Genomic DNA, 72,089 nt, shown 5'->3' with positions numbered 1-72,089 from the left:
TTACTCAACAGGAACTCTTCTCACTGACTTTCTGACCATGCTTATGTCTGTCCTCCATATTATAAAGATGCTCTGAGCTCTCTCTATGATTAATATGCATCTAAAGCAATAGCATTCATTTAATCCTGACAAAAGAGAATCAGTCTGGTATAGTGGGGGGAAATGGAATAGGGTAGGTAGTTCAGTGCCTTTGGAGTCAGAAACTCTTAAGTGTGAATCCTGCTCTTTCAGCGTGTGTGTGTGTGTGTGTGTGTGTGTGTGTGTGTGTGTGTGTGTGTGTGTGTGTGAGACTTTGGGCTAGGTACTTCTTTCTTGGTCTTGGTTTCTTCATTTGTAAAAATGAGAAGATCTGGGGGTGGCTAGGTGGTGCAGTGAATAGAGCACTGGCCAGGACTCAGGAGGACCTGAGTTCAAATCTGGCCTCAGACACTTAACACTCACAAGTCACTTAACCCCAATTGCTCTGCCTTGAACTAGATGACTTCTAATGTTCCTTTCCAGTTCTACATGTATCTATGTTTCTACGAATAAATTTTTCATTGGGATCCCCTACAGCACAATGCCTTTCGAAATACCCTTATCATGTATCCTGGGCACAGTGGTGAGGAGCCCCATTCATGTAGCACCCAACTCCATAGGAACTGATTGGGTATAACTACATCTACTCTCTCTGTCTCTTATCTCTGTCTCACCTCTTTCCTTAGGCAAGATTTTGGCCACCTTGGCCAGTTTTATTCATAAACAGTTGCCTACATCTTTGGTTTGAAGAAAACTGGAAAGGTACTCTTTCTCAAAAATGCCTCCTCCCATCAGTGCTTGGCGTATTCTGAATGTAAACAAGAATTTCTACTAATTTTGCTGTAGACGGAGAAATTCTGGGAATTGTTAGTATGGATTTCTGGGAAGTTCCAATGAAGAGTTTGTATTCCCACCCCCAGCTCCAACTCAGGGGGAGAAGCATCAAGACATTTGGGGGAGGAGGCTGAGCTGGGCAGAAGAGTTTGGGAAATAGAGGTTTAGTATGGCAAATCTCCTTTAAAGGGGAGAGGAAGAGAGACGGCTGTCTTGCCATGTCAGACTGGAACTGATGGTTGGGGTGACAGAGACACACCAGCAGGAGCTCTGAATGGAGACTAAAACTGGGGTGTTAATGCAGCTAGAGCTCTCCTTGATCCCCGACTCCCATCACCATCATTACTTTGCTCCAAGGGGCAAACCCTGGGAGTGAAAGTGTGACTGGAATAAACTGGACATAAGATTAGTAAAGACCAGGAAAGTTTAACTCCCTTTACCCTTCCCTTATGCTTGCACCTGGCAAGAAATTTCTACACAGTTTCTCCATTTTAAAAAGCAGTTCCTAATTTGTACAGTTAAAGATCACTGTATAAAGTATAGATAACTTGGGGGGGGGGGGAGCACCATGAAACAGCGTGCTATGTCACAGCACCCTCAAGTGGACAAATAGTGTATCTATCCTTCATCAGCTTTCCATTCCAAACTACAATTTAGATTATTTATACTTTTCTGCTTTATATAAACAAGTCCACAATTTTCCTACAGACTGCATTGTAGAAGTTCACTTGCAAATTGGTTATTTGTAACTCAATGGCCTGTGTTTCTGAACAGCTCATAAGAACCTCATTTTATCCATCATGTATGAAGTATAGTATCAGCATCAACATGGAACCCTATCATACATAACAATATTTCTATAGAGAATTGAATTCAGATTTACAACTTGGAATTCCAGCAACATAATTCTTCTACTACAAATGAATCCGGGTGCTACCAATCATCCATCTGCTAGAAGCATTGGGTATTTTCCAGTTCTAAGTCACTGTTGGATTTATACAAACCCACAGACTTTCCTTCTCCTTTTATAATAAAGGAATTATCTGATTTCTAAATTCACTTTTCTCTTCCTTATTTTTAGGTATGATTTTTATATATGCTTCTTATTTAAAATTTCATTGGAAAAGCTTTTAATAATATATTAGCATAGAATTTCTAGTTGAAAGGGCCACCTGTATTCTATAATGAAAATCAGCTACCGGTTTAGGAGCTCAGTGGAATTCTTTCTCTCTGTTTCTATGTCTGTCTCTCATACAGACCTGTGATTTCCTCATTGTTGGGGAAATAGTAGTGTAGAAACTCATTCCACCAATGTACATTGGTGACTCCTCTTGTACATATAGAGAGTTGGGGGATAGGGCAGTGGGGATTGGTAGATTAAATGTAGCCCACTGTGACAGTCAGACATAGAACTCAATCCCAGGTCTTCCAAATACCAAGGCCAGTACTTGATCTATTCTTGGATTGGATTTTTGTCCTGATTGGTGAGCATATGAGTACAAATCCACTTAACATAGTCTATCTGGGCAAGTTCAGACCATGCTTCACATCCCATCCAGACATCCATCTTGGACATCTTGGCAAGTATCCCTATCCCCCCTTCAGCTCTGCTTTCTACCTCATTCTATAAAGGCAATCAAATCAATAGTATTATTGCTTCTGGAATGTGACAGTTGATTGCCCTAGAACTTTATCACATTTCTGGTGACTCTCCAGACAAAAATTCATTTCCTTAGGTACCACGCCTTTAAATATATTGTCTCCCTCATTAGAATATAAGTTCCTTGAGGAAAGTGACTATATTACTTTTGTATTTGTATTCCAGGGATCTAGCACAATGCCTGGTAGAGAGAAAAAATTTTTGTTCATTCATTCACTGTACCTTGCCTCCTCTTAAATTTACCAATGGGAAAAAAAGTGCCATTCTTCCCTTCTGAGTGGTTAAGACCACATACCAATCCCTTCCCCACTGTGACTTTCCCTTGGGTTGGCAAAAGAAATTAAATGGGAAATTGCGGGGGGAGGGGGGTGTTTGCAAAACCCACAGATGACAAGCAAAGTCCAGGAGACAAGACAGAACAAGTTTAGAAACTTAGAAATGCATAATATATATGTATAGTATTGCATAATATCAACCCAAATTTTATAAGGTATTGTAAATACTCCGTAAAAGAAAAAGAAAAAATTCAGACTTCTTTTCTGGTAAGAAGGGAGGACCAAAAAATTACAGATAGTGCGGGCACCATGTCCGAAACCCCAACAATGTTGAAGTATAGTCAATCAAGTCATCAATGAGAGGCTAAGTTTTATGACTACAATAATGATTTCCAATAGAAATTTTCAATGTATTAGGTTCTGTATAAGACTCTACAAGCTTACTGCTGGAGGTGTAAACAGGAAGAAGATACAATTCTCACCAAAAATGTTTACAATCTAATAGGGATTATAATACATGTCCACAAGCAGCTATAACACAAATTAGACTAAGACAAATGCAAAGAAGTCCAGAGAAGTATGAGAAACTTGGGGAGGGTAAGATCACAGTTCTAAAGCCATAAAGTCCTTTAGATATTATTTTAGAGGGAAAGATGCTAAAGTCCATAGAGGTCCCGTAGTTTGATCAATGTCACATTGGCAGTAAGTAGCAGAGTTGGGTTTGAATTTGGGTCTTATGATTCCAGAGCCAGGGTCCTTTCCTTAACCATAACACTGGCAGAGCACATACTTTTCCCTTCGAATAGGGGTTATTAGGAAAACCCACCAATGGGACAGAAGTATTGTAGCATAAGCCTGGCACGTGGTAGTTATTTAATAAATGTTTATTGATTGATTGATCATGGGTCTATTATTTAATCTCTAAATGCCCTAGGTAATTATCTGAGAGGTAAGTTATGAATTGCTGCTTTGCATTTTAAAGTTTATTCTTGGGGCGGCCAGGTAGCACAGTGAATAAGAGCACCGGCCCCAGAATCGGGATGACCTGGGATCGAATCCAGGCTCAGACACTTAGCATCCACCCAGAAACACCTGGCCATGTAACCTTGAGCAAGTTACTTAACCCCAATTGCTTAGGGGCAGCCAGGTGGCTCAGTGAGTAAGAGCACCAGCTCCAGAGTTGGAATGACCTGGGATAGAATCTGGGCTTAGATACTTAGCACCACACCCAGAAATAACTGGCCGTGTAACCTTGAGCAAGTTACTTAACCCCAATTGCTTTTTTAAAAAAAGTTTATTCTTTAGATCTTCTTATATCAATCAGAGGTGCAGACTCCCACCCTTATCCCTCCGATAAAAAAAGTGAAGGGAAGAGATTGGATTGGAGGTTGGTTATGTGATGTAAACATGTCTGTGAATGATTTTATACATAGCACTGAATTCAGTTACTAGTGGGCTGAAAGGAATTATATTCTGGTGATGTTATTACATAAATGTAGCATCTAATATTGAGTACTTTAGTGAATAGGGTTTACTCTTTAATCCATAATATCTTATCTTCCTAACAGGCTCTCATATAATTAAATATTGGGATATTCAATGTTAATTGTCTATTCTGGCACTAGGACTTGTCCCAATTGCTTCAGTTTTTCCCCCCTACTGGATAGAAGGAAGGAGTCAACAGGGTGATTAAAAGTCACAAATGCTAGTAAATATGCTCAAGGGGTTATAAGCACAATTGTTGATAGTGGAAAATGAATACAGATGATTCACTGATTTGGCAGGTGTGGAGATGTAAATTGTTCATGCTGAGACTTACCATTTGAGACATTTTTAAACATGGGAAAGGGGGCATGTTGCAATGATGAGTGTCGGATTTTGAGTGATAAAACCTGAGTTCAAATACTTGTTCTGCCACTGACTACTTGTGTGAACCTAATCACATTATTTATTCTGTGCTGGACTTACTTTCCTCATCTATAAAAGTATATTATGTAAAATTATAGATTAGGTGAACATTTGCAGTGTGCTCATTTCACATTTGGCAATGGTGGTGGCCACTGGTTGTGATGTTGAGAGTGTGTGTGTGTGTGTGTGTGTGTGTGTGTGTGTGTGTGTGTATAGGGATGACTAAGGATCAATGATGAGAGTATAAGTAAATGTGTTCCAAGAATTCTAGCAGGAATATGCTGTTTAATTCCAAGGTAACAGTATTATTTCACTTGACCTATGCAGCCCAACCCGAAGTTAGAAATCCCACAGACTTGTTTCTTTCTGGGACAGTAGAGAAGTTTGCTCCCTAATTAAAATTTGCCCTCACCTTTTCATTTAAGTGAAGTTTGTTTAAGGAAAAAAAATCCAAATACTTTAGTAGATTACAATCTTCTTGTTTTCTTTTTTAACCTATTTGTTGTTTCTTATGAAAATATGTCGATAAAAAATGCATTATCCGTTCTTTGCTATGGTGTAGATCATTGGGCTTGAAATCAAGAAGACCTGGATTTGAATCATGACTCTGACCCCTGGGCAGAGTCAGGACAAACTTTCTCAGCTCTAATTTCTTCATTTCTAAACTGGGGCTAATAGTAGCGGTTACTTCAGAAGGCTGGCATGGGGATCAAATGAGATAACGTACACAACATGCTTTGCAAACCTTAAAGCAATATATAAATGCTAGCTAGTGGGAGATTAAATGAATCCAAGCAAATAACCAGTTGTCTTCTACAGGGGAGAGATATCAGAAGAGCATATGGAGCCATTGTCATCCATGCCATGACAAAAGATTTCAGAGAAATCTCCCAGAAGGTTACGTTGATTCTCTATGGAAAATTTATCAGAGGACATGGACGAGTCCCAGAGGACAAGCAAGAAGAGATGGTCTTCAGTCTTCATCACTAGTGGGGACATGTACATCCATGAGATAATAGGTGCATCAATATGTTGAAGACATTATTTCTATTAATTTAATTTTCAGATTTTAAAAATTTGTATGATAAGGTTAATCATACAAGCTTTCTTGCTGTCAGCCAAAAAAAAAAAGCTATACTTTAAGAAAAACATAGCTTGGGTACAAATTCAACTAAAATTCCTGAAAGACGAGTCAAAGATTAAAAAAAAAAGTTAAAATGAAATGAGAGTACTGGAGGAAAAATTGGAAAATAAATGAGAGCTAGGGAAAAAAAGAATTGGAAAGGGGATAAACAGTTTGGCACAAAAGGTACAAAACCTTGCCAAAACAACAAGCTTACTGAAAATTAGAATGGCTCAAATAGAAACCAATGATTCCATGAGACAACAAGAAACATTACAACAAAGTTGAAAGACTGAAAAAAAAAATAGAAGAAAATGTAAGGCAAAAACAATGATCTGGAAAACAGATTGAGGAGAAAAAAAACTTAATAATCATTCAAACACCTGATCTCCATGATGGAAAAAAACAACAACACATAAACATTGTATTTCAAGCAATCTTAAGATTGTCCTGATTTCTTAGAACCAGAGGAAAAAGTGGAAATAGAATCCATTGGTTATCTCCTGAAAGTAACCTCAAAATGAAAATGTCCAGGAACACTAGAGCCACAATCAAGAGTTTCCAGGTCAAAGAAAAAAATTCTGCAAGCAACTATAAAGAATTCAAGTACTGGGGGCAGCTAGGTGATGCAGTGAGTAGAGCACTGGCTCTTGAGTCAGGAGGACCTGAGTTCAAATCCTTTCTTAGACACTTAACACACACACACACACACACACACACACACACACAAACTAGCTGTGTGACGACCTTGGGCAAGTCACTTAACCCCAATCGCCCCCCCCCAAAAGCAAAACAACAATAACAACAACAACAACAAAAAACAAAACAAAAAAAGAATTCAAGTACTAAGGAACCACAGTTAAGATTGCACATGATTTAGGAGTCACCATTATAAAAGAGTGGAGATTGTAGAATGTATTACAGAAAGCTAAAGATAACAGACTTACAGGCAAGAGTACCTTACCCAAGCAAAACTAAGTATAATCTAATAGGGGGAAAATGGATCTTTAACAAAATAGAGGACTTTTTTTTTTTTTTAAAGCAATAGGGGTTAAGTAACGTGCTCAAGGTTACATGGCCAGTTATTTCTGGGTGTGGTGCTGAGTATCTGAGCCCGGATTTGATCCAGGTCATCCTGACACTGGAGCCGGTGCTCTTACTTGCTGAGCCACCTGGCCGCCCCAAAATAGAGGACTTCTGAGCATTCTTGATGATAAATCCAGGGCTGTGTAGAAACTCTGAAGTTCAAATAAAAAATCAAACAGAGGTAAATGTAAATGAACAATGATAAGGGACTAAATGAGGATAACTGCTTATATTCTTTTTTTGTGTGTGTGCGCTCTCTCTCTCTGTGTATATACATATATATGTATGTGTATATACACACATTATATACATGCATACATATACACATACAAACCTACGTACATATATTTCCCCAATTACATGTTATAACAATTTTTAACATCTTCTTAAGGTTTTGACTGCACCAGGGCCGTGGCAATGTCAGAAGAGAGAAGGGGGAATGTATAACAGACGGTAAGAAGATAAAATGGTTAGATTGGATACGGAGAGTGGGAAAGAGTTCTCATCACCAACATAGAGGTTATATGCTTGGGTGGCTGGGAGGATGGTATACCCTCAATGGTAAAACAGAAGTTTGGAAAGGGGGGGGAAGATAATGAGTACTTTTGAACCTACTGAATTTATCTATGGAGTATCTTCTTTGAGATGTTCAGGGGGAAGTTGGAAATCAGACCGGAAGTTAGCAGTGAGATCAAATGTAGGTAAATGGTTTTGAGAATCTCCAATGTAGAGATGAAAGTTGAGAGAAGGAAGTCCAAGGAAGAAAAAGCATTGGAAGCAGTGGGTCCAAAGAGACAAAGGATCAACTCTAGTCCATTCTCCTGATTCTCAATGTCCAATGATCTTTGATGAAAATCATGGGGACCAATCAGGAGTTGCTGTATCATTTCAGAAAAGTCCTTGTGATATAGCAAGAGGCTAAAGAGGATGCCCAGCTCTGTGGGAGGTACTCCAGCCCAATGGATCAGGAATTTTCTTCATCACCCCTACTACACATTTAAATATTATTATAATGTTATAATATTACATATTAAAATCTATAAAATCAAATTGAGTCTTTTTAAAAATTTGACATTGCTTTTATTGCATTAAAATGAGATTGAGTCTTCTTAAAAATAGAGATTCTAAACCTCTCTATAAAACAAAAAATGTGATGAGTATCTAACGTCATACACATAGAAATTCATGTGTGTGTAAGTGACAGGATAAACATTTTCTACTAGGATCTTTGCATAGTTCTAGTAGTCTTCAACCACATAGTAAGTTACTTTACTGAAAACTAAAGCCAAAACAATATAGCAACCCATTAATTAGCTATTCCCATAGAAATAATGTCCCAAGAGGGACATTCCTAAAAAGACCATGATGACTAACTTTTTATAGAAAAGAGAGTAGGCCTTTGAAACCCAGGGCTAAAGGGGTACAAGTAGCTATAATCTATCAGGAAATAGATGGATTGGAAATGTTTCTATTAGACAGACATTAATAAAGATTTATAACAGTATGAGTGGATATTAAAACATAAAGAAAAAGTCAATATAGTATTTCAAATTTTTTCAGTATTTGTACATTACCTATAGTTAAATGTCCTAAGTAATTGATACAATTTTCAAATTGCAGAATTCAGTAGATTTGGCTTCTCCTTCTAGTACTGCCAGCAATTAGTCTTTGGACCTCATGCCATTCATTTTAGGGTATTAGTTTTCTCATCTGAAAAATAATGGGGTTGGATAAGATGGCTTGATGATACGTAAGGTATTTTCCTTCTGTAACAGCCTTCGATATAGCCTGAAATGCTGTTAAAGGAAGATTGCCTATAGTTGAGAAGTTCACTCATAAATTTGTTCAGGTGGTAGAGATTCTCAAAAAATTCACAAAGTCTGGTCCCAAGACCTTCACATTTTCATAGCTGGTCTCCTATAGTATTAAGTTGTGGGTTTTGTTTTTTGGAGGGCAATTGGGGTTAAGTGACTTGCCCAAAGTCACACAGCTAGTTTGTGTGTGTGTGTGTGTGTGTGTGTGTGTGTTTTTGTGCGTGTGTGTGTGAGTGTCTGAGTAAACATTTGACCTCAGGTCCTCCTGACTCCAGGGCGGGTGCTCTATTAACTGTGCCACCTAGCCACACCAGTATTAAGTTTATTGAATGATAATTTCTTATCTTTCAAAGTCTTTTGAATAAATTCATAATTTATGAAAATGAATATATAGAATCATATCTTATCATTAGTATTTCATCAGGAGTAAAACCAGTCTTTAAATAAGTGGTTTCTTTTGTTTGTGTTAAGTGGAAGAAGATGAGAAAAATTGCATTGACTCAGCCTTTTGCCACACGGAAGTAGCCAGGAACAAGTTTGAGAATTATTTTTCTGCAAAATAAAACAAACAAACAATAATTTCACTGCAGCACCACCTAGTGGTTATGCACAGTAAAAACGCACTTGTTTTTCTATCAGTCGCAGAAATAACCAAAAACTTATTGAAGGAACCTGAAAAATGGCATATTTGTGAACAAAAATTCATGTAATCTTTACTTCTAAAAGTGAACAAATGCCAATAGCTAGCTAGCATTTACATGGTTCAATTGGATTTTGCTTCCAAATTAAAGATGAGGAAAGAGATTATTTTTTATTAATTAAATTATTTAAATTAAATTAATTAATTAAAAATAATTAAATCAATTAAATTATTTTATTAATTAAAGAGAGGTTATGAGATTTGCTCAGGGTCACACAACTAGTATCTCAATCAGGGTCTGGACTCATCTTCCTGACACAAAATCCAGTGATCTATTTGACCACCTAGCTAGCTTTGAACGAAGAATTTATTGTGTACCTCTTACATATCAGGACAGTGGCTAAGGGCTGGTGACAAAATTGATATCAATAAACCCCGCTTTATTTCCTAAATAAAGGTCAGAGAGTTCTACACTTTGGGAACATTCTAAACTCACGTTTATGGGAATAAAAACTTTAAATGGATGCCCGGGTTTTTGTTATTGTTGTTATATATCCTTTGTTTACTGTTCCCTGCTTGCACCAATAGGTGAGTAGGGCAGGTCCTACTAGAAAATATACTTTGAGAATTACCCATTTCTCAGATTCTCAAACCTCCTCATCACAGGGCTTTACACCTAGAAATCTGACCAATAGAAATTTCTTTGGTTATCAAGTGTAGCAAAAGCTAGGACTTTCTCCTCTTTTCCTTTCCCAGAGTCACATCCCCTGAGGAAATACATGCTGAAAGACTTGAAAAAGGCATAGCTTTTCTATAATAATCACTTTTCTGGCAAAAGGGGATTTTTTTTTAAGCAATTGGGGTTAAGTAACTTGCTCAAGGTTAGACGGCCAGTTATTTCTGGGTGTGGTGCTAAGTATCCAAGCCCAAATTTGATCCCCAGGTCATCCCGACACTGGAGCCGGTGCTCTTACTTGCTGTGCTACCTGGCCACCCCACAAAGGGGGATTTTAATATTCCCACCTAGTCACCTCAGGAAAATTCTTTGGCATTTAAGGAAGATAATTAGGGAGAAATTTGAGCACACTATCAGTGCTTCCTCTGGAGGGGGGTGGGGAACTTTTCTCATTAGTGTTTGAAAGGACAGCAAAACGTACAATATGTGAACCTGGAATTTCATTGTTGGTGATTTTCTTGAAGATGTAAAATTATGGAACTCTGCTCCTTGAGCAAACTTGGGTGAGACCAAAGGTTGGCAGGAATTAAAAAAAAAGTAATGCCCAAAACCCTTGTGAGAAGGAGTCCTTACTCTAGAAGTGCATCAAGAAAGCTCTATCTAGGAGAATGTATCCTTTCAGTCATGAAAAACCCTGGAGGCTTTCCTTTTCTTTAGTGGTGCAGACTGAGTAAGATTGTCTGTGGCAGAGTGTCTGTCCATGTCCCTGGTTCTTGTTGTTTGTCCTTCACTCTTGAAGATGACCATGGCACCAGGAAGGTGATGTCCTGACTTTCAAGTTAATTGGATTTAAATGAGATAGGGTTGTGCAGTCACCAGCTTCACTCTCTCCTCTGGAGCCACCTGGGTCCAGTGGCCAGATGATACCAGTTGCTTGAAGGAACAAGAATCTACAAGAGGAACTTATGAAGAGCTGTAGGACTGACTGTAGAAAGCAATGTTTGATGCTCCCAGCTAGGAGCTACCTAGAAAAGGAAGCATGCAAGGGCAAGGCCTTACTCTGCCTCCTAGATGAGTCATACTACTAGCTGGGAACATAGGGCACAAAGCTTTTGTATTTGTTACTATAGGCGACTTAGACTATCAAAAGAATTTGGGAGATGGTTTCTCACTGCTGGGGTATCTGTTGTCTTCCAAGAGTTCTATTTCATTATTTTCCCACCTTTCCATTCACTTTCTCATTTTTAATTTTATGACTTGTGTGTTTGTAAGTGGGGAGATGGTCTCATCAAAGAGGGGAAGTGTTATCAGAGAATATCAGATTTTCTGAATAGGACTAAGAGTCAAAAGAATGAATAAAGTCCCCAAATAGTCTTCTGGCCCTCTTTGTCATAAGGACTTTTTTTTGACATAAGGGTTACACATACTTATTGTTTCAAAATACAGATACCACTAAGAAGGCCAACAAATACAAATATCCACCAATTGGTCACCTTAATATGAAATGATTCAATCATTTCATTGAAGGAATTGGGAGCTTTGAGGATGAGACACAAAAATGCATAATATTTAGAGATAGAATCATAGTGTGAGATGGAGAGAGTGCAGGACCTAGACATCTCCGTTTACATCCTGACTGATTCTTACTGCCTGTGTCCATCCTTTTTTTTTTAATTTATAAAATGGTTAAAAAAAAAAAAAAACCTGTAGTACCTATCCCACAGTATTGTTGTTGAATATACTTAGTTTCTTGCCTAAAATCACTCAGGTAATAAGGAACAGAGCTGATAGTTGAACACAGGCCTTCTAACTCCAAATGCTGTGCTCTTGCACTATATTGGAGATGGCTCAAAATCTCAAATATGCTGCTCTGGAAGGAAAGACCTGAGTGAGGACTAGGTGGAGGCAAAATCCAGATAGCCAAACACTAGAGAAGGAGATCCATAAATGGGTTGAGAAAAGGAAACTCTAGGAATCCATTTTACATTTGAAGACAACTTTCAAGTATGGTTATGATCACTGTTTGTCACCTGTTGTACTGAGTTTAGCTGCTTCTTAGACTTCGATCAGAAACAGCTGTGAGGCATTATGGGTTAGAAGACCCAGGTTTTACATCTTGCTTTGAATAGTTATTCTGAACAGTCACTTCTCTGAAATTCACTCATCCCCATTTGTAAAATGTCAATAGTAATAATATTCTACCTACCCAGGTTGCTTTGAGGAAAATGCTTTATAAACCCTAAAAGTGCTGTATAAGTAAAAGCCAACCCAATTCTGGTAGAAGGACAAACTATCTGGTTTGGTTACTTCAACTACTCAAATCCCAGCTTCTTTTGCAAGAGGCTTTTCCACCCCAAGGCTAGTCTCCCACACAGATTAGCTCAAATTTCTTTTTTTTTTTTTTTTTTAAGCAATTGGGGTTAAATAACTTGCTCAAGCTTACACAGCCAGTTATTTCTGGGTGTGGTGCTAAGTATCTGAGCCCAGATTTGATCCCCAGGTCATCCTGACACTGGAGCCGGTGCTCTTACTTGCTGAGTCACCTGGCTGCCCCAGATTAGCTCCCAATTTCTGCTGTATATAACTAGTATGAACATAGTTATTTACCTATAGTCTCCCTCATTAAAATTCAGGCTTCCTCAGAGCAGGGGTTGTTTTTTGCCTTTCTTTGCAAACCCCACCTATAAGCACAGTGCTTGGTCATTTTTGTTGTGGTTCAGTCATTTTCAGTCATGTCTGACTCTTCATGATCCCATTTGGGGATTTCTTGGCAGGGATACTCGAGTAGTTTGCCATTCTTTCTCTAGCTCATTTTACAGATGAGGAAACTGAGGCAAACAGAATTAAGTGACCTGCTCAGGGTCATACAACTAGTATCTGAGGTCAGATTTCAGCTCAGGTCTTCCTGACTCCAGGCCTGGCATTCTATCTACGATGCTACTTGGCTGCCCAATATAGTAGTGCTTAATAAATGCTTGTTGTTTTCCAAAACAAAATGAACTGAATTGGCAGGTTCTGGTATAGTTTCTTTTCTCTTTTCTGCTTATTGATAGTCAATAAATAAAAGATATATTACTGCTACTACCTTTCTAATCTAGGAAGTTGAAATCATTTCCTTTCTTCAGCAGATTGGTAAGAGTGTGGGCCCATCTAAATGAAAGCCTTAAGTAGGAATTTAAACTCCTGAATCATAATTTCAGCTTCTCTTTTTTCTTCTTCAATAGTTAACTTTTATAATTAGTTCATTGGAGATTTTGTAATGATTAAGTTGGCAGCCAATTTAAAAAATACCAAGGTTGGGTGTGGAGCCAAGATGGCGGCATAGAAGCAGGAAAACTCTGTGAGCTCCCCCCATAACCACCTCAAATACCTATAAAATATGACTCTAAACAAACTTCAGAGCTACAGAACCCACAAAGTGACACAAAAAAAAAAACAAATCTCCCACTGAAGGCAGCCTGGCAGGCAGACAGCAAGGGTACATCACAGAACTGGGAGCAGAGCCCAGCCCTGCAAGAGCCAGAGGTTTTAGTCTCAGGGAGGCCTGACCAGCCACAGCTGGAGGGACTTCAGGAGAGTTGGTCACCAGCAGCTGTGGTGGTTTCCAGAATTATCAACCCATAAATGCCAAAGACAAAGTGAGAGGTCACCGTGGACTTTGGGAACAGGGGATCTGGGAGTACGGTCTGGCCTCTGCCCCTGGAGGGAGAAGGGGCTGAGCCACAGCAGCTGCCACAGCAAGGCTGCTCCTGGCCTGCAGATTGTAGGGGGACCAGGCAATGCTTCCGAAGGGTAATCACTCTTGCTTTAACTTGCTTGAATCTGGATTGTTGTCTAGGGTGGAGGTCCTGGGGTGTGTGACCAGGTGCCAGAGCTGGTGGAGGTTCCTGAGAGGGCACCCAATGAATAGCTCCAGCAGCTGCAAAAACCCCAGCAATTTGGGACAAAGCTCTCCTTTCTGGAAGCAGAGTTCTACTGTGGCAAAAAGTTCAAAAGTCAAGTAATTGAGTGGCAACATGAGCAAGCAAAGGAAGCAAGGCAAGCACAGCAGTCAAACCTTAGATTCCTTTTTTGGGGACAAAATGGATCAAAGCATGGAACAGGAGGAAGACAACAAAGTCAGAGCTCCTGCACCAAAAGCTTCCAAGAAAAACAGGAACTGATTACAGGCCATGGAAGAGCTTAAGAAGGATTTTGAAAACCAAATAAAAGAGAAATGGAGGAAAAATTGGAAAGAGAAATAAGAATGATGCAAGAAAATCTTGAAAAGAGTCAACAATCTGACTGAAGAAAATTAACACCTTAAAAAATAGACTAACTCAAATGGCAAGAGGCTCAAAAAGCCAATGAGGAGAAGAATGCCATAAAAAGCCAAATTTGCCAGATGGAAAAAGAATCTCAAAAGCTCACTGAAGAGAATCATTCCTTCAGAATTAGATTGGAGCAAATGGAAGCTAGTGACTTTATGAGAAATCAAGATACTATTAAACAGATCCAAACAAATGAAAAAATGGAAGGCAATGTGAAATATATCATGGGAAAAACCTCTGATGCGGAAAATAGATGCAGGAGAGATAATTTAAAAATTATTGGACTACCTGAAAACCATGATCAAAAAAAGAACCTAGAAAACATCCTTTAAGAAATTCTCAAGGAAAACTACTCTGATGTTTTAGAACCAGACGGCAAAATAGAGGTTGAAAGAATCCAACTATCACTTCCTGAATAAGATCCCCAAAAGAAAACTCCTAGGAATATTATAGTCAGGTTCTGGAGTTCCCAGATCAAGGAGAAAATATTACAAGCAGCCAAGAAGAAACAATTAGAAAATTGTGGAAACACAATCAGGATAACACAGGATCTGGCAGCTTCTACATTGAGGGATCAAAGGGCTTGGAATATGATATTCCAGAGGCCAAAGGAGCTGGGATTAAAATGAAGAATCACCTACCCAGCAAAACTGAGTATCATGTTTCAGGGGAAAATATGGTCATTCAGTGGATAGAGGACTTTCAAGCATTTTTGATGAAAAAAAAAAAAGAGTTGAATAGAAAATTTGACATTCAGATACAAGAAGAGAAGCATGAGAAGGTAAAGAGGGAAATCATAAGGAACTTACCAAAGTTGACCTACTTACATTCCTACATGGAAAATACAATAATTGTAATTTATGAAACTTTTCTCAGTATGAGAATAGTTGAAGGGAATATAAATGTATATACATATGTATACATACATATATGTCTATACAGGAGGGCATATGGGTGTATGAATACCTGTGTGTGTATATATGTGTACAGATATACATAGAGGGCACAGGACCAAGTTAATAGGAATACTTAAAAGGTGAAATTAAGAGGTGAGAGGGAATATAATGAGAGGAGATGGGGAGAGACAGAATGGGGTACATTATCTCATATAGAAGAGGCAAGGGAAAACTGCTACAATGGAGGGGAAGAACAGGAAGGGAAAAGGGAATGGGTCAACCTTACTCTCATTGAATTTGGCTTAGGGAGGGAATGACATACACACTAAATAGGGTATTCACCCTACAGGAGAGTAGGGGGGAAGGAGATGAGAGGATAGGGTAAGAGGGATGGAAGTTAGAAGCACACTCTTTTGAAAAGGAACAGGGTCAAAGTAGAGAATAGAACAAGTGGGGGCTGGGATAGGATGGAGGGAAATATAGTCAGTCTCTCACAATATATCCACTATGGAAATGTTTTGTGTAGCTACACATGTACAACCTATATGGGATTGCTTATCTTCCCAGTAAGGGTGGGTAATGAGGAAGGGAAAGAATCTGGAATTCAAAGTTTTAAAATCAAATGTTTAAAAAAATATATTATTATTTATTTTTACATGCAATTGGGAAATATGATATATAGGCACTGCGGTATAGAGATCCATCTTACCCTACTGTAAAGTCAGAGGGGAGATGGGGGAGGATATACCGTGTTTCCCCGATAATAAGACACTCTTATTATTTTTTTTGGACAGAAAAACACCAGAGGGCTTATTTCCAGGGGAGGGCTTATTTTAATGAACACTGACAGCAATTTTAATAAACAGGTAAATGTGAACAAAAAAATGTACCTTTATTCAATAATGAATTCAATAAAGAACAGGATGACGCGCTCACTGCTGCAGCTCTGATTGGATGCAGCTCGGAGCACGGCGTACTTTTCACGGTGGGGGGGGACGGTGGATACAGAGGGTACCGTAATGTAGGGTGTAGCGCAGGGGATCACCTTCACTACAGTAGCAATCTCAATAGGGCTTATTTTCGGGGGAGGGCTTATTTTAGAGGAATCTTACACAGTAAGGGGAGGGCTTATTTTCGGGATAGGTCTTATTATCGGGGAAACACGGTAGGAGTGAGCAGATTGGGGGAGGGGGTATAGAGTTGGATCACTGTTTTGGGATCGTGAGTAGGGGAAAGATGGGGAGAAGATTTGTAACTCAAAATCTTGTGGAAATGAATGATGTAAACTAAAAATAAACATAAAATTTAATTAAAAAAGTAAAAAAAAATACCAAGAGTAATTATTATCATTCAAAATCATACAATTTTAGGAAAAGAAGTAGTTTTAGAGATTATCTAGTCTACTGCACTTCATGGACAATAAAATCTAACTTTAGGGAGACTGAATAACTTACTAAAGGTCACACAACTAGATAGGTAGTGTTTGTGAGAACTACTGAGAGGCAGTGTTTAGTGGACAGAGGGCTAAACCCAGAGGTAGGATGACCTGGGTTACTTTGTTAGAATGAGTTTTCTCCCGGGAGCTATCCAGAGTCGTGGGCAATCTCTACTCCGAATGCTCTCTGCTCCAGTGATCAGAACCTTCTGTTTCTAACTCATATCTTCTTCTTGACTTTATCTTCTTTTCCCTTTGATTATGTTTGGAAGCAGTTGGGTGGACCCATGCCTTGCCTACCCACAGCTACCTTTTATAGTCAGTCACTTGACTACCTTGATCTTAAACACAGTTCCTCTTGGGGGACCTCTCTGTATGGTGGTCTATCTACCTGACAGGTTTCTGACAGAGCACACAATTACTTGTAAATAATGAAAATTAATATATACATATATGACATCCATGAAAGGACATACAAGATAGCCTTTGATACAAAAACCATAGGATTTTAGAAAATGGGAGAACAGTATGAGAAGAGCTTAGAATCTGAGATAAACTTTAATTCTATTTCTTGTTTGGTGAGGTACATAAATTAATATACATTTATACATGTATCCAAAAGGTCAGAAAGGGGTAACCTCAAGGATAAGAACCACAGAATTTTAGAAAATGAGCAAACAAGGCGAGAAGACATTAGAATTTCTAAGGAAAAATTTAATTCCTTTTAGCCTGCTTGAATACAGGAAGAGTGAACTACTTGAATTAATGTGCTCTTTCAGTCTCTCTCTCTATACACACACACACACTCACATGCGTGTGAGTATAATATATATGTGTGTGTTATTTAAGCCCAGGGATAAAAGCCATGTAATTTTATAAAATGGGCAAAAAAGGTGAGACAAGCTAGCATTCTGGAGGAAATATTTAATTTTACTTCCTGTTTGAAGACAGGATGAGTAAACTCTGTAAAGAAGCTCAGGATGAAGCCTGCACCCCAATGTTCAGTAGTCTATTAACTGTAAACCATAAAACACATTTTTCCTTAAAAACATATATACACTACAAGTTTTGAGAAGTACATTTTCAACCATGTCTGAACTTCGAGTTCAAATTAGCAACTACCCTTTGTTATCATTCATTAAAAAGGAGCGTTCTAAAGTTTTAGTGAATTTCTGTCTGAGCTGTGCTTTGAAGTGTTGATACCACCCAAGTAGTGTTTTTCTTCTTTCAATCTTTTCTTGTAAGCTCATACTTTTCTCTTTTTCTAAAATAACAGGAAGTTCTTTCCAATCTTTAATGAAGATAAAGGGAGCCCCCATGGCCTTAAGGAGCTGCAGAGGCGTGGTAGGAGAGGTGGATGCATTCCCACAACTGCCTGGTGTCATTACATCTTCTACAACAGGAACGGAGCCACAGGAGCAAGCCTCATAAATGCGGTAACATTCTGTGTTTACTCCTACAGGGCACAATGTGAGATCACTCTGAAGTAAAGCATCTTGATAGTTCTTCAAACTTTCATTTATTTCTTGAGGCTGCCACCTAGAAAATAAGAAAAGGAATGTGAATTTCATTGCATATTCATTCTGTTCTTCAGAAAAAAAAAGATTATACCTTAATATCAAGAACTATAAATGGTTAAAAAAAGAATATGTTGGTAAATGAGAAAATAAAAATCTTATTTAAAAAGAACTAAAAGCACTGAGACTTGTTGATACTTAAGTTCATAATAAAAAAGCAAAATTTTGGGATGACCACTGCAGATATTACAATTAACATTTTTATTCAATAGCTTTCTAAAAATTCTTATGGCTAATATTTAAATGTATCTTTTCTATTTTCCCCTCATGACTGATTTAAAGAGTACTGTACTATCTATATATGATACTAAATTTATTTGAAAAGTTGAACTGGGAATAGACTTTGATAGTCTGGAACAAAGTATCTATTAAAAACTAAAATAATTTTATTTAAAACTTCCTGAAGGGCTGTTATCAAGAGTACAATAATAAAAATTTTCTAGCCGAATTCTACTGAAGGATTCTTTATAAAGAAGAGAATCAAACAATGCAACTCCAAGTTCCCATATACACAAATCTTTTTAAAAAAATAATTCTAAAATTTTTCAAATGAAAATCTTACATTGATATTCATGGATTGTTCTGGGTGTTTCTCCCTTAAAATATTAATTCACAGACTGCTATGCAAAAAATATGAGATGGTCCACAATTCTTGGAATAACAACATTTGTTTGACACTTAGAATGTCTATCAGTTTTCCCCCTCCTATGTCTGCTGATCACTCCCATCCTTCTTTTCCCAATTACAAGGTGTTGGTGGCACTGAGTTCACAGATGCTGTGAGGGAACTGAAGTAGTAGTGCCAGCTACAGAATCCTGAAATAGCCCAACGAATGCCAATGAGAAAGATAAGCGCCACATCTTCACGACATCTCAAGGACGTCAAACTCATCTTGTAAATGCCACTGAGACGAGCTCCAGCAAATGGTTTTGTCTCTGACTGCCTTTCCAAACCCACCCTGATGGAGCTTCTGCCCACCTCAAGTCCTGCCTTGTTTCTGTAAGATGTCCCTTCTACAGGTAAACTATACTGCAAGTGCAGGATTATCTCTTGTGGGCCTTCCACGAATGCCCCAGGCAAACAAGGCCTTCTGCCTGACTTTGGTGAACCAATGGAACATGCAAAGGAAACAGAACTTACTCTTCTCTGGCTGTAATCCAGCATAATTTATTGTTTTTATCATGTTTCAAAATGTCCATTAGAGTCTCCCTGGATGAATTTTTATAAATGGTTCCTAAGAAATTACATAAGAATGATCTCTCATCATGCAACAATGACCAACTAGGTTCCACCACAGGAAAATTTCTGTATCTGTAAAAATAAATATACAAATTAGTGCATAATATATCATACCATTTTGTATTTCAATACTGAGGAATGACATGTAGATTGAAAGATTAGGAATTATTTTTGTACATAATCTGAATTGTCATTTCTTACAAACCAATTGTTTACAAATAATCTTTGTAACAAACTACTTGTGTTTATGAATATTAATATCTATATTGTTACATAACTATAAAATATATCGATATTAGTATAATTACATATAAATATTAATGACAACTACTTCTGTATTAGAAAGATTATCTGCCTAAGGTGCATCTTGTATTTCCCTTCCCTTTTATACTTCCCATTACTAATCTACATTTGTTGTGTAGGTTGCATTCAAAGCTTTGCAACAATGACTTGCACAAAATCCCAGCATGAAGGCTGACAGGGAGCTTTAGACACCTAGACCAACAGTTTTCAAACTTTTGTATACGAGGACTCTCTTTTCAAGTTTTTACAATATTCCACAGACATGACAGTAGTTGTACTGCTACTATGTATAAATTAAAAGTACAATATCAAAAAAGCTGCTATGAATTCATAGCAGCATTCACTTTTAAATTAGCTTGTAGTTTATTAATCACAGTGGCGTTCGAAAAACAGTAATACCTATCCATTTGACATTATTCAGTCAACAGAAGGCATTCTGCTTCTTATATTATGTTACACTGGGTATTTTGTTGGAGCTAAATAAAGAAAATGATAATGGTGCATGGTGTGTAAAAGATTTATAATAATAATAGTGGATGCCTGTGGAGTGGGGTCTACCAGTTGGGAATCACCAGTCCAGACCAACTCTCTCAATTTACAGATGAGGAAACTGAGTATGAGAGAGATTAAGTGACCTCTCCAGGGTCAAAACTAGAAACAGAATAGAAAGAAGCAGATTTCCATACCAGTGTTCTTTCTCCCACACTACCCCTCCAAATAATCATAAACAAGTCTTTCTGCTGGTTAATCTAGCTTTTAAAAATTGATACCAACAAAAAGAACCATCTAAGATGGTTTTCAGATTAACTCCTTACCCCTCCAGGAAAATAACAGAATTCTGTTGCATACTGCTAACGTGGATTAGGATAAACCTGAGATAAATCATGTTTTTAAAACCTAATAAGCCTGGTGTAATATATGATTAAGCATTATCTTATATCACTGGTTAACAGGAGTTCCCACATTACAACATAATGCCCACCATACTAATATATTCTCTTAGTACTGTGCTTTATTAGTAATATTGTATTAGATTTTTAAAATTTTCAAGTATTTTTAAGTTTTGAGTTAAAATCTCTCCCTCCTCCTTCCCTAAGATGGTAAACAACCATATATATAGGTTATACATGTGCTTCTGTAAATTTTACCTGTCCTTAATGACCACAGGACAGATAACTAATTTTCCTGTTCTGAAAAATCTTTAAACAAAGTTGATTCCATAATCTTCCTTTTAATGGCATAGAAATTAAATTATTCAATTCTGAAAAAAAAATGTAATTACATTTTATACTTACGTGGCTACGCCTAAGGGCCACTGGAAAACATCTTCTTCATTAATCCAAGGGCTATCATAGATTACAAAAAGTAGTTCCACAAAGCCTCCATTTTTTTTAAGATATGGATTAATCCATTTGTTATTGCAATGTTCATTTCCAAGCAATACAACAGCAACGTGCTGGAGTTTCCGAGCTTCTACTAAAGTTTTTGTATAGAGTAACCACTGTGTGGCGAAAGAGATCTTTGTGTCTTCTCTTCCATTTAAAACAAGCACCACATTATCCACCTCAACTGAAAAGTATCCTGGGAGGAGGGCTGGACCAGTGATGAAGCTGTAACATTAGAACAAAGGAACTTGACATCTAGATGTATTAAGACATTTAATCTTCATTGCAAATCTGCCAAATTCTGCCTAATTCTTTGAGGAGGAACTCCTCACCACTGGCAGGTGTATACCTCAAAGAGATTAAAGAAAAAGGAAAAGGACCCACATGCACAACAATATTTTTAGTAGCTCTTTTCATAGTAACCAAAAATTGGGAATGAGGCGGGAGGGAATCCTTCTACTGGGAAATGGTCAAATTATGGCGTATGGATGTAAGGAATATTGTTATACCACAAGAAATGATGGGTTACATAAGTTTTCATGAGTTGGGCCTTGGGACCCTAATCATAAAATTGCAATTGCAACAGCAATTGTATTCCAAAGACCTTATACAAGAACTTTTACAAACCACTGATTTCCAAGTTGTCCTTAACTCAAGGACTTTGAGGGCGTGGGGTAGGTACATTCCCTCCTGTGGTGAGGATTCGCAACACTTATGTAACTGATAGTCTCAGAGCTGCCTGGGATGGGGAGAGGCTGTCACCTGCCCTCGAGCACAAAGCAATTAACTTACATGTCTGAGGCAAGACATCTCAGTCTATCTGACTTCAGGGCCAGTCACCTAGTTACCATTCCACTCTGACTTTCAACTGGGCATTTGCTTATAGAAACAGTTATCATATACAATTAAAAAAAATCTAGCACAAATATACAGTGAATGTATGTTCCTGTGGAATTTGTGCATATATATGTATATATCCTAATGTGCCTATATATTAGGCATTATATACCTATATGGTACATAATGTCTCTAAGTATATAGAGGGTCAGGAACATGTTGTGGGTTGGTTATATACAGAATCTAATATAACCCAGAAAGGGAAAACAGGGATAGCTCAATAATTCTGTATTTGCAGAATTTTAAACTAATATCACATACCTTTCCGTGAGACTGAATATAGTTGTAAAAAAGGTTAAAAATATTTACTATTACTGATCTAATTAATATTTTAACCCTAGTCTTAACCACCAAGTTATTTTGTAGAATACACTTTTATTTCATTTCTTCTAAAAGAATAATTGTTTGTAAGGGTATTTACCTACTAATATTTAACTTTTAACTAAATAACATAAAGATCTGCTACATTAGGTCTTGGAATGAAGTAAGGAAGGAAAGAAAAATGGAATTGTAGACATAAACTCAAAACAATCTGGTTCTTAAGTTACATGAAAGGTATGATTGCTTTGTCTGCCAATAAACATGTATATCATGGAAGATGTTTTCATATGTATGTAACAAAAATGAATTTTTTCATTTCTTATTGGTATTAACTACTGATGAATACACTAGTATTTTTTCCTTTTTTCCTCCCAAATGACCTTAGAAAACTGCCAGAACAATGAATTTCATTAACAAGTTTCTAGTAAAGATGTAGGGGAAAAGCAAATTCAACTTACATCTAGAGTAAAAAAATGGATATACATAAATAATAAAAATTTGGAAATTAATGTAGCTATGTATAGGAAAGAATGGAACTTTGGTTACAACCAGCTAGGTTACTATAACAATCCACAAATACTTGCCGGGCCCATACTATACATTTGGTACTGTGGAAGATATGGAATGAGAAATGCCAAGAGAGATAGCTTCAGTAAAATCTTGGAAGGCTGATATGAACTGACACAGAGTGAAGTGAGTAGAAATAGGAGACCAATTTACATAGCAATATTATAAATAAAAAACTTTAAAAGAATTAAGAATTCTGATGTATGTAATGATCAAGTATGCCAACAATGATAATGGATCACAATCCCTATCTCTTGACAGAGGGGTGATAGACTCAAAATAGAGAATGACATATAAATTCTTGGACATGGTAAGCATAGATTTGTTTTGCTTATTTGTCAAAAGAATTGTGTTTTTCTTTTTCTAAACTGGGGCTGGGAGGCGAGGGCTAATAATAGTGTTTTCCCCCCAAAAGAGAAGAAATAAATAAAAAGAGAGTCATAGAAACATTTTAAAAGTGCACAGAAGAGAAGGAAGTTCAGTGAGAAACTTAGACAAGCAGGACAAATCTGAAAGTTACAAGTTGAATTTATAATTTATTTTTTTAAAACAAATTGCAATGATTTGTGGTTTTACATAAAATCCTCTTTTTCTGTTCTACTTTTTTTTTGTATTCATAAAACTCAGATTTTTTTAAAGAGCAAAAAAAAAAGACATAGTCCTTGAATTCAAAGAGGGTACAATCTAGTGGAAAGACAAAAATCAACAGATATGAAGTAAGAATATATAACTAAGTGATAAGTGATGGCTTGCCTTATAAGTGTTGGTACTTCTAATAGGTGGGGAATCAATGAGAATTGGCCAGGATACGGGGCATTGGAGAGGACATTGCAGGAAAAGGAAAGTGAACAATGAAAATGTGAGTCAGTAACGAGACCAATCTAATTAGAAAGCAATCCCAGAAGAAGCAGAAAATGGAGTGGGGTAGGGAGAAGATGGAATAAGATTGTGAAAAGTAAAACCAGGTAGAGATTTTATCTAGCTTCAATATGAAAAAGAGAAGAGTCAAAGATGGCTCTATTTTTTCCATCCTACCTAGATGACTGAAAGAATGTTTGTACAATTTACACAGAGGCTGAGAAGCATATGCTGAAATATTAAGTTTGGGATATGCCAAGTTTGACCTTAAGCCATAAATACATTTATTATAAATTCAGGAAGTTTCAAACTTCTTTTTTTCTTATTCTTAGTACAATATTGATGTTTAGTGAACAGAAAAAGGAAGATGTAGCTATCCAAAATGTCCGTAAGTAATCTGAATTTAGGGACTTTATAATTAACTTAAATTTGGGATGTACTCAGAATGAGAAAAATGGAAACTTAGAAAAGGAAATTTTAAAATCTACAAAACAGAAAACCTGGGTGTTGACATTTTTAGAATAAAAAAATTCACAGTTATAGATACTAAGGTAGGTTATTTTTTAAAAAATTATTTAAGAAAAAATGTTACATCTTACTTTGGGATACAGACTGGAGCTATATTATTTCATTGGTAGAGTGGATTCTGTGGGCAAGGAAATGCCCTCTTCCAATGCAGGGTAGAATCTTCTCTGTATCTTATTATCTTAGAGAGTTGCCTAGATCTAGAACATTTAGAAATTAAATTATCTGCCCCATTCACACAGGTAGTATGGGTCATAAGGGAGCTTAAACTCAGGTCTTCTCAGCTTCAAAGCTAGCTCCTTATCCATTATACCATATTGTCTCTATCACTTTTAACAACAGCATTCAAAAAAAAAATTTAAATGTCGGAATGTCCTGGGAACCTTTCAACATAAAGACTCTGAATAACTACATAGCTATATTTGCACAGGAAGGCAAACCAATGGCCAGCCAATTTCCCACAGTTTCTCAGTTAAAATATCTACAATTCAGCAACTGCAAAACTTTTGTAAAAATGTATTCATTTCTTAGCTATAGCTATTAATTAGCCAGACTATTTAAAATCACTGAACTTTTAAATGATAGTAAAATAATTAAAACCAAACTCAAAAGAAATTTTAAATCAATTCATGAGAAAGGATTGGAAAAGTGAAATGTAACTCATGGGTGAATCTCACAGCTTAGCCCCCCCGCAGCTCCCCACAGATTCCCACTTTTCAGATCAAAGCGTCATTTCTGACTGCTGTTTCTCATGCCCAGAGTCCTGGCCTAGCTCTCTAGTCCCTGAACTAGAACCCCCAGGTCCAAAGTGCTAGGTAATTCCATGCCCTAGACTCTCCCTACTCTAGTTTTTGAGTCTTCATGGCTAGAAAACTGAGGTATAATCCCCACTTGTACAAAGGGCAGGTGTGCATAAAACACTCAAATACCTCTTTTACTCTCAATTCCCCTCCTCCACATCCACAAAAGGAAGAAATTTAAACAGAAAAAGTAAAAACGTGACTTTATATAACTTTTGCTTATTAAATTTGCAGATGACATGAAGTTGGAAGGGATAACTAACAAGTCGGATGGCAGAGTAAGGATCCCAAAAGATTACAACAAACTAGAACAATAAGCCAAATCTAATTATATGGATCCCTGTAAAATTTTGTTTTAAAATACATATTTCTGCACAGTTACAGGATAAGGGAGGAATGCGTAAACAAAAGTTCATGTGAAAAAGATGTAGTAAACTGCAAATGATCTGAAAGCCCAACATGAGAATAGTTTATATTTTAAATCCCTGTTTTCCCAAAGTTGCTGTTCTTTTAGAAATTATATTTTAAGTGGGCCAGGGAAACATCTGCTTAATTTACCCTAAGAGAAAAAGAACAGTGCCCTAACAGGCCATTACAAAAATTCTTCTTATCATAGACATGCGAGACTCCTTGTTTGGGACGTGCTTTCAAGATACATTCTGCCCTACCAAGTCAAATGCTTCTTTGTCATTGACAAACATAGCAGAATCTTATATTTCCTCAACTTTCAGTCAACTGTGTGACTCTAAAGATGTGGCTTAATGTAGACAATCATTTGCAAAAGCCTAGCTGTTCCCTAGAGGGACAGCTAGGTGGCACAGTGCTGGGCCTGAAGTTAGAAAGACTCACCTACCTGAATTCAAAAATGGCCTCTGACAGTTACTAGCTTTATGACCTTTGGCAAGTCCCTTAATTTTGTCTGCTTCAGTGCCTCATCTGTCAAATGAGCTGGAAAAAGAAATGGCAAACCACTCCACTATCTTTGCCAAGAAAACACCAAGTGGGGTCACAAAGAATAGGACATGACTGAATGAAAGTTGTTCCCTTCTCATATTTTCAATGATGATTTTGATATTTATGTAGAACATCTTTTGAAAAAAAATTAGTTATTTGTTTACTTTTAGTTTGCAACATCCAGTTCCACAAGCTTCTGAGTTCCAAATTTTCTCCTCTCCCTCTCTCCCTCTACAGTGGCACACAATCTGATATAGGTTCTCATGTAGAACATCTTTAAAGTGATTTATAAATAGGAGAAAATAAGTATGCAGGTCAGTACTTATTAGTGTCTTTTTCAGTAAGAATATTATTGATCATTTTTTTCTATCCGTTTGTAATCTCCATGATAATAGGATAAAATAATCACTTAATACTCTAGAAATTGTGTCACCACCTGCACTGCTTCTTTCCTTCACCTGATCCAACCACTCTTTTCAACTTTTTATTTTAAGTGACCTTTCCACTTCCTTGTAGACCACTCTAGGGCCTGAAGTATCAGGGTTCAAAAGTGGAGTTCCAGTATAATTGGTGATGAAAATGGAAGTAAAAGCTTATTCCATTTTCTAGGATTTGTCTATTTCTTACCAGTGTTTTCTAGAAATACTCTTGGGGCAATGTTAAGTTTAGTTGAGTGTCACACTGAATGGTTTTTAGATGTGTTTTTTTCTCCCTTCCTTTTCATTATTTTAAACTACAATGGGGTTGGAGGTAGGGCAATTTGACCAGTGACTTGACTGGTATGGGAAACTCTCAGGTGAAAAAATTCTGCATCTTATAGTCACAGATAAGTGAGGTAATTTGCTCAGGGTTACGTAGCCAGTATGTGTCAGAACCTGAACCCAGATATTCCTGGCTCTAAGGCCACCTCTCTGTTCATTAACACAACATTGCAATACTACATATAAACTGCCATGATCCTATACAGTTTTTTTTCTAAATGAGTTTGTTTTCTAAGCTGTTTCCCTTAGCTATCAGTTCCCTCTACTTAGGAAGGTGATCAGAAGGCTAAAATGGTTTTCAGCCAGTTCTTCTGGCTTCCTCTTTGGGGTGACTGTATTAATTGATAACTATTTTTTAGGTAATGTTGATAAGATCCACATTTTTGCTTCCTCCACCATTTCCTATTTTCTAATACTGTTCCCTTGTCTGAATACACTGATTTCAAGTTGTTCCATTTGTAAGCAGTTGAGATCTTTTCCCTTAGGCCTATTCCTAATGACCCTGGAATGAGCCAATTCTATGATGTAATCCATAGCAAAGCACACATGTGGCTTTCAGGGCACTATCTTCAACAGACAATAACAGTTACATGATATTTACAGAAACTCCTTATACCGATACAGATAGCATATTTATCTCTATCTTTTAATTTTAGTTAACGTGGGCACTGAGAAGAGTCACAGCTAGCATATGTCATAATTAAGACTGAGAACACAGGCTCTCTATTCAATATGGAAAACTTCTCTTTTCTTTCTTTTTCTTTTTTTTTGTTAATTCATCAAATAAAACATCTTTAAGTAGAGGAAAGTATTAAACAGAATTCATTCTATAATTCTACTTCATACTATTGCTAGTGAGTAGCATGCAGTATGCCCTTAATAAATGTACCTCGGAGGGTATGTTACATGGATATCTTCGATATTTGTATGACTAGTTTTATCACAAGTCTGCTCAACCTATGAAAAGTTCTGTTAGGTGGAATGCCATGTTCACGTAAGCTCTGACTGGTGAAGCCGTCAGTACGGAGAGCCTAGGGCATGGAATTATCTAGAACTTTGGAACTGGGGGATCTAGTTCAGGGACTAGAGTGCTAGCTGCTCTTTCTTCTTTCCTTATAAACTGAATCTCATGATACTTCTCTTCCTGTAGACTTGTAAAACACCGAATAAAATATATTTCAGCACTCTGATAGTAAGATCGGACTGTGCTGAAAGGAGAGGTTGAAAAGGTAGAGTCTTCTGTCCAGACTTCAGACAGCTAAGGCCTCTTGGGCCTTCTTCAATTTGTTGTCTGGTATTAAACTGAGAAGAATTTTGTCTGACAGGGAGGAGGAGAGTCTTGACAGAGAAGTATCACAAAAACCCAGGAGGAGAATATCCAGAAGGAGGGGATGATCTATAGTATCAAATTTTGCAGACAGGTCAAGACGAAAAAGTACTGAAAAAAGACTATGAGATTTGCAATTAATATGTCACTAATAATTTGAAGGCGAAGTTTTAGATAAGTGATGAGGTTGAAAGCAAGACAAGTGATTGTGAAATGATCAGAAGGCAAGAGAGCGCCAGCCGTGAGTATTGAAAGATTTTTCCTTTTATATTTTGGTTGTGAAAGGTAGAAGAGTAATTAGGTTAAGGGGATAGGAGGACCAAGTGAAGGTTTTCAAGGGGGATGGGGGATGATCTGGGCATGTGTATAAGCAGCAGAAAAGGAGCTGATGGATAAGGAGAGATTGAAAAATCAGGTAGAGAGGGATGGTCAAAAGGGAAAAATCCTGGAGGAGAGTTAAGAGTACAAAGAGTTGAGACAGTATTTTGGAGAAGCTTTCATTAAGAATGAAGCAAAAGTGGAGAGAATTGGAAATGATGCTGATGTGATTTGGAGTGTAGCATGTTTACTTCCCCAAGGAGACCCTGTGAATCATCTCTCCATGTTTATGAAACTTTGTTTTGTCTTCTCATTTTATTTATCATGGGAATGACAATACTGATGTGGCTCAATTTTTCCAATAGTAGGTTGATTGTTTGGCGCTAGACAAAAGTTTGTAATACCAATAGTTAAGGCATAGAGATGTTCTGCTTCCTTTCTGCCAATCTTCTATGGTCACTACTGAAGATCAGCACTGAGCGCCTTTACATCTTTTTCTTTATTTCAAGGGCTGTGATGCCATGACCCTGCCTATAAAGATAGTGAGTTATCTTTGTTTATTTTCACATTCCCTGTTCTCTTTCTCAATGGCTTAATTTCACTTAACTTAATTCCTGCCTCTCAGTTTTTTCAATTTATTGACATTCTAAAGTCTTACATTATAATATTCTATAATGTAATCATCCTTCAACAATCTTAGTTATTAAATACTTAGTTATTTTTAAAGTGCTACTGGTACCCTTTGCTTTTATATTACATTCATTTCAAAAATATGCCCCTCTTTTCTTACTCAGAATCTTCCCTTATAACAAAGATGAAAACAGCAACAACAAACAGTTTAGCAAAACTGACTACTGTAGCAACTACGTTCAGACAGCATAAGCTTCATTCCTAGTTTTCAACAAGAAGTAGATGCATTTTTTTTCATCTCTTACCTGGGGCAAAGTTTGTACTTTATAGTTATTACCCTAGACTTTAAAAATCTGCATTTATGATTTAAGCATAGCATAACCAATTATTCAGAGGCATGAATAAATTAGATAAATCAGGCAAAAGATAAATTAGAAAGATCTTTTCATGTATAAAACTATATTTCTTTTCTTTTTTTTTTAAAGCAATTGGGGTTAAATAACTTGCTCAAGGTTACACGGACAGTTATTTCTGGGTGTGGTGCTAAGTATCTGAGCCCAGATTTGATCCCCAGGTCATCCCGACACTGGGGCCGGTGCTCTTACTCGCTGAGCCATTGGCCGCTCCTAAAACTATATTTCTAATCCCAGTTATGGTAAATGCAAGAATCTGCAAAGCTCCAATGAGATAAAAAAATTTTTTTCTCAAAACTATCATCTGTATTTTTTCTAAAATAACTATTTTTCTCATATATTTCTTCAAATGTGAAAAAAACCCATGCTTATAAACCTGATAGCTTTTTTCCCCACTTATTTGACTCTAGTCTTTCCCTGTTTAAATGCATTCTCTGTGGTCTTTCAGTCTCTGTATCTTGGTCAATTAACTGGCCAAGTCTCATTAATTCTACTGCCTATCCTCTCACGCTTACTCCTCACTCTCTATTCACATGGCTACTAACCCATTTAGACATTCATCACTTACAGGTCTCCCTACTTTCAGCCTCCAACTTCATTAATGTATCTGCTATATAACTACAACACAGGTGTGACCATGTTACCTCCCTGACCAAAAATCTTCACTGGCTCCCTATCAAGGCCTCTAGGATAAAACACAAATCTTTAGCCTGACATTGGAACTGCTCTGCTCTCTGGCTCCCCTACTTTTCCAGACACATTACATTACTTCTTTGTATTCGAACTTTCCTGCCCAACTGAACCACTAACAGTTCTCTAAACAAGACATTCTGCCTTCTGTCTTTGTATCTTTGCACAGGCTGCCTGTCCCCTCGGCCTAGACAATACTCTCCCCTTTTACAATCGCCAGCTTCCTTCCTGAAGGCTCAGTTCTGGTGGTACCACCTCTGTGAAAACTTTCCTGATGTCAGCTGTTGAAGAGTTCTCTGCTATACGTAACTGCACTGCACACAAGGAGCACAAGATCCTGGAGGGCAAGAACTGACTTATTTTTGTCTTTGTGTTCCCTAGCACCTAGCACAGTTATGCATATTAGGCACTTAATGAGTATCTGTTAATTGAATTAAATAATTCATTTGTACTTTTTCACAAGCTTTTTAGTGCCTGTCTCAGTATCTCTTGCTTCTAAGGGTCAGAAGAATATTCCTACTGTAAATGTGATACCTGCATTTTGTTTTAATTTTTCTCCAGTAATTTAACATTATAAGCTTTTTTCCCTCCAACATTTCCTTTTTCAGTTTCCAAAGTTCTTTGCATATAATACAAAATTTAAATTTCTTTGTTCAAAGAGATTCATAATGTTGATATGCTGTGACCTATTTTTTTCCCTTCTGTTTCTTTGAATTGTGGAAATTGAAATTTGCTCCACACATATTATTTCCTACCTCTAACAACAAAGGACAGCCAACCTTCACTGAGCAGTTTAAGTACTACTAGATTGAGGCATTTAAAAAAAAAAGATATTCACAAGAAAGCGAAATGAGTCTGACATACATATTAGATAGAACACTATAAAAAGATAAAGCCTAATCATCCAATATTTTAAAGGTCATATAATTTCAGTTCTACAAGACCAAATTCAATACAAGCATTAAAAGTAAAACATGTAGAGAACTATATTAGGCACTGGGGGAAGACAGGAAGTTTAACTGAGATATAAACCTTTCCTTCATGCACTTTATAGTCTTGCAGGGTGCTAAGAAAGATACATAATTATAACACACAATATTACAAAGCAAAGTGCTACATGAGATCCAAGGGCATTCAGCGTCATTGGAGAGAGAAAAAGAAAATGGTAGGGAGGTACTTTCTAAATGTTAGCTTAACTGAATTCAATGTCCATACTGATGTGAGTCTGTTCCTCTGAATGTATGTCAATTCACAGGTCATTGGATAAGGATCCCATATTTAGAGCTGATGGTCTAAAAGACTTACCCTTAGTACCTGCTGCCTCTTTTTGTGTAATCTGACTCTCATCAATGCACAAACAGAAGCTAAGGAAGGGGAAGAAGGTGTTATAGAGGACTCTGCCCTTGGACAGGCTGGACCCTGGAAAATAGATCTAGTTTGGAACCATATGCAAAGTTCTTCCAGGAGAAGAATGCACTAAAGCTTGTACTCTTCTGCTACAAACTTTCAGAACTAAGGATCACCCCTGTATGTACCTCAGTGACTCACCAGAGAAAAAGTCTTTTTTAGAGGAATCCTCTTAAACGCCATCTGGAAGGAAAGATTCCCTTCCTCTTCAACCACGGCACTAGAGAGTAATATTATCTTATGAGAACTAATGAACACTGTCCAGTTCTTTGATAGTACCAAAATAAGAATGCCACAAATTTTAAGAGTCTACAGAGTGGTATAGGAGAGTCCTATTTGATGAGCACATATTCAAATTTATAAGAATAAATGGATGGTTATCAAATCTTCAGATGACTCAAAGCCAGGAGAGTTAACAGGTTGGATGACAGACTTGGGGTCAAAAAAGATCTTGATAGACTAGAGTGATAGGCTATCTCTAAGATTAATGCTAACTGAAATAAATGCAAAGAACTACTTTGCATTAAAAAAAAATCAACTGAAAAAGTAAGATGGGTAAGAAATAGTAAGAAAACCATTCAATTTAAAAAGACCTATGGGTTTTCATGGACTGCAATCTCAGTATGCATTAAGCGCATGACAATGCAGACAAGAAGGTGAAGATAAGGAACACAGGTAAGGAATATGGATAAGGAAAACTAAAATTTTATAGCTACTTTGTTACCAAATTGAACAAAAAGTTTGAAGCTTTTAAAGTGACATTATTTTGAAAAGATACACATGGACAAAATCTTTTAGGAATACAAAAGTATAGAATAAAGAATTTAACTGGCAATAAAAATTAAAGTGACATTAAGTATTTATAATTATTTCTTGTTATCAGTGAGGAAGAAACAGAAAACAAACACAGGATGTTTGGCTCACATTATCCCAAACAACACAATATTTGCTAAATTCTTTTGAGTGAAGAATTACAGAACTCTATTCATTTTAAAATCTTCCATGAATAAAACAATATTCCTATAAAGTCATGGATAAGGAAAAAAACTTAAATAAAAATATTGGTTTTACTGAATATAAAGGAATTGATATGGTTTCCTCCAAGTACCGTAACTCAATGTTCCAAACCTTTTCAATCATCTAATAAAGTTCATGTATACAACAATTTTTTAACAAGCAGGGTCTCAGAATGTTAGTAACAGTCTTCATACTAATTTATTTGGTTTAAAAAATAAATATGATTGTAATAAGGGAACAAAAATAAAAAATTCCACGTTAACCTCAAAAGCATCTAGGTTGGGGGCAGAGTCAAGGTGGTGTAGTAGAAACAGAACTTCTGGTGGCTCCCACCTCCTCCAATTTAAGTAAAAAATGACTCTAAACAAACTTTGGAGCTACCGAACACACAAAATGACACAAAGAAGCTAATCTCCTGTTGAAGTCAGGCCGGCAGGCCCGCAGGAAGGGGCCAGCGCAGCACTCTGGGAGCCAAGCCCAGCCCCAAGCAAGCCCAAATTTACCATCTGGCGGCCACAACCAGCCGCCGGCTGTAGGGACTTCAGATCACCAGCAACTGTGGCAGTTTCCAGAAATATCAACCCATTGATGCTCAGGACAAAGTGAGAGGTCAATGCAGTGTGGACTTTGGGACCTGGGGGTCCGGGAGTACGGTCCGGCCTTTGCCCCTGGGACCAGAAGCCGCTGAGGCTTGGCTGTCGTCCAGCTACTGCCACATTGCTGCTTCAGAGCCCCAGGCTTGCAGATTGTGGGAGTACCAAGTGACCAGTCTGAGAGGTAATTGCTCTTGCTTTAACCTGCTTGGGTCTGGATCACTGTCTGGGGTGGAGGTCCTGGAGTGCTTGACTAGTGTGCCAGAGTCTGTGGAGGCTACAGAGAAGGCACCCAACTAATAGCTCCGGCAGCTGAGAAAACTCCAGCAATTTGGGACAAAGCTCTTCTCTCTGGCAGCAGAGTTCAACTGTGGCAAAAAGCTCAAAAGTCAAGTAATTGAGTGACAACATAAGCAAGCAAAGGAAGCAAACCAACTCACATCAGTCTGACTTTGGATTCCTTTTTTGGGGACAAAAAGGATCGGGGCATGGAACAGGAGAAAGACAGCCAAGTCAGAACTCCTGCACCAAAAGCTTCCATCAAAAGAACAAGCTGTTTACAAGCCATAGAGGAGCTTAAGAAGGATTTTGAAAACCAAATAAGAGTAGTAGAGGAACAACTGGGAAGAGAAATGAGAAGGATGCAAGAAAATTATGAAAGGAGAGTCAACAGCCTGACTGAGGAAAATAACACCTTAAAAAAAAGACTAACTCAAATGGCAAAAGAGGCTCAAAAAGCCAATGAGGAGAAGAATGACTTAAAAAGCCAAATTTTCCAAAAAAGAATCTCAAAAGCTCACTGAAGAGAATCATTCCTTCAGAATTAGATTGGAGCAAATGGAAGCTAGTGATGTTATGAGAAATCAAGATACTATTAAACAGATCCAAACAAATGAAAAAATAGAAGGCAATGTGAAGTATCTCATTGGGAAAACCACTGACCTGGAAAATAGATACAGGAGAGATAATTAAAAAATTATTGGACTACCTGAAAGCCATGATCAAAGTAAGAACCTAGAAATCATCCTCAAGGAAAACTTCCCTGATGTTTTAGAATCAGAGGGCAAAATAGAGGTTGAAAGAATCCATCTATCACCTTCTGAAAAAGATCCCAAAAAGAAAACTCCTAGGAATATTACAGCCAGGTTCTGGAGTTCCCAGATCAAGGAGAAAATATTACAAGCAGCAAGAAAGAAACAATATGAATATTGTGGAAACACAATCAGAGTAACACAGGATCTGAGCTTCTACATTGAGGGATCAAAGGGCTTGGAATATGATATATCAGAAGTTAAAGGAACTGGGATTAAAACCAAGAATCATCTACCCAGCAAAACTGAGTATCATGTTTCAGGGTAAAATATGGTCATTCAATGGAATTGAGGACTTTCAAGCATTCTTGATTAAAAAAACCAAAGCTAAATAGAAAATTTGACATTCCGATACAAGAAGTTCTAGTGAATGTGTGAAACCAAGAAACACTCTGTACTGTGTGAGGACCCATAGTAACTGCCAGTAAAGTGGACTTAACTCCCAAGTGTGTCAGGCCGGATACGGGGTCCTGGACATGCTGCTTCCACGTCCAGTCCTTCCCCCAGTCCTTTGCCCACTTCTCTAACATTTTTTCTTCTGATTTCTGCCTTCCTTCCCTCATCCAATAATATAAAATTATTGTGTACGGGTTCCTCCCCTTCCTTTCCCCAAATGCTTAAAAAAAAAAAAGTCAAGAAGACCCAAGTTCGGTTCCAGCCTCAGACAGTTAACACCCACACACACACACACACACACACACAAAAACTAGCCGTGTAACCTTGGGCAAGTTACTTACCCAATTGCCCTTCAAAAGGCAAAACAAAAAAAAAAGACAAAAAAAAAACCCCAGACATTGAGAACAGACACTAGAAGCATGAGAAGGTAAACAGGCAAAAGAAATCATAAGGAACTTATGAAAGTTGAACTACTTATATTCCCACATGGAAAAATGATAATTGTAACTTACTAAACTTTTCTCAGTATGAGAATAGTTGAAGGGAATAGAAATGTGTATATATGTATGTATACATACATATATAGTATATATAGGATGTATATGTATATGAATACATATGTGAGTGTGTGTATATATGTGTACAGGTATACATAGACAGAGGGCACAGGACCAATTGAATAGGAAGGGATGATACTTAAAAGGTGAAATTAAGAGATGAGAGAGGAATATGAGAGGAGATGGGGAGAGATAGAATGGGGTAAATTATCTCATAGAAGAGGCAAGGGAAAACTGTTACAATGGAGGGGAAGAAGAGGAAGGTAAAAGGGAATGAGTCAACCTTATTCTCATTGAATTGGGCTTAGGGAGGGAATGACATACACACTAAATAGGGTATCTCACTCTACAAAAGAGTAGGGGGGAAGGGGATGAGAGGGGGGATGATGGAAGGGAGGGAAGTTGGAAGCACACACTTTTGAAAAGGGACAGGATCAAAGTAGAGAATGAACAAATGGGGGCTAGGCTAGGATGGAGGGAAATATAGTCAGTCTCTCACAATATATCCACTATGGAAATGTTTTGTGTAGCTACACATGTACAACCTGTATGGGATTGCTTATCTTCCCAGTAAGGGGGGGTGACAAGGGAGGAAGGGAAAGAATCTGGAATTCAAAGGTTTAAAATCAAATGTTTAAAATATATGCATATTATTATTGTTATTACTATTTTACATGTAACTGGGAAATAAGATATACAGGCACTGGGGCAGAGAGATCCATTGTGCCCTACTGGAAAGTCAGAGGGGGTATGGAAAAAAATATGGGAGAGAGCAGATTGGGGGGGGGGATATTCAGTGGGATCGATCTTTTGGGGGTGGTGGGTAGGGGAAAGATGGGGAGAAAATCTTGTGGAAATGAATGATGTAAACTAAAAAATAATTTTTAAAAACTGCTTCAATCTTTAAAAAAAAAAGCATCTAGATTAAAATACTCTGCCAATAAAAAGATATCTTCCCCATCTCTACCCTCTAAGAAGCCCCCAAATATTCAACATTACAATATCTAAAGCTCAAAGTATGCTTTTTACATGGTCAAGATACATCTTTAAAAGGCAACAGGCATATGTGATCAGGCAACATGCAAAGTACTTTGGGATTTATTTAGTGTAATTTTATCTTCTTTTCAAAGTTAATTGGTAATTTTAAAATCATTGGTGTTTTTAAAATTCTTAAAAAATGTCCAAGGACACCATTTAAACATTAATTTGTTATCCAAGAAGTTTATTTCCTTCTTCTTTACAGCAAGTAGCCTGAATTAAAATTAATTTAAGTAAATATATTTCTGTCTAACCCACTCTGTTCCTGCTCAGAAAACAAATCGTGCTATAACACAATTAAAAGTTGAAAGGTTACACAAGTAGTACCTGAAATGTGTTCTTCCTGCCTTTAAGTTTCCTTCTCTCCACTGAGCAGTGACATCAGCAGGTTCAAGCAGGCCTTCAAAAATATGCTGCCACAGATAAAGACCTAGTAACCAGAAAAAATTTAAAAAATATAAGTATAGATACAGATGTGTATTTACAATAGAGTAATGTCTAATTCAGTTAGCTCAAAAAACATTTCTCCTTCTTTGCTTTTTTATGAATTTTAACAACTCTGAGGACCAATCAGTGCCTGTTTAAAATACGCCCCATACTAAAAATAAACCTATCAATGTTTTAACATTACTATTATTCTAAATACCAGTTTATGGATTAGAATACTGGTCTTTATTGTTCCACTACTTTATACAGGTGGTGGTGGGGAAGGTGGAGTTCCTGGGGTAGAGTATACAATGTCAATTTTTTTAGTATTTATTGATTGGTTTTAGTGAATTTTTCTCTCTTAGATCTATTTTTCTTTTTTATAAAGAAAGGGGAATGAAAGAGAAAATATAGGCAACTTTATTAAAAAACCATACAATATCAATATTAGTCATTGTTAAAATTCACCCAAGTATATAGAAAACATATAATCAAGACTTCACCTACAGTAACCCACAATCATTTGAGTAGATCATAGTTTTAACATCTAAAACTGGGCATTACATAAGTGATTAAGTTGTTCTCTCCTGCTTAACTTAAAAGATATTCAAAATTTGCTCTACAATACTGTGTTTTAGTAGAATAGACAACTAGGTGGTACATAGCTATATACAGAATATAGTGAGAATAAATACAAAGGTAGAAAGGAGTTAAGTGCAAGGTTTTTTGGGAGAGAGGGATTTGAAGAAGCTTCCATGGTAGTGCTAAGGTTGAAATTTCAAAGGAGAGTATTCTGTGCAATGATGGATGGGAGATATGGAATACACGTCCAATGCTGGGGACAGTCAGAATCAAGGTGTGGGAATGGGTAACAGAATGCCACATATGAGAACACAGAGAAGGCCAGAAATGGGGAAAGGATCTGAATGTACCTACTTCAGAGAAGTGTGAAATTGATATTCTTTAAGCACAGATCTGATAATGTCATTCTTCTTAGAAAATTATTTCTTCCTTTCCTACTGTCTCTAGGATAAAATTTAATCTCTGCTGTTTAGTATTTAAAGGCTTTTTACAACCTGTTTCTTATCTACCTTTTTACACCTGTCATGTGTTATTTCTCTTAAAAAAAAAACCCATGTTTTAGTCAAGGCAGTATTCTTGCTGTTCCTTCTACCCCTTGGTTCTGTACCTCTGCTGATAGTTCCTCTGCCTGAAATGCACGTCTTAAACTCTGACTTCTGGAATTCCTGGCTTCTTTCGAAGCTCAAGTGCAACCTCCTACTGAAATCTTTTCCTGATGCTCTAGCCTAGATGTTATGGTTTTTCTTTTGAAATAAGCTTTCATTTAATTTGTACTTATTTATATGCATGTATATTGTTTTTTTCCCAAAAGAATACAGGCTCTTTGAGGTCAGGGAAATTTTTGTTTTTGTATGCTCAGAGGCTAGAATAGTGTATGTTACAGAGCAGATTCTTAATAAATGCTTGCTGTGATTGATCTGGGGGAAAAATAAGAAAGAAACTGTCTACACTTTAACAGGACAGACCTAGCAATGGTTACAGAAAGAGTAATAATCGCAGATGCCAATGTATAGGTGTAGGTTAAGGTTAAAGCAAAGTAAATGCCAAAATTAGAAGATGGATCAAGGATAAGTAGATAACATTGCATTCAATTTTAGCAACTCCAAATATGTTTGAGAGATGCGAATATAAGCACAAGGATCTCTTGTTGATTACCCAATCAATCTTTGACCAAGTAGAATAAAAATACGGAGCTTTAAAGGTTCTCCTCTGACAAGATGTTTTCTGTCACATATGTGAAAGTCATGCAAGATTTTCTAACAGGTGAGACCACAGAGATAATTTTGGGACTGAGAATGCTATATTGGTGAGTTGGAAAGTCCCTGGTAACCACTAGGAAAATGTGCTTCCTAATCTGGGATTATATGGACAGGATGATTAAAATGTCCACACCCTGGGTCCCTGATATTCCCCTGGCAGCCACAGATCCCACTGGTAAGGCAGTCACAAAAACAAAGGCCTCATACACAACAAAACTTGTGTAGAAGGTCTTTTTGTAGTAGCAAAGAGCTAGAAACAAGGTGTGTATGTCCATCAGCTGGGGAACAGCTAAACAGATCTCATGAGTGTAAGGGAACGTTACTGCTGGGTATAAGAAATGTTAAACACAAAGAAATCAATCTAATCTGAACTAAGAATGTAAAGTGAAGTAAACGGAAATAGGAAAACAATGCATACAATGAATATAACAATAGAAATGATAACAGAGCAATGCTGCTAGAGCTCCATGACCAAAGGTGGTCAGAAAAGATAACAAAGCACTTTCTGGCTCTGGGAGCTGTAAAATTACAACCACTGGTTCTGGGAGGGAACACTGCCTATGCCATATGCCAGACTTTTTCAAGATGCTGGTTAGTTTTGGACTTTTTCTCCTCTTTTTTTATTCTTCATCATAAAGGATGACTCTCCAGATGGGGGAGGGAGAAAAGATATATTGGGAAATGTAGGTGATGTAATCCTAAAATATATCAACACAATTAAAAAAAAAAAACACAAGCTTCCACATCTTTGCTCATATGTCCTTCACATTCAATGATCTCCTATCTCCTTCTTGGGTTTGGACCACCATATATAATGTTAAACTTTTTCAAAATGTTGGTTTTGATATAATTTTCTTCTTCTTTTCATGTAATTTTTATAATTTTTTGTTATAAATGATGACTGAGAGGGGGGAAATATATTAGGAAAGGTAAGTGATATAAAAAAATCAACAAAAATTATTTTAAAAAAAGAACATTTCCATATCTTTGCCCTCACTTGTAATAACATTTCTAGATTTTCTTTCTTTTACACAAATCCTAATCATATTTCAAGGCCCACCTCAAGATCACCCAAACCATGATTATTCTCCTTGGCATTCCAGCTATCCAAACTGATCTTTCTCTCTTTCAACCTCTTATAGAATTTATCATCCAATGTACCCAATCGACACTTAATTTTATACTGTCTTTTTGGTGTTCAATATTGTTTTATGTATCTTTAGTCCAGTTTTCCCAATTTAACTATAAGCTTTATGAGGGTATAGACCAAGTGTTTTATTTCTGTGTTGCCCACAATGCTTGGCACATGCAGAAAAGTTAGATTCATTCAACAAATATTGTTGCCTACTGTGTACATAACATGATACTAAGCACTGAAGGAGATATAAAAGTTTATTCCGGCTCTAAAGGTTACAGTCTCAAAGGAAAAAACAAACAATTTTCCCTCATAACAACCAAGTGGGTAAGTATTTTTATCTCCTGAGAAGGCAGAGGAAATAATTCATTAGGATTAAATATCTTGGCCAATGGTCAAATAGAGTTGGGATTAAAATCTAGGTCTCCTGATTAAAAATCAGTGCTCTTCTAAGATATACTGCCTTCCAACAAATCATACTGGTCATTCAATAACTATGTATGAATACTATAAAGTCGAATATAAACTAGTTTCTCTGCCTAAAACTCTGTAATTTTGTTTTGAATCTAACACATGATTTCATCAGCATACGAAACTCCCTCACCTAATGCATATCTGCAACAATTCAGCAATATAAGTGTCTTAGAAAGTTGCCTGTATCACTGAAAGTACGTGTGCCTTGCCAGAGCCCAGCTGGAAAAAGTCAAAAACAAAATTTGAACTCCGGTATTCATATCTTCCAGGCTAGCTGTCTATCTACTATGCTAGACTGCCATCCACACTAGTACTCTAGTATTATTAAATACTGTAAGAGAAAATGTTGATAACCTTTTCTGTATACATACACACATATATATTTATATGATGCTGAAAAATAGCAAGGTAAATTTAAAAAAGAATTCTAGCCAAGCTCCAAAAGAATAATTTATACAATTACTACAATATTGTAAAGAAAAACATCTTTGAAAGACTTAAGAACCATCTGACAGTGAAGTGGGGGACTCAAGGTTCAGATTGAAATAAACATTTTCTCACAGGGCCAATATATGGACTTCTTTTGTTTGTTATGCTTATTTGTCACAAGATTTTTTTTTTTTTAAATAGGGAAAGTAACTTAGCAGGGTAAGGGAAACAACTACAATAATCAGGGAAAAACAAGAAAAGAAAGCCATTAAAGCAGCTTTTTAAATACACTGAAGAGAACAGAAGGCCTTCAGCAGACACAGACAGGCAGGACATCTTTGCAATTAAAATGCTGAATTTTGTAAGAATACAAGCCAGATACATAATGAGAGATTCGTGGTTCCGTGTCCAATCCTTTTTTGTGGCTGTTCTGTGTATATGAAAATGCCCATTTGTTGATATTGGCTGAGTTCAGAATAACAAAAAAAATCTTTTTTAGAATACTTCTAGTACTACCGTATCATATATACTCTAAGAGCTTAACGGTCACTCATGGATGAAGATAAGATGCATTCAAAAATATCAATTGAACATAATGCTTACGAGCAAAATTATTTTGTGATATATTTTTTACTATATGCTTTTCTACAGTAACTCACCAATGGCAGCCTTGCCCCAGATCTGTACCTTGAGGTCAATCTTTCCTTTCTGAGATTTCTTTAACACCTGAAGATTACTTTCATATTTATGTTTCGAAGCAAGCTGCTCCATTTTTTCCTCTGCTTCCCAGGGATTCCATTCCTCATTTGTCAAAGAAGAGGGTTCTGTGTTTTAGAAAGCAATAGTGTTGACAAAAGCAAGTTAACATGGTATCAGAGACACATCCAGGAATTCTCCATGAGCGATGACCAGGATAGGTACAGGGACCTTAAAAATGTATATAACGAAGGGGAAACTCTAAAGTGTGGTCAGGAAAAAAGTTTAAGGCATAATTCTCACTACTTGAGCTGGAGTATCATTCAAATAACTTACGTGTTAGCTGTATCTGCTTTCACCGGAACTTTAGTTGTTTATTGTGGAAATGATGAAAAGGAAAATCTGATTCAATGCAAAGGTTTAAAATTAAAATTTAAAATTTAAAAAGTTGAAAGCAGAAGTTAGCTCATTATCTGAAACATTTCTTTGTTCTGAAGGAGCTTGAGAATTAAAATTGGAAGCAATATAGATCTCCTCTCCAAAAGTGTCTGCTCAAATATGCTGATAGTGTGTATGATAGACTCTGTTTGATGTTTTAATGTGTCTTTGTTGACTACTGCATAAATAATCCCTTGTGCATAAAAATACCGTATTTCAAAAAGACAATATAACATTTATTAAGCTGTGTAAAAATTACATCCAGGCTGTCACAGCAGCAACTAGGTTTCAAATATTGGTGTAAAATCAAAAGGAAAAATATCTTCCTAGGTCCAGTCCTCATTCCATATCCTTAATACGCTGATTTATATATTATTTATTTAATGTATATTTTAATCTAGAAATATATTGGTACATATAAATAAATATTTAATAAACATTAAATATATTAATTTTAATACGCTGATTTATAAAACACCACAAGAAAAATCATCCTTCGGATGATCTCCTTAGGGGTAACATTAGTGTCTCTTCTAACAGAGCTCTAAACACGGGGGACCAAGATATGCTCAGCTGGGGCCACGTGTCGCCCCGGGGGCCTCGAGGGTGGCGGAGGGGGCGTGGCCAGAGCAGACGCCCACAAGGACGTCCAGTGGGCCTGGCCATCTTTCCGGGGGTTAACTGGTCTGGGTTCCAATCCTGCTTGTACCACTTCACTTAGCACCTGGGCCATCCTGGGCGGGTCCTCAATCTCCTCAAATGTAAAAAACCCCTAAAGCACTATTTCTACAGGCCTTTCCTCCCCAACCCCTTCTAAATTCTACCATAATTTCCAAATCACATCTCTCAATTTTTTTTTTTTTTAACAAATATTATCTCGTTTCCTCCTCACCACGACCCGGTGAGGTGGGTGCTATTATAATCCCGGTTTTACAGAGGGGGAAACTGAGGCATGGGGGGGTGAAGTGAATGGCGCGGGGGAGTATGAAGCCAGTTTTAAAGTTGGGGAAGTGGAGGCGGGTGGCGGAGGAGCGCCTCGCGGCGTCCCCCAGCGACCTGGCCATAGAAGCCGCCCACAAGGCCGCCCAGCGGGCCGGCGCTGGCGGGAGGAGTCGGCCAGGCCAGGCCCACGCGGGCTCGCGGCTCCCCTCCCCCCAGCACGGCTCTTCCGCCAGCCTCCGCCCGGGCCGCGCTCCCGGGCTGGGGGGGGGGCGGGGGGGGGGGGGAAGGCAGGGGGGGGGGGAGGAGGCCCAGAGGGAGGGGGGGGGGGAGGAGGCCCAGAGGGAGGGGGAGGGGCGGGCTCGTTACCTCCGCGGCCGCCGCTCCGAGCCTTTCCCGGCGCCCGCCCGTCCCTCGGAGCTCGCGGGGAGGCGTCCGTGCCCCGGCGGCCCCGGCCGCTGCCCAAGAAGACGCTGTAGGCGGCGTAGAGCGAGAAGAGGCAGTAGGCGACCACGAACGCCGAGGCCAGGCGCTTCCGCGTGAGCCGCATTCCGCCTCAGGCCGCCATCTTCCCCGCCGCCGCGGCGCCCCGAGCGGGAGCCGCAGACCCCGCACGCCGCGTGCGGACACCTCCCCGCCCCCAACCGGGAGGCGGAGAGGCGGCCGCCGGCCCGGGCCCAGCGAGCGCCCCCTGCCCGGGAGGGGGACAGCCCGTGCGGCCAGGCCTCAGCCTGCCCCCGCGGAGGAACGGGGGGGGGGGGGGGAGAGGGGAGGAGGAGGCGCCCCCCCCCCGCCCGCGCCCCTTCGCGGGGGCTTTGTTTTTTCAGAAAATTGCTGTGAGCAAGCATTTCTTAAAAATTAACAATTTTCTCCCTTTTCCCACTTCCTGAAAAAGAAAGGAAGAAAAGAAAGACATTTTTATCATAAGAGAGTCTTTAATCAAAAAGAGGGAAGGAAAGACTTCCCTTGCATCATAAGAAAGGAGGAAAAGGAAGACAAGTCTTGTATCTCCGGGAAGAAGAGAGCCCTTGTTAAGAATAGGAAAGAAGGAAGCCAAGACCTAAGGAGAGCCCTTGTGTCACAAGAAAGGAAGAGGGCAAGGCATAACCTGCATCATGAGGAGAGCCCTTGTGTCACAAGAAAGGAAGAAAAAACCTTGTACCATAAGAAAGAAGGAAGAAAAGACAATCCTTTTATCATCTGAAAGAAGGAGGCAAAGACAGAATCGTTGTATCATATGAAGGAAATAAAAAGAACTCTGTATCATACGGAAGAATGAGAGAACCTGGGTACCATAAGAAAGGAGTAAAGACAACTCTAATGTCAAAAGAAAGAGGGAAGGGAAGGCAGAACTCTCCTAAAAAAAGGAAGGAAGGGTGAAAGAGGACAGACAAAGCTTTATCATCTTATAAGCCTTGTCCAGAATGCTGCTGACGGAAGCTGACCCAGTAGTCCTGGTTCCCAGGCCCATGAATTGCCTGAGGCAGACCAAATATTATCACTCTCAGTCTCTTAATATTTTGTAAATTTCCTAAACTTTCCCTTCTGAGATTCTCAAATTTTCTGGAGTTCTGGTAGGTATGCATACCAATTTACCTTGTGAAACCTTGGAATATCCCAACCCCCTTGCACCTGCAGCCCCTTTCCCATTGCTCAAATGCTTTTTAAGGAATCCACCTCCAGCCTCCTCTTCAGGCTCCCCTGCCCTTGATGCTGTGTGGAACCTCAGTTGCAAATCCTAAAGAGTGTAATTTTTGCTATATTGGATGCCTTCTTGTTAATTCAGGTTGACAAAATCCCACAAGCCTCATTTACAAACTATTTTGCATTTTACAGTGTTAGCCCAAGGACTCACTGTCCTGAGATGAGCAATATTCTTCATAACTGCTATGAAAGTATGATAAATCATTGCCTTGAGCCAGAACTCCTACGTCTTTTGATTTTTTTAAAAGTATTTTTAACAATATTGATGTTATAGTATATATTAGTAATTGTCAGAGTATGGTCTGGGGACCCATGGTGGCCCCAAGACCTTTTCACAGGGTCTGGGAAGTCAAAAATATTTTCATTATACTACTGAGACATTTTAAACTACCTTGATGACCCTGAACAAGTCACTTGACCTCTCAGCTTTAGTTTCTCTTATCTCAATTTTACAGGTGAGGAAATTTCTTGATCTGCTAGTTCCCTATACAATACAATCCAGTCCTTAATTCTATCTTATTACTATTCATATATACTCTTGTTTTTGGCCAACAAAGGTAGTACCTAGCTTAATCACTGCTTTTATGTCACCAGAGTTGACTCTGAAAGACTTTTAGTTGTTCTAAAAAATCGAGCCAACCCTCAGAGGATGAAGATATTATTGTCACTATTCAGAAAAACGTGCTGCAGTTCTGAAGGGCAAAGTTCCACAGCCAAAACCATTCAAGTATTAATTCTATTGTTTGAACACCTTTTGAGAACCTGCAGGGGGCAGTTTGCCAAGACTGTATAGAAAATACTGGTTAAATCACTATGTTATCCTATTGGGGCATCTAGGTGCTACACTGGGCAATCTGGCTTCAGACAATAGTTATGCTGCCTTGGGCTAGTCATGTAATTACTGTTTGCCTCAGTTTCCTCATCTATAAAATGTGGATAATAGGACCTACCTTAGGGTTGTTGTGAGGATCAAATGAATAATAGTTGTAAAGTGCTTAGTAAAGCTATATAAATGTTAGTTATTATTATTAACTAAAATTTTCCAGAAACTACAAATTGATTTGCAACAATAAGGTTACAAAATATTTTGCATACTCTTGGAAAAGATTAATAATAGCATTTATATAATTTTTTTAAGCTTCACAAAGTGCTTTGCATATGTTATCTGATCTTCACTAGCACCCTGTGCTATTATTGTCATTTTGACTCTTTGTGACCCCATCTGGGGTTTTCTTGGCAATGATACCAGAGTGGTTTGTCATTTACTCTCCAGCTAGTTTTACAAACAGGCAAACAGCATTAAGTGACTTGCCCAGTGGCACATAGCTAGTAAGTGTCTGAAGTCAAATTTGAATTCAAGATGAGTCTGACTTCAGGGTTGGCACTCTATCCACTTCATCACCAAGCTGCCATTGTCATTTTAAAAATGAGACAACAGCCCAAAGCTGCCTAACTTCCTCAGGATCTCAGAGCTAGTATCTAAGACAACATTTGAATTTAGGTCCTTACTCTAAGTCCAAGACTCAATGCACAATTAATGTTTATTTTCTTGTGTGCATATGTATGGTAAAATCTAGACTTTATTTCATTTCATATTGAATGGAGATATAGGAAGGTTGCCTGTGATAATCATTTAATCTGAATTTGAACCCCAGTGTGGGCCAGAGCCTGAACTAATCAACCGGAAGAGACTGAACCTGACAGCTTCTTTGTTCTCTGAATAAACTCAGAGAATCCCTCTTCCTATGTCAACAAGGCCAGATGGGGCTGACTTAAGAGATTTTCCCTCTGTTTATGGCCCTTAAGGAAGAGACACTTAACCTGAGACATTATCTTGAACAATGGGACTTTTTTTTTTATCTTAATATTTTATGGACATATACTATGTTATGGCATGTTAATGGTAAAGAAAACACAGATTCCCTGGGCTGTAATTTCATTTGACATTTTCTCAACTCTCTTATTGTATTCACCACCAGTTCAGTTAAGAAAATTCCTTTCTCATAATATGGTTAAACATATACAGAGATAATAAATTTGAGTGACATGACATAGCAACCCTGAGTTGGAATTGTTCTAAAATGTGTTTAAGCCTTCTCATTCTTTTTGTTAGGCAGTCAGATTTTATCTGGCTCCTTATATGTATGTTTTCGACTACCTTTAAGGGAGTAAACAATATGAATTTACTTATCATCTAGCCTATTTGCCTCCTTTAACCAAACTTTCAGGTCGACACCTGAAAGGCCAAGGCATAGGTGGACTGAAAATGATTGGGAACCCTGGAGTAAAGTTCTCCTTTCTGTAAGAAGCCTTTCCCAGGCTTGCTTATTTTCAATGCCTTCCTTCTGAGAGTACCTTCTAATCTAAGCTGTATATGTCTTGTTTGTACATAGTTGTTTTCATGTTATCTATTATATTGTGAGCTCTTTGAAAGCCAGAATTTTTGGGGGGTGGCGTGGAGGGGTTCGATTTGTATTCCTAGCACTTAAACAATGTCTAGCTCATAGCAGACATTTAATAAACACTAGTTGACTTACTGATCCCTGGTGCAAATGGAGAGATTTTTCAGTGGTAGAACCATCTCTGCTGAAGAGAAACAGGTTTCTGAGTATTAAAAAAATTTTTTTTCACTTTTTGTTTTAGTTGAGGGAGGAACTTTCCAGTCTGTCTGATCTTTTAATTGCAGAATTGCTGCATGTGCTGCTTTCTTATATTTCATTCACGAAACCCCTTTTGCTTAGCATTGTACCCAACACAAAATTCTGCCAGTTCTAGTGTTGAGGTCAGGGTACCATAAAATGCTGAGGTCAGGGAACCATAAAATGTTGAGGTAAGGGAACTATAAAATGTTAAGGTTTAAGGTTTAGGGGTACACAAGACCCCACAATACCAACATGCCGGGTCCTGCCGAATGAATTCGACTCAAGTCTTCTCTCAGCCAAAGAAAAGCCAAGTTTATTAAAGGTTCACAGTAGTGGTTAGACTCTTAAGGAGCCTCAGAATCTGTGAGGCTTGTATTAAACAAGGGGGCCAGAATAATCTGACAGAAAGTGAGTCTGCCCTAGATAATTCTAGGCTACCTCATGGAGGTAAGATGTTTACATACAGAAGGATTGTGGGATTGATAGGGTGGTCTAGAGGAGGAGTTTGGGGAGGGTCTTCAGGAGGAGTCAAATCAGGTCAGACTCCAGTAATGGGAGATTAAGGGTGGGAAATAGCTGGAGGCTACCTGGAGATGATGGACAATGGAGGGCTAGGCTAGTTATTGGGCATAGATATTTTGGGAGGATCAAGGGTGGGGGTTAGCTGGACTATGGAGGGCTAGGCTAGTAACAGATTTGGGCCTAGCTATAATGAAAGGCTTATGGCCTCAGGCAAATGGCTCACGTGGGAAGATTTAAGGAGAGCTCAAGGGGGTTCCCAGAGCCTCTGCCTCTTCACTAGTACTCTATTCTATGTCTTTGGTCAGTAAATCAGTAAACATTTATTGTTGTTTGCCCTTTATTCTTAAAGAGGACTGTAGCATCAGGAAGGTGATGCCATGACTTGCAAGGGAATTGGATTTAAGTGAGGGATAGCGTTGTAAAGTCACCAGCCTCACTTTCTTCTCCAGGGCCATTTGGGTCCAGTGGCAAGATATAGATCAGGACAACTGGGGATGGCCCTGAATGAAGTGGGAGACCACGACCTTTTTAAGCTTAAGGTCTTTCCTAGGTCTCAGTTTGACTGAGGCAATGCCCATTCATTAATTAAGGTTAGGTAAGAAATGAGGCAAAGCATGGTCTTCTTTACCTAGTTAAAAAAAAAAAAGAATCAATCAGGTAGGCGAAGACCCTCAGGGTTTCTGGCCAAAACAGAAACAATTGCTATTTGCATTCACTCTGAGTAATCTGGACCCAAACAATGACCCTGTGGGCTTGGGCCTAGTCTGTTGGGTCCCTAGTGGGGCATCTCATACTACTCACAGGTGTTGTTTGTCCTTTGTTCTCCAAGAGGACCATGACGTTTATTAAACATTTACTATGTATCAGGCACTGTGCTAAGTGCTGGGGATAAAAAAGAAAAATACAATCCGTGATTTTGAGAAGCTTAAGATCTAACAAAGCTGAAAAGCTGGGTACTCAGCCTGAAGTGGAGGAGGGAACGGTGGGGTCGGGTCCAAGGATTACAGCTGGTGAGAAAGGAAGAATTGGCTGGCCTGGGGACCCTCTTCTATTTCAAGGCTTTGGAAGTGCTTCTCCTTCCAGCTTTACTCCTTTGTTCCTCCCTGAAGTAGAGGATACTGGGAGTACCAAAGTTGATGCAGTGTGGAAGGATGAGGAGTTTGCTGGTGATGAGGTTTCCTAGGGACATGGTAGTGGTTAAGTCCAGGCTAAGGAATATAGGTAATGGGAATTACTGCTTGGTAATTCTTTCATTCAACTTGTATTGACTTCTCATATTCCCCATAGAGGCTGTTATATGGGTCTGTTGCTTAGTAACTAGCATATTAATCACTCTTAGAAATAATGAATATTGTCTAATTGAATTAGTAAATCAAAACAGTGATGCATTAATGAATCAACAGTGAATCAAATCAAATCAATTACACAAATGTTAAAATCTCTCCCCCTCCCCCCTCCCTCTTTTTCCTTCTCTCTTTTCCTCCCCAAAACTGGGCAGCTCAAGAGTATAGCTTTACCTTTGATTACTGTCATTACCCTGGCCCATCCTCTTCAACCTGAAGGATACAGTTTTGCTTAGTTTTTGCTGTTTAGTTGCTTTTCTTTCATGTCTGATTCTTGATGACCCCATTTGGGGTTTCCTTGGCAAAGATTCTGGAGTGGTTTGCCATTTCCTTCTCCAGCTCATTTTACAGATGAGGAAACTAAAGCAATCAGTGTTAAGTGACTTGACCAGGGTCAAATAGTAAGTGAGACCAGATTTGAACTCAAGAAGACAAGTGTTCCTGCCTCTATTCACTGCACCACCTAGTTGCCCTTGCAGTGTTGATGAAGAAGGGGCAAAAGTCCAGATGACTCACTTTCTCTGCTATTTTGAAAGTGATTATATAAAACATAGTTATTAATGAGATCATAACTAGGAAGCCTTATCATAAATAGCTCCTGATGTTCTGTTATGAAAATTCTTCGCAGAGAATTATATCTCAAATATTTAAATCCTGTGCATTTCCCCAGCCAGGTACTAGCATCTCCCTTTCCTCTTTGCCCTCTGCAAAGTAAAGATACACAAATATGGAGCTATATGCACAAACTGAAGATATTATATATTGTAACCTTTTAAAAGTTCAAGAGACATAATTTCTGGGTAATTAATCATTCAATCTGTAATGTTAGCATTTTTTTTAATAAAAGGCCAGTGGCACTCTTGAATTCCGAAGACCATCGTGGTGGCAGGCTCATATCTTCTATGCCCTTAGAAAAATGGGTGTTCCAGAGGGTGGCAATCAACTCTGATTGATTAACAATTAATGATAGAATATCCGGAGTGGTGGGCTCACTCCAATGAGGAGCTGAGAGAATGATATCGTGTCACTCTTGGACAAAGAAAATATCTCTATACCCAGATCATCCCCAGCCTTGACCAATCTAAATAAAGGATCTACCTCCATCCAAACTTGCTTGAGTAGAACACACTTGGTAGGAAATCACCTTAAATATGATGGTCCAGGTTGGGTAAATTTTTGGCAGAGATCAGTAATGTCCTTCAAAGACTGCATTTTGACCAAGGAAACAGGACAGGGAAAAGTCTGGATTTCCCCCATAATTGGTTATGAATAATCATTTCTCTCAGCTGCTGCTGTTTGTCCTTTATTCTTGGAGAGAACCATGACATCAGGAAGGTAATCCCATGCCATGCAAGTGAATTGAATTCCAGTGAGGGAGGGCTGTGCAAAGTCACCAGCCTCACTTTTACTTCTGGAGTGAGTGACCAGATATGATGGATCAGGACAACAGGAGGTGGCCCCAGATGCAGTGAGAGAAATAGAGAGAGAATGATGGAAAGGAGAAGATTAGTGTAATAAAGAGATGTGAAGTAGTGAACCCAGACTAAGATGTGGCATCTTACTTCCTACATAGACATAATTAGATACAAGGGAGCTGATGAGATCAAGGGGGGTAAGGATGGGGGTAGAAGAGGCAGTTTTCCAGTGAAGAAATCAAAACAATTTATAGACATGAGAAAGTGCTCTAAATCATTACTGATTAGAGAAATGCAAATTAAAACAACCTTGATATATCATTTTACACCTACCAGATTGCCTAAAATGATTGAAGAGGAAAGCAACAAATGTTGCAGGGGATGTGGAAAAATTGGGACATGAATTCATTGTTGATGAAATTATGAACTGATACAACCATTTTGGAGAGCAACCTGTTGTGTGTCCTTCATTCTAATAGAGGACCATGGCATCAGGAAGATGATGACATGACTTGCAAGTGAATTAGATTTAAGTGAAGAATGTTTATGTAAAATCAACAGCCTCACTTTTTCCTCTGGAGCCATTTGGATCCAGTGGCAAGATATAGATCAAGAAGACTGGAGATCATGCTGGGTCCAGTGGGAGACAATGGCCTTTTTAAGCTAAGGTCTTTCCCAACTCTCAGTTTGACTGAGGCATCACCAGAAGAGAAGAGAGGAGAGGAGAGGAGGAAGAGTAATTAAACTACACATACCCTTTGACCCAGCAATACCACTACCCGCTCTATTTCCAAAGATGATTAAGGAAAAAGAAAAAGAACCTATATGTTCTAAAATGGTTATGCAGGCCAGGAGCTCTGGGGATACCCACATGGCAGCTGCCGAGCCTCCACCATCTCTTGCCCCGGGGGCAGGGGCTGGATCATACTCTTCTGTCACCCAGTTCCAACAGAGTTCCCCACTGACCTTTTATTTTCTCTTTGGCGTTTATGGGTTGAGAAGTCTGGAAACCACCACAGCTGCTAGTGATTCACTCTCCTGAAGTCTGCTCTGGCCTGTCTGGGCTGCTAGTCAGGGCAACCCAGGTCCAGGCTGTGTAGCTCACGTGGGACGGTGCTCAGCTCCCAGTCTGGTGTAATAAACCTTTCCTGTCAGCCTGCTAGGCTGCCTTCAGTTGGAGATTTGTTTCTCTCTGTCACTTTGTGGATTCTGTAGCTCTAGGGATCTCACACAATTTTCTGCTTCTACTCCACCATCTTGGCTCCACCCCCTAAAATTTTCAACAATGTTTTATTTAATTTGCATAAATGAGATTTCACTGGAAGACATAGAAGACACATGGGAAATTTCATTAATTAATTAAATTAAATTAATCTCATTGATATGGAAAATAGTCCCAACAGCTAATGAAAACTTTTATTCCATATGAAATTGTCATGGCTAAAATGTATGCTAATTAAATAAAATGTTGTTGAACATTTCATTCATTTCATTCTTGAAAATATGCATCATTAATGAATTTCCTATGTATCCAGACTTTAGGGACACCCCGTATAGTAATAGCAATATTATTTTAAGAACAACTTTGAGTGAATAAGTTATTTTGACTATTTTAAAAGTCCAAATTAAGTATAAAGGACATATGAAGAAAGATGCTATTTGCATCCAGAGAAAGAACTGATAAATAGAAGTATGTATAGAATAATTGTATATATATACATACATACATACACACATATCCCTATTTGTGTGTAATGGTAACCATCTTTAGGGTGGGATGGGGGCAGGATAAAAAAAGAAAAAAGTTTACATGATAATTTGTTGTACATTTGAAAGGGATAGTAGGTTTTATTTAGACCGACAGTTTCATGTACAATCACCTTTTTTATTGTACAGTGGAAATGCTTGTTTTATTACATAAACATGATGTATGTAAATAAAGGGGAAAGGGGGGGGCTAGGTGGCACAGTGAATGGAGCACTGGCTCTGGAGTCAGAAGGACATGAGTTCAAATCTGGCCTCAGACACTTAACACAAAAAACTAGCTGTGTGACCTTGGGCAAGTCACTTAACCCCAATTGCCCTCCAAAAAGCAAAAAAAAAAGGGGTGGGTGGGAAGAATTTTTAAAGGGAAATAAAAAAAGTTTACTGCAATACTGATGATATTCTCTGAGCTTGGACTAATACTGTTGTTTGTCTTTAGTTTTCAAAGAGGATCAATGACATTATGGGGTGATGTCTTGACTGGCCATGAATTAGATTTAAGTGAGGCAGAGTTGCATAGTCATCAGCCTCACTCTCTCTTCTAGAGATTAAAGTTCAGTGGCTGGTCAAAAGTCATGGAATGGAGTAGATGGTCTTGGCATCTTCCATGTCTGACCAAGCTCTAAGTGCTCTGTGGTGCCTCCTTCAGCTACCTTCATGGCAACTGGAACGAATTGTTCCCATCTGACCATTCTGCTGGGAAAGTCTTCACATGCTTGGGGTAGACATCCCCCTAACTCACAAACAGGTTTGAGGCTTGTCTGTTACCCTCAACCTGGGTGTAGTCCATCTGCCAAGATGGTTTTCCCAGGACATGGCTACAGCTTTTTAGAGCCACAGGTGAGAGAGTTGGATGACAGTTGGACACCAAAGGTGGATGAGCAGTCCTGAAGAGGGCTGAGCAAACCCTCACACCAGAGGTGCTAGTCCTCCAGAACACTCCACATACCCCAGACTAACATTACTGAAGTGCAGGAGTCCCCACAAATGTGCTTCAGTTAACAACTAGCTAAAACTTAATCAGCTTTCAGCAAAACATTTATTCAGACTGAGTCTCAGAAATAGTCATTACAAATGATCGGGGTTCGCTATCCTACATAGTGTTCATTGGAAGAATGGCCTCAGATCTAAGTAGCAGTGTTGTGTGTGTGCCCACATAGACACAGACACAGAGAAGTAAGTGTGGTATAGGCCTAGTACTGCTGGACCTTGAAGACCTTTCTCTATTCATAAACGCCACATGCTGAGTATCAGCTGGACTAAACCAGCTTCTCAACCTGTGGATGACCAGAGTTGACCAGAGCAGGCCAGCGACGGGAGACTCAGGAATCAAATAGAAATTTAATTTCAAAGCAAGGGAAACAGCTTTCAAGCAAGGAGGCAAACCTGACTGGGGCCCCATCCCTAGTGAGCAGGGACCCACTTTAGTGCAGGCAGACTTCAGTACTAGCAGGGACCCACTTTAGTGGGTCTTCAGTATTCAATATTCAAAGTCTTCAAAGGCAGACTTCAATACTAGTACCAATGGCTACACAGTGAGCCGTAGCACCGACAGCGAAAGGTAACAGCAGCAATGTGACAAGTTTGATTCATGGCAGGGCTTCACAAATGGAACTTGTCAGACCTTTTTCAAGCTCAGATACTGGTCAAAGCAATAGATCATTCAGAGTGTGAGCACAAAAGGATTGTTGTTATGCCAAACTCAGGGCACAACTTGCTTGCTAGGCCTTAGCTCTGGAAAACAGGGTGTCCCTAATATCTTGACATGGGTTTCCAGAATCTGTTAACTCTTTCTAATCTGACTCTCAATTGCCAGGAAGTGAGAAGGAAAGCTGCTACTTTCCTATGGTGGCTGTCTCTCTATATGCCTGCCTGTCTAGAGTGTGCTGCTGGATAGCTGTAGTGCTTCCTAGGGGTTCAGTAACTCTGATGATGTGCCTGGTGGGTAGGGGGAGAAAACACAAGAGAAATTTCCCTTGCCATCTTGTTGCCTTCTTTTTAGCTCTCTACTTATTCTCATCCAGGGCTCACCCATTTAAAGACCTAGAAGTGTGATTGATCTCTTACTGAGTCAATTACCTTCTTGACCCAATCAGAGAAGTATTTGCACCTTATAAAGAGATAAGGGTATGGGATGAATTTTGTTGATACTATATCATATGGAACTTCATTCTGTGACTACATTAAAAGGTGGGGAGGATAAGGATAAATTGTATATGTTTATAATATGTATGTATTATTTCAATTATAGATCTTAATGACTCCTGAGAGGCAGCATAGTATAGTCCTGCCTCTGACACATATTAGTGGTGTGACCCTAGCCAAGTCACTTGACCTCTGAGTTCCTTAAGCAACTCTGAAACTATAAATTGCACGTTGGTTGCATATCTACATTAGTGAGTTTTTATACTATGATTAACATTGATAGAATTGGGACTGGGGAGCAGTAATTGACTTAAGGTCCCTCTAAGGGTTTATAAATGCAAAAGGTAAAGCAATGGAAAGGAAACATTTGTACAATTCATCATTGGCATCTCATTTCCTGTTTGGTTTCTTAGCCTTCATCCATCAGAAAGAAATTCTCTTGGAAGTGTCAGCACTTCCTCTGAATACATCCCTGCAGCTTAAATACAATGAATTGTGTGATGGACTAGACTAGTCACTTTGGCAGATATTGCTGTTCTCATTATTTGAGATAAAATTGCTAAGGGGTAAAAATTATGAAAGAGCTACAGTAGAGAATTTTAGTCTGGCACTGTCTTTTTTACTTCGTCTCTGGTGTGAAAGTTCCTGAGATGCCCAGATGAATACCATTCACATACTGTACTAGACTCCTCATGTCTGGTTGAATGAGTAAAAAATGATTTATTCTTTTGCTTAGAGATGAAATGGTCGCAAAAATATGTCCTATGATTTTTTCTATTGGAAAAATCAATAAGGAAATCAAAACAAATTTCTTCAAATAGTAAGACAAGAAAGACAGAAAATCTCAAGGTGAAAATGAAGCAGGCATTTTATGAAAGCAGTTGATATATTAAGGCATTAAGGTCATGTCTTCTCTTTTATCTGCTGAAGGACCTAGCACAATTCTAAACACAAAGTAAGTGTTTAATAAATATATTTAAAATTCATGACAAAAATGATTTAGTCCTAAAAAATTCAAACTTGTTTTAACATTGAATGTCCACAAAGATGACAAACAGCAGTTTCTTAGGTGTTTTAAAATAGACTTCATATGAATGATTATTTAAAGTATGTCAGTGCAGAGTTGCTCATTTATATTGAACTTTTCAGTGTTTCATCCTTTAAGAACACATGTAGCTGGTACTTGGATTTTCTCCTTTATTACTCTCAAAATGGATAGTATCCTTAGGAAATATATGCTAGAAGATTCTGAGAATGCAAAGCTTCCTTCAACTAACCACCTAGTATGAGTTGAATAATCCTACCCTGTTGTCTGAGATAATCTTCAGAGATACAATTAGAAAGAAATTAGGGTGCTCTTCCCTCCTCCCAAAGCTGTGAGCTTTTGAACTCCTATGTAAGCCTATGTCTGAGATAGGAGTGGAGTTAAGTTTCTGCTGTGTGCTGGGCATTATGCTAAGTCCTTTACAAAATTATCTCATGTAATGGGGCTCTCTCCTATTTGTTACTTTCTTCCTTTGGTACACGGCCATGTGGGATCCTGGAAGGCACCTGTGCCCTTTTTCCCTTTCCTGGGCAGATGCATATCAGCAATTGGAGTGACTGTGGTGGAGAGTAGTAGAGGTAAATTAACTAGGAGGGAAGGTTACCCATAGAGATAGACTGGGGTGAATAAAGAGCCCTTGGCACGGAATTGGGCTGTATTTAGTAGAGTTGAAATGGCCTAAGGCCTGGGATGCATTCGAGATCTTGGGTGGGACCCCACTCACAGTGCTTCTTAAACTATGGGTAGCAAAAAATTTGCCAACAGTAAAAGGTTTCTGAACATGCAACAACCAAAAATTAATGAAAAATCAAACTCGTAATGGATCTGAGATGTTTCTGGCAGTGATTGCCCATGTTGTATCATGCAACTTTACTGCAGCCTTGGTGCTGAACAGAAAGCATACACACTTTGTACTCCTGCATGCCCTCAGACCACTAGCAAAAAGGGGTGGTGAAAAAAGTTTAAGAAGCCCTGAACTGGGAGACCTCACTTTTGTTTATGGTATAAATGGAACCGAATCTAGGTGACTTTTAGCCCTGAAGTGTCAAACCCATGCCCTTGCATCCCTCCATTGGAGTCTAGGGGAACCCAGCACATGAGAGAGAAAATCAACCAGAGTGGTCTGTGTAGAGATGGATTCCTTTGTCCAAATTGTTTAGAGGTGGCTGAATCTTGTGATCTAAGTATATTCTCAGCAGGGGGAGTTGAAGGCTTCCAATCCACTTCCTCATTTGAAAGTCTATCCCCTCATTAATTGTTTGCCAATCAGGGTTGATTTCCACTTTTCAGGGGCACTTATTCTCCATGGTTTTGTCTTTGGTTATTGAGAGAAACCACTGACCACCAATTTATGGATTATTAGCTAGCCTAATTAATAAATATTATTAATTACCCAGAAACTCTTTCTCTTGGGCTTTTCATTCATTTCAATTAATTTTGAGTAGACTGGTACATGATGGTTCCACTGACAGAGGCAGTGATGTAAATTCTGGAGGAAAGATAATAAGCTCAGTGTAGATCATGTTGAGTTTGAGCAACTAGTGAGATGTTCAGGTAGAAATATGTAGATAATTGCAAATGGGTCTGGCTTTCTGAGAAAGGACCTAAGGCGGAGATTTGTAAGGTCCTGATATTCATAAGAGAGACAGTAAGTATAGGAAAAGATGGGGAGCAAGGACAGAATCTTTCAGAGCATTTGCCTTGAGGAGTTTGGAAAAGGACATGTAGCCAGTAAAGCAAACAGAGAAGGGCAGTTAGACAGATAGGAAGAAGCCAGGAGAGTGTGTCTTATAGGCCAGGACTAATTACACCAATCCAGTAGGTTTGAAATTGGAATGAAAAAAATCTTTAACCAAAGGAAGCTTACTTAACTTTAGGAGAACATTCAGAACAAGGAAGGGTTCTTTATTCAGAAATAGCTTTGATTCAGCTGAGTGAAGTTTCCTGGACCAATGTGGGTTATGCTGCTGATCTGTGTTTAGAAACCTGAGGGAAGCGCTTTAGTCCTTTATGTCTGACTTGTTCTTTGGTGATCAGGAAGCTTTGTCTATAGCCAAGTCTTAGTCCTCTAAGTCAATTAAATCTTGAGGATAGTTTGAACACATTCTAAGGGAAAACTAGTCTTTACCTGCTTATGGTAGGGCTTTAGGAAATTGTTCTCACTACAGTTCAGTATCTCAGAATCTAAAGGAGGAGATATTTGGAAGGATGTCATTAATGTTGTCTGACTACACAGAAGTCAAGGAATGTGCTTCAATAAGTGATGATGTGGATTGACAGAATTCACCAGGAAAGATGCCCCTCGTGACTAGTCAGAGGAGGAACGATGATAGTAATGGACATTGATGATCTGCTGAGGTGTAACAGGCAGCCATATGAATGAATGTGAGAGATACAGAATTGTGCTAACTTCTCATTGAGGTACCCAAGGAACAGAGCATTCCCCTAGGATAGGGGGCAGAGAAATTTCCTGTCTGGAATATTTTCTTTTTTTTTTTATTTTATTAAGCAATCAGGGTTAAGTAACTTGCTCAAGGTTACACGGCCAGGTGTTTCTGGGTGGGTGCTAAGTGTCTGAGCCCGGGATTCAATCTCCAGATCATTCTGACACTGGAGCCGGTGCTCTTACTTCGCTGTGCTACCTGGCCGCCCCTGGAATATTTTCTAGGAAGATATTCTCTTCTTGGAATTTAGACTATACATAACTTCAGAGAGTTAGACATATGTTCCCCTAGCAAAATTTGTGATCCCCAACTTTGGTTGGAATTTTCTCTTGCCAAATTGTTCTCCCAAATTGTTCACCTACCTGAATTTTCATACTTCAAGCTCCACCTTATTTCTCATCTCTTCTATGAAACTTTCCTTAATCACCCCAAACCTCAATTATTATTTTCTGTGCTCTAGTCCTTACTGTCTTTACCATTCCTCTGGTATTTCTTTTATATTGTCTTGTACTTGGCTTTCTCCTGTTCTTAGAATTCACTCTCCTCTCACCTTCACCTCTTAGAGTCTTGTTTCTTTTAAGACTCAGTTCATGTGCCACTATTTACATGAATCCTTTTCTGACCTAGTTGCTAGTACTTCACACACACACATTGCCCTCCCCCAATAAAAAATTACCATATATATATATATATATATACACACACACACACACACACACACACACACACACACACACACAAATAGTTGGGTGGGGAAAAGAAAGTGGGAAGCATTATAGAGATCTGATTTCTGTGTCAGAAAGATCTGTGTTCAAGTTCTGACTCTAATATATATATTGACACTGTGACGCCGGGCAAGTCACCAAGTCTTTAGCTCTCCAATGCCAAAGGTTACTGAGTAATTGTGTACTCTCCAGAACCACACTTGCACTGGAAGTTTAATTTCCTCAGGGAAAGGATGACTACTATTTTCAGGGTCTCAAGGTTTATTCTTATGAACTAGGATTTCTAACACTCTAGCTCCCGAGCCTCCATCCAGTGTACTCCTTTTTATCAATTAACCAGTAGAAGTCCATTAGCTTTTTGAGAAAGATATTGACTGAAGTGTTGTATAGTAAGAACAATAGTTATAAATATTTGTCCCAATACTAAAGGGACACTCTCCTGCCGTACAGGTCTTTGGAAAGGGTGGGCTCAAACTCAAAGTATCAAGGTAGTCAGATATACATGCAGAAAATATATGGGGGTTGAGTGACTCAAGATTCCTTGTACTTAAAGTCCTTTTCTCTCTTTGAGAGGGTCCTCATAAGGCTTCCCCAGATATAACTCTCTGTTGTGTTCCAAGGCTCATTAAAAAAAAGTGTAATTCCAACATACTGATCGTAGGACCTGACACATAGTAGATATTCAATCAACATTGTATTCAGTAACTGATTATTTAATTAATTTGATTATTCAGGTATGGATGCCATTGTTTTTCAAATTTACCACTTTTCTCAGTTTTATCCAATATATGGAAGACTGTATCATACTATTTTGGATTACTGAGCAACCTGGTTCTGCTACCCTTGACGTGTCCATATAGTAGGAAGTGGCGTCTAAGATCTTTAGCTTTCAGTTTCTAGAGTCCAAGCTTCCAGACTTTACATAAAATTTCTAACACACTCCAAAATATCTCAGTTAAACTGATGACTAGACACTCTGACTACTCCCTTCTTCCCCAGTAAGAGGACCTTAAAGGTTTTGAGACACTGCCTTTGAAAGGAGATGTTTAAAATTTCATTAATATTTTTAAAAAATTAATTAATTAATTTTAAACATTCATTTCTGTAAGTTTTAAATTTTCTCCCCATCTTTCTCCTCTCCCTCCTGAAAATGGTATGCAGTATGATAGAACTCTACACATACATTCCTATTAAACACATTTTCACATTAGTCATGTTGCATAGAAGCATATGTTTGTTTTTTATGCTACAATTAACCCTTCCTAACCCTGAACCATCATAACAAAGAAAACTGATCAAACTAAGATGAACAATTGCTGTCCATTTGTTTCCATGGTGTCCAATCTTTGTGTTAACAGATATTTCAGGATTGTAGTAAGGAGAATCCTAACTACAATTAGGTCAGTTTTCCTGAATCAATCTTGAAGCTCAATAGCTATATAAAATATATAAATATATATAAAGTATATAATTATATATATATTTCCATATATAAAATATGGAAAAATTCCCTCCACATTGGTGAGAGTTCAAAATGCTTATTTGTCATCTCTGGTCTGAAACAACATGTTCATACCCCTTTTTGAAAACCTCTTACTGTGTAGAATATCACCAGAAATAATAATGTACCATCGATTTCTGTTACGAGTTAATGTTCTAAATGATTTACAGTGATTCATTGTAGAACTCAAGGTAACCATTGAAATCTTCAGATTGTCAGTCTAGTAGATGGTTTCACTGGAAAGAACAATTGGAATTTAGAATTCACTTATGAAACAAGGAAAACACATCTCATGATATTCAGAAAGGTATTTGCTTATTTATAAAGAGGTTTGACTCTGGACATAGGGATATTTAGGAGTACGCTTTGCATCTGCTGTCTGGTTTCCACTCCAAAGAACAAGATGCCCCTTCTAGGATAAGCTTGTCACTTCTAACCCCATCACCATGCTGCTTAATTGACCAAGTCTTACTTGACTCTACCTCCCTCAGTCTCCTCTCTGTTTTCTGACTGGAGAGCTGTAAAGTAGGAGTACCAAACTCCTCCCAAGACCTTCCTTTAGAGAGGGCAGAAACTGGACTTTCTTTGTTCACCCCCACTTTGCATCCACTACTTTTCCTGCTTACAATTCCACAGAGCAAGATGTCCCCTTACCAGGTATCCTCTTATGTCTACCCTACCTTTCCTGTCTCCATTTGTATGTTGTCTTCACCCATTTGATTATAAGCTTCTCGAGTGTAGGAACTGTCTTTTTTTAATGATGCCAACTCTTCATGACCTCATGGGGTTTTCTTGCCAAAGATACTGAAATTATTTGCCATTTCCTTCTCCAGTTTATTTTACAGCTGAAGAAACTGAGGCAAACAGGGTTAAGTAAATTGACCAAGGTCACATAGTTAGTCTGAGGCCAGATTTGAACTCAGGAAGATAAGTCTTCAAGACTCCTGGCCTGCAATTCCATCCACTGAGCCATCATCTAGCTGCCCCTAAACTGAATAACATGGCAGTCTTATCTGTAGGTGTATGCCACAATCAGTATCTGTAGTTTCTGTCTTTACTAAGAGGAAAAAAACCCATTTCACTATTCTTTTTTTTTCTAGAATCATTATTGGTTATAGTTTCTAAACTGTGGTCAGCCCTTCCGTGTTGTTTTCCTTTACATTTTTATTCCTTCTACTGCACTACATTACCTATTTAATTTTTTTTTTCTTTTTGGAGGGCAATTGGGGTTAGATGACTCGCCCAAGATCACACAGCTACTTTTTGTGTTAAGTGTCTGAGGCTGGATCCGAACCCAGATCTTCCTGACTCCAGGGCCAGTGCTCTATTCACTGCACCACCTAGCCACCCAATTACCTATTTAATCTTGAAATTAAATATCATGTTGCTAAATAGCATTCCATTGCTACAGGAGACAGACCAATTCTACTTTGCATGAGGGTGAGATAGATCAGCATTTACAATTGCTTCACGCTGTATCTTCATTATGACAGGTTTTTCAGTAGTCACTGATGGGGGCAAAAAAAGAGATTTGACTAAAAATACCATTATGAATCAGAAAATAAATTATAAAAACCTAAATGAAAAAACACACCCAGAAATGACATCTTACAATTTCACATATATGGTATTTTGTTCTAGTCACAGGTGCTAATTTAGCTTGACATTCCAGGTGTCACGTCTGCCCTCCACACCATATGGTGTATTGCATTTCCTCTCCTTAGGAATATGTGTCTGAGTTATTGCTTTTTCCCACCTTCCTCTCACTCTTGTTCCCTGCCTGCCTGGTGCCTGAACCAAACCATGTACTTCATATTAGTATCACAATGGGTCTTTCATATTCAGTGATACATACATGATTTTCTGAGATGAATCTGAGATATAATCTTACTTTGTTTTTGCTTTAGGCAACTGTGGCTTCTGCCAGGTTTCTTTCTTTTTCCCCCTTTTTGCTTTTTAATTTCTTTTCTTACTTCAGTGAAGAATCCATTGAATCTTCTTTAACTCTTCCTCTTCCCAGACACTTAGAGACACTATTCAAGACTCTAAACTTGTCTCTCTTCTCTTTTCTCTTTGAGTTTTAGATCTTTATCTTTAATTGCTGACTTGATTCCTTTACCCAGATTTTCCCTCCCTCTCCTCAACTCAATATGTCTAAAAACCAAACCCCCAAACTTCCTGACTTTCCTATTTTGGCTAATAGTACCAAGTTACAGGAACTTGGTACATGGAATCATTCAATCCATCTTAGTAAAAAATATTGATTCCTACTATGTGCAGGGCACTGGGAAGACCCAGATAAAAATAAAACTCCCTGAATCAAGATGCTTACATTATTTTCTGGGAATGTGATACAGACAAAGATGTAAATGTAGTACATGTTCTGGAGGTACTTTTTACAGCCATCACTTGTATGGCAAATTACGTTCCCAGAAGGTGGCTTCTTCTTCTCTTTCAAGGGTCTAGGGAATCTGAACTGAGGGGCAGTTTCTCTAATGCCAGTAAGGCTCGCAATAGTGTGTTTTCTCCCAAATGATAAGCAATTGAAAGCAATTAATCAACCATACTTGATTAACCTTTAGAAAGAGAAATTTGTTAAAATGCAATAGGAAGAATAGTTGGTAAACTACACCTCTCAAAAGTCTGTGATATACTCTCACAACTGCATACAAAGTCTAGGGAAAAATCTTCTTAAACTCAGAGAGCACATATAGTAAAGGGGCAACTCATGAGCTTTTGCTGTCCTTTTGCTAGAAATCCTTTTCTTCCCTCATTGGGATAGTGGGGATACTTAGTGTGGGTACCATAAAGTTCCCCTTAGGCAGGTTGTAGCTTTCTGCTAGATTCTTTGTAGACTCTTGTAGATGTCTTCTCTCAGTATGCCTAATTTGTCCTTGGCTCTCAATGTGGACATTGCTGCCGGCACATTTTGGGGATTCTGCTAAGATTTAAAGGAGGAATCGAAATCCTCTGACCCTCTGAAGTTTACAAGATCATCCCCCCAGTTAGGAGTGGTGGTGGTGATGGTAGAGACAGATAATTTGTCCCCTTTCCTCAAATGATTTCCTCTCAAGGATTTGGCTGGACAAGTCTTTCTTCACTGCTGCCAGATGATGGAATCTTTGGATTTGGAGCTGGTGTGCTAATTCCAGGCATGTCTGAATCTCTTTAGTCAAAACCAATATAACCTCCTGTAGGGTGCCATTTCATTTCATCCACTATCTTTCAAGGACTTTCTAGAACCTGGTTTGATTGATTGGCAATGGAGACATCTGGGTCTTATTCAAATCTTTGATTGATTCTTAATGAGGTAGGAGTATGGAATATTTCTTTTACATAAATATAAGTTAATTTACCTAAACTGAGCCTCAAAGGAAAATAAGGATTTTGATGCATAGAAAGAAGGAATGGAAGCATGCTATTAGTGGAAAGATTCTGGTTCTGGCTCTGGTGTCCATGAACCTGGGTTCAAATTTACCTGATGCCTACTTCCTGTGTAATGTTGTATAAATCCCTCAACCTCCCTGGGGCTCAGTTACTTCTTCTTTTAAGTGATGAAACTGAGGCCCCTCCTGGCTCCATGTCTATGATCCTTTGGCATCCAAGATCAGGAGGGGAAGTGAGGAAGACCTGCCAATCTTTATAGTAATCATCGATGGGTTTTTAAAAGTTATAATTAATTTGTAAAACTTAAGCTATTTAGGTATCAGTAATGAAATAGTAAACTGGGGGCAGCTGGGTGGTGCAGGGAATAGAGTACCAGCCCTGGAGTCAGGAGGACCTGAGTTCAAATCCAGCCTCAGACACTTAACACTTAACTAGCCATGTGACCTTGGGCAAGTCACTTAACCCCTTCCCCTCTCCAAAACAAAAAAATTTATTGATGAAATAGTAAACTGTTCTAGGTTGTTTCTGGAGCACATGCCCACTATTACATCATTTAATGTATGTTTATTGACAAGTCAAGACAAATCATTGTCTTTTTTTTTTTTTTTTTTGCTTTTTGGAGGGCAATTGAGGTTAAGTAATTTGCCCAAGGTCACAGGGCTAGGTTTTGTGTGTGTGTGTGTTAAGTGTATGAGGCTGGATTTGAACTCAGGTCCTCCTGACTCCAGGGCTGTCACTCTACTCACTGAGCCACCTAGCCACCCCACAAATCATTGTCTTTTATAGCACCATAATGTTTACTAAGAAAGAAATGTCATAGGATGATTTTGACTTCAGTAATCATAACACAGTTAGAGATGCTTTCAACTCATCCATTTTTCCATATGGGTGACCTTACTGTGAAAAATAGTTCATAGATCACCTCATTTTTACTGTCAGAACATTTCAATATAACCCAATAACACTTGTTCTTTTTCAAATAGATTTAACAAATGCACTTAGGTCACCTAGGACCATGTTTTGTTTATATCTTATTTACAGAAAATAGTTAAAACATTGAAATATTAGTCAAAGAGGTAAGCCCTTCATGCAGGTGTATCCCTGACTAAAACCATATTTTTCATTATTCTAATGTTGGCTTTCCTCTTCTCCTATGTAGTCAGAAATCTTCAACATCATGTATCCTTGATCCTCTCTAAACATTGGCCTCTGAAACAAAACTACATCCAGCTTCAATCATATTTTGGGTTAACATGTATTATAAACTATAGCTCATTTTTTTCTTCTCCCAAGACTATCAAAACAGAACAAAACCCTTCATGTGCACTGTCATATTTTCTTTTCTCTAAGAACCTTAAAGATATTATATTCCTGAGAAAACATTTGTTTCTTCTTTTCCTATTAGCATGTAAATGATTTGTCTCCACATATTCCCTTCCAATTAAACAAATAATATATATTTTTTAATGTTTTCTTTGACTCCTGCCTTTCTATTTCCAAATGTTTTCTGAATTGCGAACTTTTCATTAGGAATGCTTGTAAATCTTCATTAAAGCTCTTTCCCACAGTGGGCTTATGCTTTGTTTTGCCATATAGGTTATTCTTGATTGTAAGCCTTTAGCTTTTGCCTTTTGTAATACTAAATTCCCAGCTCTTAACTTGTTTTTTTGAAGAGTGATTGTCAAATCTTGGGTAATCCTTATTGTGGCTCTTTGGTATTTGAACTCTTTCTTTTAGGCTTCTTTGAAGGTTTCTTTGAACTGGAAGCTCTGTGCTTTGGCTTACATTCCTGGTGGTTTTCCTTTTAGATTTTCTTTAAAGAGGTGACCATTGGATTCTTTCTATTTTCACTTTGCCCTTTGGTTCTAAGAGTTCTGGACAGTTTTCATTTGTAATTATTCAAAATAGAATATTCGGACCTTTTTTCCCTCAAGGGGAGGGTCATTTTCATATAGTCAGATAATCCTTAGATTTTCTTTCAACTTATTTTCAATACCAGTTATTTTTTGTGTTGTATTTATTATATTTTTTCAGTTTTGTGATTTTGTTTTAAAGTTTCTTAATTCATCAAGTTCTTTTTTGTTTGGCTTATTATTTTAATGACATTGAGAAAAATGATTATTAATAGCCATTGATTTGGGGAGATTCAGGGTTCTCCCCTTTTTCTAAAGTTCTGATTTTTTGTATTCTGCTAAGGTTTGGGTGGATCATAAATTCTTTGAATACATTTCCCAAGGCCAGGTAACCTGGTAATAGATAGTCTCTCTGTTCACAGGTGACCTGATGTCACTCTCAGCCCCTCATTGTAATATTCTTTCTCTCATTAATTGTTAGCCAATCAGTTGATTGCCACTCCTCTTCCAAAAGCACTGAGCCCACTCTCCATGATTGTCTTTTATCTAAGAGAGACAATAAATGTGCTGACCTTATTAATAAAATAATTAAATTATCCAGGGATCTATGTCTCAGGAACCTTTTTAATCACCACAGATATTCAGTTCTTGGGTAAGGTTTCCCACAATTTCTTTTAAAGTTTTAATTTTATTTGCCCTTTCCCTCCTCTATTCTATTATGATTCTTTTTGTTTTATTCCTTTCAGGCATTCTTGTAGTCCTTGTGGCTGGGGCATTAATTTTTTTCTCCCAGGTTTAGGTGAACTTGTTGTGAGGTGGTTTTCTTTGTTAGACTTGGTGCCATAGTATTTGATGTATTCCTTGGCTTGCTCATATCAGCCTTAGTGTCTAGATTGGGGTAGGGTTCTGTGCTTGGGTCAGGCTCAGATCCTGAGCGTGGTGGCCAAGAATTTACCCATCTTACAAAGGACTCTTGGGCTGCTCCAAATGCTGGGCTCTACCTAGGGATTCCTTGTTATAGGGCTCCTGATCTGTCTACTATATTAGGCTTTGCCTTAAGCACTTTCCTCCTGCTATGAGACACAAGGGGCTGTTGCTATGACTGCTCCCACACTAGACTTTGTTCACAGAGTTTCCTATTGCTACAGGAGCCTATGGCCACCACTTATATTGGATTTGATCTAAGACCCTTTCCCTCTTCCTGCTGGATTCTGGGGCCACTACTGCTACTCCAGCCTGGGTGCACAACCATAAGACTTCAGGATTTTCATGGCATTTTGGGGCTGTCTTGGACTGTTTTTTTGTTTGTTTGTTTAGGGCCCTTCGGCTCTGGTTTCCATTCTTCCACTGGGGTGGCTAGGGTCTCAGCTGTGCTGGGCCTCTCCAGTTATCTTGGGCCTGCTTTGCATGGTAGTTTCGACCTACTCCATCCTATCTACTTCAGATTTTTGTGAGATTCTGGTAGTCCTGTGTACCCCTGAGCTGGGTGGTCCTTATTTTGCTAGTTGGCAGTAAATGGTGCATTTTCAGGTTTAATTGGGGTGTTTGTGAGGGGTCTCAGATCCTTTAGGTCCTAGCAAACCACTATTGTCAATACTTTCTTTTTTTCTCCCTGTTTTTATTTTTATATTCACTTTTATTTTATTTTCAGTTCTGAATTCTCTCCCTCCTCCTCTCCCACCCCTTTCCACTGAGAAGGTAAGATAAAATAAAACCCATTACAAATATTAATAGGCATGCAAACAATTTCCTGCATTAACTATGTAAAAAAATTATAAAGGAAAGAGAAGAAAATGGACTTCAATTATCCTAAGTCTGTCAGCTGTTTATCTGGAAGTACATAGAATGTTTCATCAAGCATATTGTGGTTGTTTATTCTGTTGGTCAGAGAGGTAGGTCTTTCAGAGTTGATTATCTCTACAATATTACTGTTACTGCTTAAGTTGTTCTCCTGGTTCTTCTCACTTCACTTTTCATCAGTTCATATACATCTTCCTAGATTTTTCTAATACCACCCCCTTCATCATTTCTTAGTACAATAAAATTTCCATCACATTTACATAGGGTAATTTTTTTAGCTATCCCTCAGTTAATGGGTATCTCTGGGAGATGGGGGAGAACAAAGGAAGAATGAAGAAAACTGTTTGACATACATGGGGTGTGTACATCTCCTCATTTTATGCCTTGCCTAATGTTTATGATCATAGAGTTACTTCTGTTGTTTTGTTTTTCAAGGAATCTTGAATGATTTTGATGTGTGAATTGGCTTTTTTTTTGAATCTTTGTTCTCTATAGTGACATTTCTGTCTCCTTTATGTACACCTCAGGGATTATGATATTAAGGTATAAGTGTTTAGGTTCCACTACTCTTTTTTTTTTCTTTAAAAAAATTTTTTTTTCTGATTTACATCATTCATTTCGACCAGATTTTGAGTTACAAATTTTCTCCCCATTTTTCCTCTACCCACAGGATATCCCTTCCTCCAATTTGCTCTCTCCCATATTTTCTCCCATACCCCTTTCAACTTTTCCAGTAGATCTCTATGCCCCAGTGCCTGTATATCTTATTTCCCAATTACATGTAAAATAGTATTAGTAATAGTATATATATTTAAATATTTGATTTTAAAACTTTGAATTTCAGATTTATTCCCTTCCTCCCTTGTCACCCACCTTTACTGGGAAGATAAGGAGTTGAGTATAGGATATACATGTGTAGCTAATGCAAAACATTGCCATAGTAGATATATTGTAAAAGACTGACTATATTTCCCTACCTCCTATCCCACCTCCCACTTGTTCTATTCTCTACTTTGATGCTGTCCCTTTTCAAAAGTGGGTGCTCCCAACTTCCCTTCCCCCCAGCCTGTCCTCCCTTCCATCATCCCCGCTCTCATCCCCTTCCCCCCTACTCTCCTGGAGGGTGAGATACCCTATTTAGTGTGTATTTCATTCCCTCTTCAAGCCAAATTCAATGGGAATAAGGTTGACCCTTTCCCTTTTGCCTTCCTATTCTTCCCCTCCATTGTAACTATTTTCCCTTGCCTCTTCTACATTAGATAGTTTACCCCATTCTGTCTCTCCCCGTCTCCTCTCATTATATTCCTCTCTCACCTCTTAATTTCACCTTTTAAGTATCATCCCTTCCTGTTAAATTGGTCCTGTGCCCTCTATCTATGTATGCCTGTAAACATGTATACACACATTCACATTTGTATCCATATGCCCATATACCCTCATATATAGACATATATATTTCTATTCCCTTCAACAACTGAGAAAAGTTTCATAAGTTACAATTATTGTTTTTCCATGTAGGAATGTTAATAGTTCAACTTTGATAAGTTCCTTATGATTTCTTTTCCCTGTTTACCTTCTCATGCATCTCTTGCTTCTTGTATCTGAATGTCAAATTTTCTATTCAACTCTGGTTTTTTCAGCAAGATTGCTTGAAAGTCCTCTATTCCACTGAATGACCATATTTTCCCCTGAAACATGATACTCAGTTTTGCTGGGTAGGTGATTCTTGGTTTTGATCCCAGCTCCTTTGACTTCTGGAATATCATATTCCAAGCCCTTTGATCCCTCAGTGTAGAAGCTGCCAGATCCTGGGTTATCCTGATTGTGTTTCCACAATATTCAAATTGTTTCTTCCTGGCTGCTTGTAATATTCTCTCCTTAATCTGGGAATTCTGGAACCTGGCTATAACATTGCTAGGAGTTTTCGTTTTGGGATCTTTTTCAGGAGGTGATCGGTGGATTCTTTCAACCTCTATTTTGCCCTCTGGTTCTAAAACATCAGGGCAGTTTTCTTGGAGAACTTCCTGGAGGATGATTTCTAGGTTCTTACTTTGATAATGGCTTTCAGGTAGTCCAATAATTTTTAAATTATCTCTCCTGGATCTATTTTCCAGGTCAGTGGTTTTTCCCATGAGGTATTTCACATTGCCTTCTATTCTTTCATTTGTTTGGATCTGTTTAACAGCATCTTGATTTCTCATAAAGTCATTAGCTTCCATTTGCTCCAATTTAATTCTGAAGCAATGATTCATCTCAGTGAGCTTTTGTGATTCTTTTTCCATCTGGCAAATTCGACTTTTTAAGGCATTCTTCTCCTCATTGCCTTTTTGAGTCTCCTTTGCCATTTGAGTTAGTCTATTTTTTAAGGTGTTATTTTCCTCAGTCAGGCTGTTGACTCTCATTTCATAATTTTCTTGCATTGTTCTCATTTCTCTTCCCAATTTTTCCTCCACTTCTCTTATCTGCTTCTTAAAGTCCTCTATGGCCTGTAACCAGCTTGTATTTTCCTTTGAAGCTTTTGGTGCAGGAGTTCTGACTTCACTGTCTTCCTCCTGTTTCATGCTTTGCTCCTTTTTGTCCCCAAAATAGGAATCTAATGTTGGAATCTTCTGTTTGCTTTGTTTCCTTTGCCTGGTCATGTCGCCTCTCAGTCTTGACCCCTGGGCTTTTTGCCACAGTATGACTCTGCCACCAGACAGGGGAGCTTTTGTCCCAAATGCTGGTGTTTTCTCAGTAGCCAGAAGTATTAGATGGGTGCCCTCTCTTAGGTCTCCACACGCTCTGGCACGCTGGACACATACCCCAGGACCTCCACCCTAGACCACAATCCAAGATCCAAGCAGGTTAAAACAAGAACGATTACCCCTCAGACTGGTGCTTGGTCCCCCTACACTCTGCAGGCCACGAGCTGAAGCTGTACCATGGCGCTGGCTGGCTGTGCTCGCATCTCAGCAGCTTCTTGCCCCAGGGGCAAAAGCCACATACTCCCACTTACTGGGTCCCAAAGTCCAGAATGCACTGGCCTCTCACTTTGTCCTTAGCATCTATGTGTTGATAATTCTGGAAATGGCCACAGCTGCTGCTGATCTGGAGTCCCTCCAGAAGGCAGCTGGTCAGGCCTGCCCTGGGGCTAAAACCTCTGGCTCCCACAGGCCTTGGCTCGGCACTCAGAGCACTGCGCTGGCCGATTCCTGCCGGCCTGCCGGGCTGTTCTCAGCGGGAGGTTAGCTTCTCTGTGTCATTTTGTGGGTTCTGCAGCTCCAAAGTTTGTGTAGAGTTCCCTTTTATATGGATTGGAGGTGGTGAGAGCCAGAGCTGTGAGCGGAGGTTGTGCTTCTACTCTGCCCAGGTTCCACTACTCTTTTTTTTTTCCTAAGCAATCGGGGTTAAGTAACTTGCTCAAGGTTACATGGCCAGGTGTTTCTGGGTGGGTGCTAAGTGTCTGAGCCCGGGATTCAATCTCCAGGTCTTCTCAGCACTGGAGCCGGTGCTCTTACTCGCTGTGCTACCTGGCCGTTCCTAAGGTTCCACTACTCTTGATAAAAAAAATACAGTTTATTGAATTTGTTTTTGAGTATATTTCCCATTTTTCTTCTATTTGTTGTCCTCTTGGTTTCATCCTTGAATACCTTTTGAAAGACTTTGATTATTTGGATATTTTGCCAAATTTTCTTTAAGTTTGTTTTATTCTCTCCACTATTTATCCCTGCTTTATGATATGATACTGTTCACACTTTTTCATTATCATTGTTATATGATTTTACAGCCATGTTTTTATTTTAACTGAGGTAGCTTTTGGTAGCCATTTTCCTCCATTTGGCAAGTAAGTCAGACTTTTGCCAGTACATATGTTAATTAACCATATTAGTTTGACTTTTGAGTAAAATTAGTATAGTAGGTATCAGTGTCATTTCTATTGAATAGAAATAGCTACAGTGCCATTAAAAAAATAAATTACAAGGGGCAGCTAGGTGGTGCAGTGAGTAAAAGCACCAGCCCCCGGAGTCGGGAGGACCCAGGATCAGTTCCGGCCTCAGATATTTAACACCCACACAAAATAACTGGCCGTGTAACCTTGGGCAAGTTACTTAACCCTAATTGCTTTAAATAAAAAAAAATAAATTACCTACATGAAATGTTTTATCCAATACTCTTAACAGCTTACTTTTTCAGTCTGATAGTCCTCACAAATACAGTTCCTTCTATACTTTAAAGGCTGATGTTATGTATATAGGGCAAAATGTAGCTAAACCAATTCTATTTTCTCTATATTGGCTGGCAAGAGATAAGTTAGAACTCAGGGGTTACATTTATAGGTTTGTTGCTTTCTCTTAGTTCTAAGAAGTCTAGTCTTAAAATATAATTGAAAATTCCTAAGATTTTGTTCAAGAAAAATAATTTTGTAAAAGACCTATATTCTATATTATAAAAGTAAATTTAACCTCATTTTGATTTTAGGAAAGTGGAGCTCAAGAGATTAAGAAAAAGGTCATAGACCATAGTTATTAAAAAGCTTATCGAGGTAATACTGGCAAAGTTAATACTTGCTATGAAATCTAATAAAAGCATTATTTATATAAGGCATCATTGTCAAAGCTCTTGGGAATGAAAAGGTCAGGAAATAAAGGAGTAAGTAATTTTAATGAAGCAGTAAAATGAAGAAAATGTGATGAGATAGGAACTGAAATACATTTTTCCTGCTGTGTAGCTCAAGATTTATCAGCAGATAGAGGTGGCCCAAGGATCAACAAACCATTAACAACCAATCAGTAAGTACCCACCATATGCCAGGCATTGTACTAAGCACTGAGGATACAAAAAAGGGCACCTCCCCAGACTTTTTATGTTGACTAGACATTTATCCATTGCCCTTTGGATAATTGACAATATTGATTCTATGGTGACTGTGGCATTCCATGTTTTGTACCCATATGATGAAATGAAATCTTGCACTATTGCTTTCTTTCCAATTCTAAGCCTGAGTATTTGTCCACCTCAATGTCTACTCAAGATATACATGCTGGCAGATCAGCAAAATGGCCCAGATATTCAACTATCCATCAAATGTAACACAGGCATGCT

At 38.4% G+C, this 72,089-nt stretch overlaps 1 protein-coding gene across 1 annotated transcript; it reads right to left on the bottom strand.

The window, feature by feature from the left end:
* Nucleotides 1-17,214: 17,214 nt before the first annotated feature.
* Nucleotides 17,215-43,331, bottom strand: RXYLT1 (ribitol xylosyltransferase 1). Its single transcript, XM_069080721.1, has 6 exons — nucleotides 43,087-43,331; nucleotides 41,304-41,468; nucleotides 36,667-36,769; nucleotides 21,090-21,404; nucleotides 19,393-19,563; nucleotides 17,215-18,214 (listed from the first exon to the last, which is right to left on the bottom strand). Exons 1-6 carry the CDS (start codon nucleotides 43,265-43,267, stop codon nucleotides 17,794-17,796), a joined length of 1,356 nt encoding a protein of 451 aa, XP_068936822.1. The 5' UTR covers nucleotides 43,268-43,331; the 3' UTR covers nucleotides 17,215-17,793.
* Between the last annotated feature and the right edge of the window lie 28,758 nt (nucleotides 43,332-72,089).

This window comes from Petaurus breviceps, unplaced genomic scaffold (assembly GCF_028583685.1).
Source record: "Petaurus breviceps papuanus isolate PSGF00001 unplaced genomic scaffold, PetGlider_PUasm1.0 154, whole genome shotgun sequence".
Taxonomy (NCBI): domain Eukaryota; kingdom Metazoa; phylum Chordata; class Mammalia; order Diprotodontia; family Petauridae; genus Petaurus; species Petaurus breviceps.
This window is presented reverse-complemented; position numbering and strand designations above follow the sequence as displayed.

Bases quoted from the DNA above. Each gene is read 5' to 3' on its own strand.
- RXYLT1 (XM_069080721.1), bottom strand. From the start codon at position 43,267: ATGCGGCTCACGCGGAAGCGCCTGGCCTCGGCGTTCGTGGTCGCCTAC. The intron at 36,770-41,303 runs GTGAGTTACTGT...TCTGGTTACTAG, and splicing joins CTGGGGCAAGGCTGCCATTG to GTCTTTATCTGTGGCAGCAT. The intron at 18,215-19,392 runs GTAAGTTCTGTT...CTTATTTTCTAG, and splicing joins TGGATTACAGCCAGAGAAGA to GTGGCAGCCTCAAGAAATAA.